Below are 64,940 nucleotides of genomic sequence, written 5' to 3'. Positions count from 1 at the left end.
ACTCAGGTACGAGTTCGCCGTCCCGAACCGGAGACCCGAGTTCTGATTGGACAGCACACGGATCAATGATCATTACATCATCATTACATCATCATTACATCATCATTACATCATCATTCATTCATTCATGTGTCAATAATCATTACATCATTACATCATCATTACATCATCATTCAGTCATTCATTCTTCATGTGTCAATGAATTATCCTTCCTTCCGTCCTTCCTCACCTCCTTATATCCTTCCTTCTATCCTTCCTCACCTCCTTCTATCCTTCCTAACCTCCTTCTATCCTTCCTTCTGTCCTTCATAACCTCCTTCTATCCTTCCTAACCTCCTTCTGTCCCTCCTCACCTCCTTCTATCCTTCCTAACCTCCTTCTATCCTTCGTTCTGTCCTTCCTTCTGTCCTTCCTAACCTCCTTCTATCCTTCCTTCTATCCTTCCTAACCTCCTTCTATCCTTCCTAACCTCCTTCTGTCCTTCCTCACCTCCTTCTATCCTTCCTAACCTCCTTCTATCCTTCCTTCTGTCCTTCCTTCTGTCCTTCCTAACCTCCTTCTATCCTTCCTTCTATCCTTCCTCACCTCCTTCTATCCTTCCTTCTATCCTTCCTTCTATCCTTCCTTCTGTCCTTCAGCTAAACTAAAAGGATGCAGGATGTTAAAACAAGCAGTGTGTGTAGTCATGTGTTAAATGATTGACAGGTGAGTCAGCTTCCTTCTATCCTTCCTAACCTCCTTCTATCCTTCCTAACCTCCTTCTGTCCTTCCTCACCTCCTTCTATCCTTCCTTCTGTCCTTCAGCTAAACTAAAAGGACGCAGGATGTTAAAAAAAGCAGTGTGTGTAGTCATGTGTTAAATGATTGACAGGTGAGTCAGCTGACCCAGGTGAACTCGTCCGGTTGGCTGTTCCCTCTCAGCGGGTCGCTGTTGCTTCGTCCTCGCTGCACCCGAAAGCGTCGGACCTGCAGAGTCTGGAACCAGTGAGGCTGCGATCCGGAGGGGGACGAGCTGAACTGGTGCGCATCCGACTGGAGACACGAGAGACAAAACCCCAATCAGCTGATGACCGAAGCAGCAGAAGTTTACTCAATTATTTTATAAGTTTTGTCAAATCATTTAATGGACTTATTTTATTTGAGGTATTTTTAAATGTATTTCATTTTATAGACTTCTTTTTTAACACTCATTTTTTACAGTGTGCTTTTTAAATCAGCTTTAACCTCTTGCAAGTGTTTTACAGTGTACTTTTGTTTCTTACTGCTCCCCCCCCCCTGCTGAATGGGCTCCACTGTAAAAAATAAAGACCAGGGAATACGCTGTTTAAAAAAAAAACAAGAAAAATGGTAAAAACTAAATTTAAAAATATATGTCAATAGGATACACTGTAAAAAATGAAGACCACCGTAAAGTATTAAAAGAAGAACATAATGTGATACACTGTAAAAGATGAAGATCAGGGTAAAGCAGCCAGTGGTAGTGTACTGTAAAAAAGTAAAAACAAGTATAAAATGGAGCAATAGCAAAGACCTAGGAATACACTGTAAAAAATTAGATATGGATAAATGCAGTGAAAAAAGAGGACGCTGCAAAAAATGATAACTTTTAAATCTAAAGCCAGGACTGAGCCAGGTAGTTAACTCTCAAATGTTGTGATTATGGGATGCACCATGACTAATACAATCAGGGGAAACACTGTAAAAAGATTCACTTAAAAAAAATAAAAATAAAAAACAAGCAAAGTGACAATCTGTTTAACAGGAAGCAGGAACTATGAACTGATGAAGGGGACACACAGTTTTGAGTTTGGGGTTTTTAAAGCATCTTGAACAGCTGGGAGTGTCAGCGCTGACGTCATACCTCTGCAGGTGGGAGAGAAGTCGAGCTCCTGCTTTTTCTGAAGTTGAGCTCCTTCATCTTCACCTCCTCCTCCTCCTCCTCCTCTTCCTCGTCTTCATTCTCCTCTTCCTCACCACAGCAACACCTCGTCATGAACCGCCCGGCCTCCCTCACCCACCGGGACAGTTCCTCCATCTTTTCTTTATAATCCACTTCTCCTCTACTTCTTCTCCTCTACTTCTTCTCCTCTACTTCTTCTTCTTCTTCTTCTTCTTCGTCTGTCTCTTGCTCATATGACTCACATGGGTCAGGACGAGCAAACAGAGTCCCATGACTGTCTCTCTCTCTTTGCCCCCTCTGTGACCCCCCCCCCCCCCCCCCAGTTAAGCACAACAGCATCCATTCAACAGTCTGTGTAATCGCTGCCCTCTGGTGGTCACCGTGAGTAACTGCAACCCTCCACTTTATTTCATTGACAGCATTATTTTAACTCAACAAGTCGTCTGATAGCAATGTTAATAAACACAAGTTACAATAATCCACTGTAAGAAATGATCAAAAAAATACAAATGTATGCAATGTAATAAGAAACTGTAATATGCACTGTAAAAAAACAAACAGGATGAAGTATAAAAATGAAGATGCACTGTAAAGATATAACTACAAAATTAACTTTAAAAAAAAAAACTATTGTTAAAACTTGGAGATACACTGTAAAAACATTAACTGGAAGATTTATTGAACAGATGAACTGTAAAAAATGAAGTGTGAAGATGATACGATGAATGATATACGATTTCTTTTTAAACTAACAAGGAAAAAGTTAATTAAGAGATGTACTGTAAGAATATTAACTTGGAGAATCACTGGTAAAATGAACTTACTAGGAGATACACTGTTAAATATTAACTAGCAGACGTACTCATGGACTGTATAGACATGGTCACCTTGATGTCGGTTTGTGTACTGCTGTTTTCAAGCCTCAAGTTTAGTGATTTGACCACCTTTGACTTTTGGAGACAAAAGTGACCATATTTGAACAGCCTTGGAGGAACGGCCCCATTAATTCCAACAAAAAGTTGCTGAGTGGCACATGAACTTCAGATTTAGGGTTAATTTGAAAGGGGATCAACGGTAGAGATCTTCTAGACTTTCCAAATATGATTGGAACAAATTCTGAAATTATACATTTTACTGCAGCTCTCTTTACAATAATCGTGTGCGGCCCCGTCAGACCCGGGCGTTGTGATTCCAAGGTTGACTGTAGAAGTGCAGTACCATCTTTGACCACACTGACAGCTTTTACAGTCCAGGGAGGCGCTGTTTCACACATTTGAAGAAACAATGTAAACTGAGAAAGAAATCAATGCAACATTTTCAATTAAAGCCAAATGTCCTTATTTACCAGTCAATAATAATAATAATAATAATAATAATAATAATAATAATAATAATAAAATAATAAATAGCATATAAAATAACTGTTTGGCTTCTCAAGGTGTGTCAGAGCCATATGAAGACGTCACTGCATCCACTGTGGAGCGGTTTGCCCGATAAGCAAACTGATGTTTATCCAGGTCAGGTGGGATGATGGATCTGATGTGGGACAGCACCAGCTTCTCAAAGCACTTCATAACTACTGGTGTTAAAGCCACCGAGCGATTGCCATTCAGGCACTTCATAGATGTTGTTTTGGGTAACGGGATGATGTTAGAAGATTTTAAGCATGACGGGACAGCAGACAGCTCCAAGCAGAGGCTGCATACCTTGGTGAACATCTCTGCCAGCTGGTCTGCACATGCTTTCAGCACCCGACCTGGCACTCCATCTGGGCCTGCCGCTTTCTTTGCATTCACCTTCATCAGTCCTCACCTGGTGGCGCTGTAGAACCAATGATGGCTCTCCAGTTGTAGTTTTGTAGTCAGGTAGTGCCTTGATACCTTTCCACATGTTGCGAGGGTTGTTGTTGTTGAATTGGTCCTCGGTGCACTGTTTGTGAGTGTGCTTCGCATCACTGAGGCCCTTCTTGAGCGCCGCCATGCTGCACGTTATGCCTGTTGGTCTCCTGAACTTTGTTCTCTATTATAATGTAAAATCAAACAAAGTGAGTGGATGTTTGAAAGCAGATCTGCAGCGCTGCACTGCGGCTCAGTTTGGTCTGTAAATACTGAAACATCACAGCAACTAGTGTCTGAAATACTTCTGATCAACACACTGAATCAGCACCTCTGAACTCTCTGAGCTTTTCTTTGTATTTCTCCATACAACATACTACAGCAGTAACAATTATTATATTATATTATATTATATTATATATACATACATACATACATACATACATACATACATACATACTACAGCAGTAATAGCTCATTAAAAATTAGCTGCAGACACAGCTGGAGTGCACAGTGCATACTGGACATCGCTGTTTACAGGACGTTATCGTTCTCAGTGTGGACGGCCCTTAACTGTCAGTCATGTGGAAACCATGTTGGCTTTACAAACTCTATTTACAACCAGTGAGAGATCAGGTTGGTACTAAATAACATGAGAACCTTTCTCTGACAGGAGGAGACTCTCCTTCCTACAAACCACACAGAGACACTGAACCAGACCAACTAGACCAGAACCCAAACCCAGCACACAGAGGTCCAGTGAATGTGGTGTTGAAGGTGTGGAGGTGGATCAGTGTGTCAGAGGAGACTCTGTAGAAGGACAGAGTGCCAGCAGGACAGTCCACATACACTCCTACTCTGTTAGAGACGGAGGAGGAGGAGGAGATGACTGTTCCTCCATTATCATGCCAGGCACAGTAACCATCATCAGAGCACTCCAGACTCCAGGACTGATCATTCCTTCCAAACCTGCAGTCATAACTGTCTCCTTTCCTGTTGATTCCTCTGTAACTCACTGATATATCAACCTTTCCTTCCCACTCGACCTCCCAGTAACAGCGACCAGTCAGAACATTTATACACAGCAGCTGAGGCCAGTCATCAAATCTGTCTGGATGATCAGGATATGACTGATCCTCCTTCACATATGTCATCTTCCTGTTGTTGTCAGACAGTTTGAGTTTTTTGTTAACTGTGTTTGGATCCAGTGTGAGTTCACAGGCATCTGATGAAGAGAACGAGACACAATACAGCTGCAGTTATTGATGATGACATCATCTTCATCCTCAGCAGGATGTGAATGAGTGATGTCACAGTTTGATGAATGAAATGATAAATACACTTACACTTCCTCAGACCTGGTGTCAACCATCGGACTCCAGCAGGCTGCAGGCTGAAAGGAGGAGGGGGGGGGGGGGGGGTCAGAGCAGCACGTTCTCTTTCAGCATGCTAACATGGACGTTACATGGCTCTAGTCTACTGTTTTATTATTCTCTTCTAATGTGGGGTTGGGCTTTCATACACTTTGATCCAATCTGAATCCACTATCCCAATCCTTCTGAAACCCTGATTGAATCTAATCAGGTTTAACTTTCAACATTTACAGGAAACTTCAGTTAGAAAGAAGAAAAAGTCAAAGATTCAGTTGAGATCTGTGATCAGCTCTGACAGAGAAAATGTTTCCAGCTCTTCCTCCTCTATCACACATTGTCTGTCCATACCTGAGAGTGTCCAGTCTCCAGTGTGGATCCTTCAGTCCAGCAGACAGGATCCTCTCTCCTGAGTCTCCTGGATGATTGTAGCTCAGGTCCAGCTCTCTCAGATGGGAGGGGTTGTCCCGCAGAGCTGAGGCCAGAGAAGCACAGCCTTCCTCTGTGAGCAGACATCCTGACAGGCTGCAAACACACAAAACAACACACATGTCACACAGTGTGAGAGTACTGCTGTGTGCAGTCACATACAACAACAAACTGTCTCCAAACTAACTCACTTAAACTTTTTTGTACATCCTAAAATCAAACACATGTTCATAAAAAGGAAAATTGAAGCATGAAATCAAAAAAGTGATTTTCAGCCCAGAGGTAAAATATCAAAAATGTTATGTTTAGAATAATTAACCCATCACATTTCATGAACATCCAAGCAACTTTATCCTAACATGTCCCTGTTTTTGGGGTTGCTATAGAGCCTAATGACCATTACTACAGAACTTTGCATCTGTCACCAGTTCTGATGTGGGTGCAAAGTTTACAAGTTTTCAAGCATCCAAATCCACTCCAAAAAGCAATGGTTTAAGGGAATAATAATAATCTTAACAAGAATAATAGGTTCCCCACAGTTTAAGTGTCAGTTATATGTTGGCCCCATTGCACTTTCATGCCAGGGCTCAAATAAAACATAAGCATGGAAAGTAATTATTTGCTGCTGCTGTTGAGTAAAAACTGGTATAATGCGTATTCTCTAATACCATTCAAATTTGAAATATTCATTTATTGAACAGGTTGATGAATCCTGACCTGAGCGTTTCCAGTGTACAGTGTGGACTCTCCAGTCCAGCAAACAGCTGCTTCACCCCTGAATCCTGCAGGTTGTTGTTACTCAGGTCCAGATCTCTCAGACTAGAGGACTGGGAGCTGAGAACTGAGGACAGAGCTGCACAGCTTCTCTCTGAGAGGTCACAGCCACTCAGTCTGAGCAAATAAAAGGAAAAGAAAATAGAGGTAAGTTATTATTTTTTGTTGAAAAGAAAGCAGAATATTTAAGTGATGAATAAATCCAACTATCTGAGTACTTACAGAGCTTTGTTGGAGGCTTTGACCACTGGCAGCAGCCTCAGAAGAGCGTCCTCTGAAGCAGAGTATTTCTTCAGGTCAAACACGTCCAGATCTTTTTCTGATGACAGTAAGATGAAGACCAGAGCTGACCACTGAGCAGGAGACAGTTTATCTGTGGAGAGACTTCCTGATCTCAGGTACTGTTGGATCTCCTCCACTAGAGAACGATCATTCAGTTCATTCAGACAGTGGAACAGATTGATGCTTCTCTCTGCAGACACATTCTCATTGATCTTCTTCTTGATGTACTCCACTGTTTTCTGATTGGTCTGTGAGCTACTTCCTGTCTGTGTCAGCAGACCTCGTAGGAGAGTCTGATTAGTCTGCAGTGAAAGACCCAGGAGGAAGCGGAGGAACAAGTCCAGGTGTCCATTTGGACTCTTCAAGGCCTCGTCCACGGCACTCTGGTAGAAATGCGTCTCTGCAGATTCTTGTTTAGTTTCAGACTTCTGGGATGTTGTTTGTTCTTCTGCCAGCAGATTGACTCCAGACTTGATGAATGTCAGATGGACATGAAGAGCAGCCAGAAACTCCTGAAGGCTCAGATGGACGAAGCAGAACACCTTGTCCTGGTACAGCCCTCTCTCCTCTTTAAAGACCTGTGTGAACACTCCTGAGCACACTGAGGCTGCTCTGATATCGAGGCCACACTCTGTCAGGTCTGATTCATAGAAGATCAGGTTGCCTTTCTGCAGCTGCTCAAAAGCCAGTTTTCCCAGAGACTCAATCATCTTCCTGTTCTCTGGACTCCAGTGTGGATCTGTCTCAGCTCCTCCATCATACTTGATGTTCTTCAGTTTAGCCTGAACCACCAGGAAGTGGACGTACATCTCAGTCAGGGTCTTGGGCAGCTCTCCTCCCTCTCTGCTTTTCAACACAACCTCCAGAACTGTAGCAGTGATCCAGCAGAAGACTGGGATGTGGCACATGATGTGGAGGCTTCGTGATGTCTCGATGTGGGAGATGATGGTGCTGGCCTGTTTCTCATCTCTGAATCTCTTCCTGAAGTACTCCTCCTTCTGTGGGTCAGTGAACCCTCTGACCTCTGTCACCATGTCAACACACTCAGGAGGGATCTGATTGGCTGCTGCAGGTCGTGTGGTTATCCAGAGGCGAGCAGAGGGAAGCAGTTTCCCCCTGATGAGGTTTGTCAGCAGCACATCCACTGAGGTGGACTCTGTAACATCAGTCAGGATCTCAGTGTTGTGGAAGTCCAGAGGAAGTCGACACTCATCCAGACCGTCAAAGATGAACACAACCTGGAACTCTTCAAACCTGCAGATTCCTGCTTCTTTGGTTTCAGTAAAGAAGTGATGAACAAGTTCCACCAAGCTGTACTTTTTCTCTTTCAGCACATTCAGCTCTCTGAAAGTGAATGGAAATGTGAAGTGTATGTCCTGGTTGGCTTTGTCTTCAGCCCAGTCCAGAGTGAACTTCTGTGTTAAGACTGTTTTCCCAATGCCAGCCACTCCCTTTGTCATCACTGTTCTGATTGGTTCATCTCTTCCAGGTGAGCCTTTAAAGATGTCTTCTTGTCTGATTGTTGTTTCTGGTCTGTCTGGTTTCCTGGATGCTGCTTCAATCTGTCTGACCTCATGTTCATCATTGACCTCTGCAGTCCCTCCCTCTGTGATGTAGAGCGGTGTGTAGATCTCATTCAGAAGGGTTGGGTTTCCTGCTTTAGCGATCCCCTCAAACAGACACTGGAACTTCTTCTGCAGGTTAGACTTGAGTTTAGACTGACAACCTGTAGGACTTCCTACATGAACACACAAAAATAATATAATTGATTAATTACCAAAGAAAACATCACAGCTTCATTCCAATAAAACACACCTCCTCCATCTCTTTATAGAAATCCTCTTACTGCTCTGCAGACAGTCAGCCAGCTCCTCCTGCTTCATTCTCTTCAGGAAGTGCAGTGTGATCTTCAGAAATGCCTCTCTGCTGCTCCTCCTCTGCTCTTCCTCCTCACCGTCCAATACTTCCTCATCCTCACTCTGACTCTCTAAGCATTTTGGGTAATCTGGACTCAGAAGCTTCTGCATCTTCTTCAGCTCGTTCTTCACAAAAGTGACGATGTTCTCCTCCAGCAGCTGGAACAGAATAATATATGAATGACACAATCAAACTAACATCATGAAGCAAACATCAGATCCATGTTGGACACACTGACAATCCACTGGTCTACAAAGTGCAGCATGGAGAGGATTGTGAACACAATAGATGTAAAAGTAGTTGTTGTACATGTACAGACCATAAATATGGAGTCCAGCTGTGTTTGATGCTGCTGGGCAGACTGACCACTGGGAACCTCTGAGCTCTCCTGGTCCACTCTGTGGAGGAATCATGAAGAATGAGCTCACATTATGTTTGTCCACACAGAGACAAACACAAGCTAAAGGTCCATCAAGTGATATTTGGATGTGAACAGAGAATCAGGTGACTCCCTGTAATGGTGAAGCTTTACTAGTCCTGCTGATCCCACTGAGAATCAACAGCTCAGTCTGTTTGTAGCTTTCAGCTCAGAGTCACTTTGGTTTAGTCCCAACAGCTCTCACCAACCCTCCATGAAACTCTCCCTCCCTTACTGTACACTGCTGAAGGCAGCTAGAGACCGTGTGTACTGGGCAACTCCCAGTACAACCAGTACCCTGATCCTCACTTACTCTGTCTGTGAACAATGTTGATCATTGAAGCCTAACGGTGGCTCTATCGACCTGTTGGTCTTCATAGACACACAGCTGGGTTCAGGTTGGTCCAGCTTCCTCCTGATAGAAACACAAGATACATTCTGCTCAGCACCCAGAACACACTGACACTAAATCTGTCAGTGATTTAATTCACCTACTGTACACAACACAGTAGTATCCAGGTAGTTTTATATGAATTCACTGTTAACCTTAAACATGATTAACTGTATGAATAGAGCAACATCGATTAGCTAAAACAAGAAAAGTGAATAACATTGATAATCTTGTTAAAATGGTACCTGTTAAAGAGCAAGATTTATTAAGCAACAAGTGAACAGTCAGTTCTTGATGTTGATTTGAAGCAGGAAAGGATAATTATCTTGATAAAATGGTACGTTTCTGTCATCATCTACAACGGCAATGACTAGATGACTTGGTCAAAGCAACTCCAAAATGTCAGGTCTTGTGGGGCCTTCCCAGTATACAGGGGTTAGTACCTACCAAAAGTGGTGCAAGAAAAGCATAACCAATGAACCTGTGGCAGGGTCATGGGCGTCCATGGTAACAGTATTCCCTAACAGCAGTAGCCTCTTTCAGCAGGATAATGTTCCCTGCTGCACTGCAAACATTGTTCAGGAATGGTTTGAGGAACATGACGAAGAGTTCGAGGGGTGAAGTTGATGATCAAAGATGCACAAACCGTAAAGTGTCAGCTCATAGTAAAAGAGTGTTGGGGTTCTTATTCTCTAAGGCAGAGTATACACTGTGTGATTTTGGGCTGTCCCAGACAAAAGATGACCAACATGAATGAAATATCACCTCTCAGCCAATCATGCAAACTGGTCATGGCTTCAGCTCTCTTGTCATTCTGTTTTCATTATTCAAGATAACTTCATCCAGATTATTAATCATTCCTCAAACTTCCTCAAAGAAATAAATGATCTGGATGAGAGTTAACAGGATTATTTAGCCTGATGGCAGCATGTTAGCATGTGAGCGTGGATTAGTTAAACCACATGTGAAAAACAAGATCCTGATCTTCACTTACTCTGTCTGTGAAGAACATTGATTTTTGAAGGCTAATGGTGGATGCATCGATTCATCGCTCTTCAAGGACACACAGCTGGGTTCAGGTTCAGGTTCAGGTTCAGGTCCAGGTCCAGGTCCAGCAGAGTCTGGTCTGTGCTGCTTCCTTGTTCTTCTACACAACACACACAGAGCTTTGAGTGTGAATAATGATTGTGGAGAACAGTGATTGACAGTTAGAGATCCTCATCTCACCTCTGAGCTTTGGTCTGGGTTTCATGTTCCTCACACCGAGAGCGTTTAGAGGGAGGGACTCCCTCCTCTCTGTCCTCACTCTGATCCATGCTGCTGAAGTCACATCCACATCAGTCACACACACTTTCTACCTTCATCTGGAGAGGAAACACAGATCAACCTTTACATCATTTCTCCTGTCACATCCTAAATATCAGCTGCTCCTCCTGTGATTGGCTGTTATTTTCTGTTATATATCAGTGTGAATGCAGCCAGACAGCAGTGTGAGGCAGAGAAAGCTGCCATCAGCTGCTGTACTTCTACTATAAGTCCACTAGATGGCATCATGAAGCTGCAGTGAAGTGAAGAGCAGCACACATGATGCATGGAGGAGGATTTACATTCACTGACTCACACTGACTGAATCTGAGAGGAAGCTTCACTCATTCATTCATTATCAGGGATTCTAACACTGCAGGCAAGACATATCTGATAAGTCACAATAAATATCATCTGACATATTTCATATTAAAAAGTGTATTTAACCACCTGCTATGAATAATAAACATGAAGTAGAATTCAGTGCCTGTTGTGTTGGATTGCAATAGATTATTGTTCCTAATAAAGTGCTCAGTGAGTGACTTTTATGTAGTTTCATCAATAACAGTGAGTGTTACTCTATATGCTCACTTTTATAATGATGATCATTTGATTGATGGATCTGTTTTTATTGATGCTGTGATGTTATACTGAAGACACTGATGTCTGAGGCTAACTTCACACTTTATCATATTTTATAGACGGATCATTTCTTTTAACATTTCAAATCTGAATCATAGCTGAAAATGTAGTAAAAAGTCAAATGTCTCCTCTCTCTGTAATGTAGTCGTATGAAGTAACAGGAAAAGGAAGCACAAGCATTGCAGATTGTACTTTAATACAGTACTGTAGTGAATGTACTATAAGTTATAAAAGCAGATGGATCCTTTCAAAAAACTTTTCAAACTAAATGAGTGAGTCTCAATAAAGAGCTTCAACACATTTGATGACACATTTCCATCAAGAAGCGACACTAGTTCATGTTGGAGGAGTGTCAATAAGATGAGTGCTGTCTTTGTGAATACTACAGTATTTATTGAATCAAAGAAGTGAAGCCCCTCACCCCCCCTGCTGGCTCCACATCAGTCCTGTAGTATCAATAGAAACAGTCTATATTCAGCTGTAGACCTCCAGCGGCTGTCCGGCCGAGCGGAGCCGCATTTAGTGCATCAGACAGCGGGGAGAGCAGCGGCTCATGTCCGCCTCCTCCGCAGGCTGATAGCCGTCAGCCAGCAGTAAGTAGAGGGACACAATAATAACAACACTGACCAACTACTGACCATCACTCAGCTGCTCCTCCACACTCACTCCTAAAACACTACATGGCGTTTGAGTTCATTTTTAACAACCAAGCTGCAGATTTCTGCTGTTTGTGAGGAGCTAAGCTAACAACAGCTAACACTAACAACACGAACAAACATTCAAGTGTAAAAACACAGAAACTGTCGGTTACATTACCTTCAGACGGAGACAACTATCTGCAGCACGATGTCAGAGGAAGTGAAAGTAAAACAGTTACATCCCAAATGTCCTAAATTGCATCATGACTCATCAAAGTTTCCTCACTTGTGTTTTCCCATCAAGAAAAGAAGAAATGTATTTTTAGAGACGTGAGACATGACTCCACCTGAAGCTGATCAGCTGATCAGTGGTTCAAACAGCTGTATATACAGGAATAAACAGCTGCTCACAGGTCATCAATACAGGATAACATATTTTTTAAAAGATGGTTTAATGATTCTGCATCAGATTTACAAAATGAACTTCAGGTTAAATAATTCATCACATGGACTGAATCTGTTAATTGATTTAAAAAGCACTTGTGTTGCAGCTAAAGCTCCCTCAACACCAGTAGAATATAAATATTTCCAATAAAGTCTTTCTCCCAGCTGTCTGACAGGTAGCTCCTTGGTTTCTATAAATCTGTAACATCAACTCCAAACAAACTCAGAGCAGATCATTGTAACCCACTAAAAAAGCTCTTAATCAGAATCTCAAGTCTTTGCCCAATCTGCAGTAACTATTTGAAACCAGCCAAGAAATGAACCACGCAGAACACAAGATAAAAAGTTAGTTTAAAGATTTTTCTTAACAAAATCTATCCCAAAATATGTTAGAAGGAGTAAGCTGTCCGAGTATTTCAGGAGTGTGTATTTATTCTCTGCGCAGTATTTAAGGGTTCTCGTCAATGTGAAGGTCTCTCACTGAGTCCATGTCGTTTCGCTTTGCTTTTTTCTCAGCTGGGTTTTACAATGTGGTCATTTCTTGTTTTATATTTCCAGAGTTCAGCAACTAAGAGGACTGAATGTGTAGTAATGTTGAAGCTGCTATAAATTAAATCATTAGATTAGGATGATGCTGCAGTGTTGTAATAATGAGGAACAATAATGAGTTAAAAATAAAAACTCTTTATTTAAAGACAGACAGCAAAATGTATGTATGTATTCACACACTCAGAGTAATGTTTAAATATAATATCACAAACTAATATTGATGTGATCACTCTGGTACTTTGATAATCCATCATTTATTTACATATCTGAAACATTCATCTATTAATCATCAACATTAGTTCATCAGATTCATTACCAGCTGAATAATCAAACTAACGGCAACCAAGTAAAAACAATGCCAAAGAAAATAATCTACATAAAAATAACTTAAAACAACAATACTGTAGATTCAAAGTGAGGGTTTGATGGAGTGTGAGATTGACAGGTGGATGGGTGCAGCGTCAGGAGGATGGGTGCGGCATCAGGTGGATGGGTGCTGCATCAGGCGGATAGGTGCTGCATCAGGTGGATGGGTGCTGCATCAGGTGGATGGGTGCAGCTGAGCCTGAAGGTGAAGCTCTCAGTTCAGCAGTCAGTCTACTGGTGAGCATAGGTGAGGACCTATGCTCACCAGCTTTGGGTAATGACCCAAACAATGAGATGCTGGATCCAAGCAGAGAGTGCTCTGAGCCAGCTGAGGTGGTTTGGGCTCCTGGTCAGGATCCTCCTGGACGCCCCCCTTTAGAGGAGTTCCAGGTACGTCCAACTGAGAGGAGACCCAGAACACCACTGGAGGGATTACATATCTCTGCTGGTCGGGGAACGGCTTGGGATCCTCCAGGAGGAGCTGATGAGTGTTGCTGGGGAGAAGGAGGTCTGGGTTTCACTGCTTGGCCTGATGCCACCGCGACCCGACACGGATAAGAGGCAAAATATGGAAGGTTTACTGTGAACTTTCTATACTGTAAGCAGCGGAGTGGAGAGTGAACAGTAGCAGTGAGCAGTAACCAACGAGGCAGGCTGACCAACACACACTATAGCATTACACAACTCTGAGGTGAAGAACATAACTTGGTGCTCAGTCTGTTGGACAGTGATTATTCTCACTGAGCCAACGGTGCAGCAGAGAGGCTGCTCTCCACTGCTAGATGTAATGTTAACGGTAATAACAACAAAACATCTGCCTCCCTCTCATGTTGTTCTCATACAGGCTGGAGACTGCAAGATGCTTTCAAATTAATAAATTAATGCAGTAAACTTTTGGCTGCAGACCATTTATCTTATATACCATGTATGTTTCATACAAGAAGTCTGATAAACAGTGGAGATCAGACAGTTGGGTTGTCACTGAAAATATATGTAGGACAACTTTTTCCACACAAAGAATTGATCAGGAATCGATAAAGAATTGGACCAATGAGCAGAATCGATGATGGAATTGATATCAATAAAATCAATTCTCATCCCTAATCAGGTTGTTACTAACATGAGAAAGATTCTTTGACAGGAGGAGACTCCGTCCTACAGTGGACACAGAGAAGCTGAGGAATCAGGATGGATTAACCTTAACCCAAATCCAGCACACAGAGGCTCAGTGAATGTGGTGTTGAAGGTGTAGAGGTGGATCAGTGTGTCAGAGGAGACTCTGTAGAAGGACAGAGTGCCAGCAGGACAGTCCACATACACTCCTACTCTGTTAGAGACAGAGGAGGAGGAGGAGGGAGACGGGATGGATGTTTCTTTGTTATCATGCCAGATAGAGTGAAAAAAATCTGAGCACTTCAGACACCAGGACTGGTCATTCTTTCCAAAGCGGTACTCAGCACTCCCCCCTTTCCTGTTGATTCCTCTGTAACTCACTGATATATAAACTCCTCCTTTCCACTCGACCTCCCAGTAACAGCGACCAGTCAGATCATTTCTACACAGGACCTGATTCAAGTCATCAAATCTATCTGGATGATCAGGATATGGCTGGTCCTCTAATGCACATGTCACCTTCCTGTTGTCATCAGACAGTTTGAGGTTTTTGTTCACTGTGTTTGGATCCAGTGTGAGTTCACAGGCATCTGATGGAGAGAACGAGACACAATACAGCTGCAGTTATTGATGATGTCATCATCTTCATCGTCAGTAGGATGTGAATGAGTGATGTCACAATTTGATGAATGAAATGAAAAGCACACTTACACTTCCTCAGACCTGGTGTCAACCATCGGACTCCAGCAGGCTGCAGGCTGAAAGGAGGAGGGGGGTCAGAGCAGCACGTTCTCTTTCAGCATGCTAACATGGACATTACATGGCTCTAGTCTACTGTTTTATTATTCTCTTCTAATGTGGGGTTGGGCTTTCATACACTTTGATCCAATCTGAATCCACTATCCCAATCCTTCTGAAACCCTGATTGAATCTAATCAGGTTTAACTTTCAACATTTACAGGAAACTTCAGTTAGAAAGAAGAAAAAGTCAAAGATTCAGTTGAGATCTGTGATCAGCTCTGACAGAGAAAATGTTTCCAGCTCTTCCTCCTCTATCACACATTGTCTGTCCATACCTGAGAGTGTCCAGTCTCCAGTGTGGATCCTCCAGTCCAGCAGACAGGATCTTCTCTCCTGAGTCTCCTGGATGATTGTAGCTCAGGTCCAGCTCTCTCAGATGGGAGGGGTTGCACCGCAGAGCTGAGGCCAGAGAAGCACAGCCTTCCTCTGTGATCAGACATCCTGACAGGCTGCAAACACACAAAACAACACACATGTCACACAGTGTGAGAGTACTGCTGTAGTATTGTATTCAATGAGTACAAGTAATTATCTGCTGTTGCGGTTTAGTTAGCACTAACTAAGTAACTAAGAAAGAGGTTTCATAAAACTAACCACCAGACAGACTAGTCTGCTTTAGCCTGAAACTGGTGCTGGAGGAACTCTGTGAATACTTGGCTGTGAAGGTGCAATGTTTTAGACACATTTAGAAGCAATCTGTTCACTCATCTGTGGTATTAAATAATTCACCAACCAAAACAAAAGAAATTCAGTAAAAACTGGTTTGACAAATCATATCCGCCAAGACGATTCTACACAGGTTTAAAGTGTATCTTCTAACAGGAGCGCTGCCAGGGATTTTGGGCCGCATGAAAAGAAATCGCATTGGGCCCCATCACCAGGCACAAGCAATGCCAACCATGCAACCTGGTTTGGGGGCAGGACTGAAGAATAAACTCTATTTTTTAATGAGTACAGTGTAAATGAAATATTATTTTAATGTCTATTAATGATAAACAATGTCATGTTCGTAAAAAAAAATAATGTGTTCTAAAAATATCTTTGTGCCCCTGTCAGTCATGGTCCCTTAGTTCTGGTCTTCTAATATCATTCCGATATTAAATATTCATCTGTTGAACAGGTTGATGAATCCTGACCTGAGCGTTTCCAGTGTACAGTGTGGACTCTCCAGTCCATCATAAAGCTGCTTCACTCCTGAATCCTGCAGGTTGTTGTTACTCAGGTCCAGATCTCTCAGACTAGAGGACTGGGAGCTGAGAACTGAGGACAGAGCTGCACAGCTTCTCTCTGAGAGGTCACAGCCACTCAGTCTGAGCAAATAAAAGGAAAAGAAAATACAGGAAAGTTATTATTTTTTGTTGAAAAGAAAGCAGAATATTTAAGTGATGAATAAATGCAACTATCTGAGTACTTACAGAGCTTTGTTGGAGGCTTTGATCACTGGCAGCAGCTTCAGAAGAGCCTTCTCTGAAGCAGAGTATTTCTTCAGGTCAAACACATCCAGATCTTTTTCTGATGACAGTAAGATGAAGACCAGAGCTGACCACTGAGCAGGAGATAGTTTATCTGTGGAGAGACTTCCTGATCTCAGGGACTGTTGGATCTCCTCCACTAGAGAACGATCATTCAGTTCATTCAGACAGTGGAACAGATTGATGCTTCTCTCTGCAGACACATTCTCATTGATCTTCTTCTTGATGTACTCGACTGTTTCCTGATTGGTCTGTGAGCTACTTCCTGTCTGTGTCATCAGACCTCGTAGGAGAGTCTGATTGGTCTGCAGTGAAAGACCCAGGAGGAAGCGGAGGAACAAGTCCAGGTGTCCATTTGGACTCTTCAAGGCCTCGTCCACGGCACTCTGGTAGAGATGCGTCTCTGCAGATTCTTGTTTAGTTTCAGACTTCTGGGATGTTGTTTGTTCTTCTTCCAGCAGATTGACTCCAGACTTGATGAATGTCAGATGGACATGAAGAGCAGCCAGAAACTCCTGAACACTCAGATGGACGAAGCAGAACACCTTGTCCTGGTACAGCCCTCTCTCCTCTTTAAAGACCTGTGTGAACACTCCTGAGCACACTGAGGCTGCTCTGATATCGATGCCACACTCTGTCAGGTCTGATTCATAGAAGATCAGGTTGCCTTTCTGCAGCTGCTCAAAAGCCAGTTTTCCCAGAGACTCAATCATCTTCCTGTTCTCTGGACTCCAGTGTGGATCTGTCTCAGCTCCTCCATCATACTTGAAGTTCTTCAGTTTAGCCTGAACCACCAGGAAGTGGATGTACATCTCAGTCAGGGTCTTGGGCAGCTCTCCTCCCTCTCTGCTTTTCAACACATTCTCCAGAACTGTAGCAGTGATCCAGCAGAAGACTGGGATGTGGCACATGATGTGGAGGCTTCGTGATGTCTTGATGTGGGAGATGATGTTTCTGGCCTGCTGCTTATCTTTGAAACTCTTCTTGAAGTACTTCTTCTTCTGTGGGTCAGTGAACCCTCTGACCTCTGTCACCATGCTGACACACTCAGGAGGGATCTGATTGGCTGCTGCAGGTCGTGTGGTTATCCAGAGGCGAGCAGAGGGAAGCAGTTTCCCCCTGATGAGGTTTGTCAGCAGCACATCCACTGAGGTGGACTCTGTAACATCAGTCAGGATCTCAGTGTTGTGGAAGTCCAGAGGAAGTCGACACTCATCCAGACCGTCAAAGATGAACACAACCTGGAACTCTTCAAACCTGCAGATTCCTGCTTCTTTGGTTTCAGTAAAGAAGTGATGAACAAGTTCCACCAAGCTGTACTTTTTCTCTTTCACCACATTCAGCTCTCTGAAAGTGAATGGAAATGTGAAGTCTATGTCCTGGTTGGCTTTGTCTTCAGCCCAGTCCAGAGTGAACTTCTGTGTTAAGACTGTTTTCCCAATGCCAGCCACTCCCTTTGTCATCACTGTTCTGACTGGTTCATCTCTTCCAGGTGAGGCTTTAAAGATGTCTTCATGTCTGATTGTTGTTTCTGGTCTGTCTGGTTTCCTGGTTGCTGTTTCAATCTGTCTGACCTCATGTTCATCATTGACCTCTGCAGTCCCTCCCTCTGTGATGTAGAGCGGCGTGTAGATCTCATTCAGAAGGGTTGGGTTTCCTGCTTTAGCGATCCCATTAAATACACACTCAAACTTCTTCTGCAGATTATTCTTGAATTTACGTCCAACTGGAATGGTTTCTGAAAGACCACATATCAATAAATATTGATAATTAATAAAGAAAATATGCCAATTTGAAGAATACATACAGTATATGACCATATTTTCCTCCATCTCTTAAGACATCAGTAAATGTCTCATTTGTCCATCATGTTAAATCTGTTAAAATCCTCTTACTGCTCAGCAGACAGTCAGCCAGCTCCTCCTGCTTAATTCTCCTCAGGAAGTGCAGTGTGATCTTCAGAAATGCCTCTCTGCTCTTCCTCCTCTGCTCTTCCTCCTCACCGTCCAACACCTCCTCATCCTCACTCTGACTCTCTAAGCATTTTGGGTAATCTGGACTCAGAAGCTTCTGCATCTTCTTCAGCTCGTTCTTCACAAAAGTGACGATGTTCTCCTCCAGCAGCTGGAACAGAATAATATATGAATGACACAATCAAACTAACATCATGAAGCAAACATCAGATCCATGTTGGACACACTGACAATCCACTGGTCTACAAAGTGCAGCATGGAGATGATTGTGAACACAATAGATGTAAAAGTAGTTGTTGTACATGTACAGACCATAAATATGGAGTCCAGGTGTGTTTGATGCTGCTGGGCAGACTGACCAGTGGGAACCTCTGAGCTCTCCTGGTCCACTCTGTGGAGGAATCATGAAGAATGAGCTCACATTATGTCTGTCCACACAGAGACAAGCACAAGCTAAAGGTCCATCAAGTGATATTTGGATGTGAACAGAGACACCAGGACTGGTACAGAATCAGATGACTCCCTGTAGTGGTGAAGCTTTACTAGTCCTGCTGATCCCACTGAGAATCAACAGCTCAGTCTGTTTGTAGCTTTCAGCTCAGAGTCACTTTGGTTTAGTCCCAACAATGATTCATCTGGCACCATTGGTGGATATAATAGCAATATAATAGATGATAGTTATAGTTATAGTCTCTGTTAACTGGACACCATGAAATCTGGCTGAGGAAAAAACACTATCAATAGAAAAAAAGACAATATGCTTACTGCAGCACATCAACCTCACACCATCCCAGCATGTCTAGCTCCAACCAACCCTTCATGAAGCTCTCCCTCCCTCACTGCACACTACTTGAAGGCAGCTACAGCCAGTGTGTGGTTTTACCATACTGGTTGTACTGTACTGTGTGAGTGTGAACGCTGCTCAGAGAAGTTTATCTGAGCTAGTAAAGGTTTAAAAACAGGAGACTTGATAAAAGTCTGACGAAAATACATCATTTTGTTTTTATCAGATTGAAATCCTCACCTGTGATCATCACAGTGGCGTCCATCTTTGAAGTTAAAAGGATGATCCTTCGACTGATCACTCTTCATAGACACACAGCTGGGTTCAGGTTGGTCCAGCTTCCTCAGTTTCATCAGTTTCCTGATAGAAACACAAGATACATTCTGTTATACGTATATCAGTGTGAATGCAGCCAGACATCAGTGTGAGGCTGAGAAAGCTGCCATCAGCTGCTGTACTTCTATCAGTCCACTAGATGTCGCCATGAAGCTGCAGTGAAGTGAAGAGCAGCACACATGATGCACAAGAAGGGAAAGGTAACATTATGGCTGATGCACTTTCCTCCTGTTTTTGGTTATAAGAGGAAGTTAGGCATACATGATGGATGGAGGAGGGTTTACATTCACTGACTCACACTGACTGAATATGAGAGGAAGCTTCACTTTTTATTCATATTCAGCGCATTTAAAACTGATGCGGAATAGTAGGAAAAAAAAGTATTTGTAGAAATAAAACAGAAAACAACCACATAAATGACAGATACTTAATAGTGAATAGTGAGTGCTGTGGTGTGGGGGTGGGGGCGGGGGGGCACTAGAGTGCCTGTTGCCCACGGAGACAAAGAAGTCTTAATCTGGTGTGAGTAAAGGTTTAAAAACAGGAGACTTGATAAAAGTCTGACGAAAACACATCATTTTGTTTTTATCAGATTGAAATCCTCACCTGTGATCATCACAGTGGCGTCCATCTTTAAAGTTAAAAGGATGATCCTTAGAGTGATTGCTCTTCATAGACACACAGCTGGGTTCAGGTTGGTCCAGCTTCCTCCTGATAGAAACACAAGGTACATTCTGCTCAGCACCCAGAACACACTGACACTAAATCTACTGTACACAACACAGTAGTATCCAGGTAGTTTCATATGAATTCACTGTTAAACTTAAACATGATTAACTGTATGAGTAGAGCTGTATTCAGTGCAGTATGCAGAACCTGGAGGGGTGAAGCTGACACTCAGAGACATGAACTCCTTAAATCTCAGCTGGTGGTAAATGAGTGCTGAGTTCTTATTGTCTAAGGCTTCTGCTTGATCTACTGTCTTGGACTGCACCTCATTTTGATTTAGCTTTGGACAAAAGCATCTGCCAAATGAACAAAAGTAAAATATTTGGAATGCTTTTTATCAAATACACTCTGTACAATTATGGATAATTCTCCATTTTCTGCAGGCGTTTCTTTTGAAAATCCTTCCAGTCCAGCAAGGCAGCTAGAGCCAGTGTGTGGTTGTATCAGACTGGTTGTGAAGAGGCACATTTTTAGCAGCTTCCTTGATTCACTAATTGGTGATACATATGAAACTTATGATATACATAATGAAAGCTTCAAACTGCAGCTGCGGTGCTGACGCTGGGGACAAGCAGTCCTCTACACCCACCGACAACAACATGAGAACAAAATCATCTCAAAGGAAATTCACAACCAAAGACTCTCTGAGGGAAGTGTGTCAAACGTTTCTTTGCAGAACTTCAAGAAAAAAGACCAAAGTTCTGAGTTCTGTGTCTTAATTATTAATTATATCAGAAATATCAATAAATGATCAAAATCTCAATCAATTCAAGTGACAACTATTTATCCTGATTTACATTTTAACTCATATCATCCTGATTTTAATACTGAGAACAACTTACTTTAGACCAGATGATGGACTTTGGTTAAAATTAATAACATCCTTCTTTGACCGGTCACTCTTGATGGACACACAGCTGGATCCAGGTCCAGGCTCAGGTCCAGGTTCAGGTCCAGGTCCAGGTCCAGGTCCAGGTCCAGGTCCAGGTCCAGGTCCAGGTCCAGGTCCAGGCTCAGGTCCAGGTTCAGGTCCATTTTCAGGTTCAGGTCCAGGTTTAGGTCCAGTAGAGCCTGATCTGCGTTGCTTTTTTACGCTTCAACACAACACACACAGAGCTTTGAGTGTGAATAATGATGGTGGAGAACAGTGATGGACAGTTAGAGATCCTCATGTCACCTCTGAGCTTTGGTCTGGCTGTCATGTTCCTCAGGGGTTAAATAAGGATTTGATATGTAGGAGGGCTCTGAGGTTTCAAGGTGGCCATGGGTGCATGTGTGTATGTGTGTGTGTGTGTGTGTGTGTGTGTGTGTGTGTGTGTGTGTGTGCATATACTATGAAATGTGACTGACATCATTTGACAAACTGTAAATGAAATATATCAAGGTGAGACAAGCCACTGCTCTGAACACTAAAGCTCTGAGCTGCTCTACTCCTCTCTCATCACCTTCACTGTTCTCCTCAACTGTACATTTAAATCAGGATAACCGACAAAGGAAAAGGAGACTGTTAATATTAAGCAGAAACACTGATGACATGACATGATGATTGAAAATATGTAAAGTAAATTAAAACTATCTTGGCCATTCAGTTTGGTACTTTTAAATCAGTAAACAGATGTTTCAGACACAATTACACCTACTCCAAGGTACACAGAGAGGGGAAATAGTCTAAAATCTCCAGCAGCACTTGTTGTATATAGAACAGCTTCATTAGACCATGTTTCAGCTTGTGGCCTTCATCGGGGCCTTCATGAAACCCAGTGCTATAATATTAATTTGTTTACCTCATGAACATATCACAAAAGATACAAATGGCATCATCATATGTTCCTACTCAAGCTAGATCAGCAGTGATGTTTGACGTACCTTTTATAGTAGTCTGGAAGCTTCCTTTTTTTTGCTTCACTCATTTCTGCATAACGTCAGTCTCTGAAATGTCAAAAAAAAAAAAATGTCAAGGAAGTACATGTATGTGGAGTGGGTCCATATTACAAGTGTGCTGCCTCAATCAAGTAATCAGTCAATATCTCCTCTTGCTGTGCACTGAAGACCTCGCCCACACTATCACACTTAATTATTACTTAGTTTATTATTGCACTGTACACACTGGCAGCGTTCTTGAACCATTTCTTGCAGTACCTGCTCAGCGAGTAGTCTTTGGTTATTGACTTCACTGACTTTCCTTCTTCCTTCTGATGCAGCCTTAAGTACATACAGACACACGCCTGTTTGTCTTCCTCTCCATTGTCTGGGTATGTAGTAAGATAAATAAACATCTATTCTGGGGATGGTTGTAAGTAACACTTCCTTAAAAGGTATTGCAACCATCCCCACTACCAGGATATGTGGTAACACAACCTCTGGTACATTCTCTGCATGTTGTAAGTAACACTTCCTTAAGAGGTGTTGCATTGATCCCCATCTGTCAGCCACTGTTTAAATAGCTGTAGCAACATAGTGGTTTGAAATGAGCACAGATAAAATGCCTCATATTTTACCCAGAAGAACCTGCTCCAACACATATAATACAAGTTACATAATTCAAAACTTCAAAATAAAATATAGACTTGGTACAACCAACTACTTTCTTACCTGAACATTTGTATGTTTGCTGTAAAATCTACACACACAAACACACAGTTGTGCAAATGTACATGCAAGGTCAGGTAGAGAGAGGTTATAATTGAAATTAATCATGTCATGTCATGTCTCCCCTGTTATCTATAGTAACAGCTCTATATTCAGCTGTAGACCTCCAGCGGCTGTCCGGCCGAGCGGAGCCGCATTTAGTGCACCAGACAGCGGGGAGAGAAGCTGCTCATATCCGCCTCCTAAACCACAAAATGGTGGAGACATTTAAATGGCGTTTGTCTCTCCGTCAGTCAATGAATACAGTTCATACAGTTCTGTATTGAGGATGACTCCGTTAACTAGCGCTGGAGATCAGATTAATAAGCAGTTGTGAACAGATTCTAGTGTAAATAAACTAAACAGCCAGAAGTAGAACATTTAAAAATGACTTCATTACCTTCAGCAGGATGTAGAGATGTGTCTGCGCCACTCTGAAAACGAAACTAAACTTACACAAACATCCGGGTGGGATCTGCCCCTCCTCAGTGTTTCCATGGAGATAAATTAAAACACCTGACGTCATTTCAAAGTGTTGTTTTTTTTATGAACGGCTCCATCTATTACTTCTAATAATACAAACACTTTCAAAGAGGAGCACTTATTGATTATTGATCAGCACTGTTACTGTATTAAATGTGTTTTGTTCTTTATTGATTGGAGTTTGGCGCCATCTGGCGGTGAGAAGATGAACTGCATGCCGTAAATGAACACTGGCTTCTTTACACTTTTACTGCATTATTTTATTTTAGTACTAATGTGTGTCACAAAGCAGGTGTGTGTTTTATAGATTCATGAGCAACATTTAACATGAGACGCTGATCTGAGGTCAGAACTCATCCAGGAGTCGATGAAGCAAATCGATCCGATCAGAAACTGCCTTCGTCTTTTTTCCTCTGAACTTTATTTAAATGTTTGATAAATGAAAAGCAAAGACAGTCAAGCTGCTTAACCAATGATTAGACAGTCGGTGTGTTTGTGTCCTGCAGTAACTGTAGATTTTACTGTATTTATGAAATGATGTTAAATTAAAGATAAAAAAAAACCTTCAAACAGCCACAAAATCTGCTGTTTCATCATCCAGCTGTTGTTTCTGCTCACATGGCGCCACCTGGTGGACAGGAGCAGAGCTGCTGAGTGTTAAACTGCTTGAGGTTTTTAAAATCAATATTTCATCATTTTGTTTGTCTGTGCTGTTTTATACATTTTATTTTTTAATACAATTATTTATTTAATTTGACCTCTGAAGGAAACTACAGCTGCATCACACAATATGAAGATAAGTGAATAAAACTGAAATGATTCATAAATGTGATGATTTTAAAACTGAATATTATTAAAATGAGCATAAATATCAAACGTTGATAGAATATAATTTTAATATCAGACATTTTTACACATTTTGTTTTCTCAGAAAACACAAAAGCAACATTTTAACAGACAGAAAGCAGCTTTCATTTGTTACTCAGACAGACGTTTGTTTGTTTCCTGAAAATGTGAAAACTTTTCATCAATGGAGGAAAATAAATATTCAGATACTGACGACTCTGATGTTTCCCAGCTGCTCCTGAACGCAGCCTTTTCAGATGTGTTTTAAATTGAAGTTTGACAAGAAGAGAATTTTAATCAGCTGTCAGAGTTTCCTCTCTCTGACGTCATCACAATAAAAGTGAGAAATCTACTAAATAAAACAGTGATGTTTGTCTTGTTTCTCCTCTGTAGCTTTAAACAAGCGTCTCTGTGCTAAATAATCAGTTTTAAAGCAGCAGTTTGTGGTTTTGCAGAGAAGGCGGGTCAGGACTGAGCCAGCTCCAGTTTGTTCTCCGATGACGACGGAGCCTCGATGATTTCTCCAGACATGAACAAGTCCTGAAACATGAACCGAAAAACAACATGACACAAGTACATAGTGAGCAGCTCTGACCTGTTTTACACTCACACATCACACACAACAAGTTCTATGAGTTTTCCTGATTTCTGCTTTTAATAGACGGAGTCATGAGTGACATTACAACATTAGATGAATAAAACAAGACGTCTTGATGTCAAAAACAACCAAACTTCATTCAAAAAGGTTTCAATTTGTTTTGTCTTAACGTTTTCTGGAAGTCGTCTTAGTAAATAGTTTGACTGTTTAGACGACAGAAACCACAGGAATAAGTCACATGTAGTTTGGTTTGTTTAACACCTTGAGTGTAAAGTTGGGTTTTAAACTCTGCTCCAGACTTCAGAAAACAAGTGAATCTGTGTGTTGGTACAGCAGGTTTTAAGCTCCGTGCACAAACCTGATCGTAGATGACTTTAACGATGAGCGAGCAGCTCGGACACGTCGCCACGTCCTCTCCATTCTCCAGCTCCTCCTGTCAAACACAAACACACACTTTCACTTACTGGCTTCTACACATTTAGTCACTGAGTCTTAACATGAAACAACAACAAATAGTCAAATATAGAAATTATATGATTAAAGAGTAATACTTATTATCACCCACTAAATATAAAAAACTATACTTATTATTATACAGAGATGATGGAGGGAGATCTATGAGCTGAATTCACCAACAGTAAAGCTCTTCAAACATTTCTTAATACATTTAAATGACATGAGTGTTAAAGTTTGGTGGAAGTCAATGTGTGTTTAAACATGATGAAGCAGAGTACTTCACCTGTCTGCTTTAATAAAACCCAAAGAACCAAACTCCATTCAGAAATGTAGGTATTTTATGTGCACGTCTGACTGTCCTCTGATAACTCACTGTGACACAACTTTAGTTTAAAACCTATCATCTATCAATACAAGTGATTGATCAATCTTTGCTGAATTAATCAGAAGCCCTCAGTGATTAGTGTCAGCCAATCAGTTTTCTGGTGTCTGTAAACAAACCTCTGATGAGTAGAAGTTAAACTGAGCAGATATTTCTCTGATGTTCGGTGTGAAGAGTATTTACTGTTAAACAACAAACTCGTCCTGATGTCTTCGACTGATTTAGTTAAACATCACATCAAACCTTTCATGTATTAATAGAAATGAAGAATAAATCCCCAGCAGGTGACAGTGAGCAGATCTTTACCTTAGTGATGGCGAACCTGTCTCCGCAGGGACACGGGAAGTAAAACGTCTCCGTGTCTTCGTCAAACTCAAAGTCCTCGATCTCCACTTCGTCGTGAAACACCGACATTTCATCCGAAACCTGGACGAAATGTGTCCGAAAACAAGTTGTCAACAGTCCCACACGCGCGTTTAGGCCTGCTGATGTCTGCAGGGTTACAAAACAGCGCTAGAGACGCACCATGCTGCCACCTATGGTGTCGGAGTGTGAAACAGCAGGACTTCTTCTTCTTCTCTTTGTTGTAGTTGTTGTTTAACGGTGGTTGGCATCCAGCTTTTGGTGCATTACCGCCACCATCTGCTCTGGAGTGTGAACCAGAAACTCAATAATATATCTTGAGTGTTTGAATGAAACGATTTTAAGATTTCTGGAATTGAAAACGCATCTGAACATATCAACACCTTCTTTCCATCTCCATTGTGTAAACTGCTAAATCATCTTCTGTTGATTTCAATGTGTTTTTCCGGAACAGCCACCCCAACTCCTGTCACTCCTGCCCATACAGTCTATGCTCCTGCCTCAGGTTTTTTTAGTACCATCTGTGTAGATCTTTATAAAATCACTGTATTCTTTTGTCACATGATCATGAAAAGCATTTACCAGGTCAACATGTTCAACATTATTCAACTTATCTTATTCCTTCATTTACCTCAACTCGATTCCTGACACTGACACTTTAGCATTTTGAAATAATCAATAACCTTAGTGTCACTATTCCAGATTTATCCTTCTCCCTGTTGAATTAATTGAGATTCTGATTTGCCCAAACTAATCTCTAAAACACCATTATCAGTACGGTTTAATACATGTTTAGAAGTGTATCTACAACCTCATTTACCTTTATTCCATCATGAGCTGGATTCCAACAGAGGTGAACATTTATTCCTTGCTGTTGTAGATTCAATAAGCTCATATTAATCTCCATGAAAAGATCATACAGTTCGTCCTGATTTTATACTTTTATTGCAGCTGCAGAGTCTGAACATATCACTGCTTTAATAGGTTTAACCTGCTCTTCCCACTGAAGACTGATTATTATTGCTGTCAGTTCTGCTGTGTTGATAAGGTTTGAAATTCTCTTAACAATTAATTTCTCAAACTCTGGAATATATGTACCTACACCTACATGTCCATTACTTGAAAGTTTTGATTCGTCTTTAAAAATGGTAATTATAATAACTCTTCTTTTATATTTTTGAACTATAGCTCGCAGCCATGACTTCGCTCCTTCTTCTTCTCTCATTTTGGCGGATTGCAACACCAATTTAATGTGTGTACCACCATCTACTGCACCAGTATTCTGAAATAAATAAATACATGAATAAAATTATTGATACTACAATCTATTAAATAATCTGGTATTTATTAGGAAATCTGTTTTCATTGATTTGTTCCTAAAATCCCTTCCTTTTTATATGTGAAACAGAAATAACCTCTATTATGAATCTCTACAAAATCCATATGCTATACAGTTGTAAAGCCACCTGGTGGATGAATAGCGGTACTGCAGGTTCCTCAGCAAAGAAAAACTCTTTCAAGCTGGAGAGGGAACACATGAGCGATGCTGCAATTCATCTTTCAGTTTAATTTTTTTTAATGTTTTTATGTTTTTGCAGGAGTCAGCATTTTGACTGTTGACTGTGTGTTGCTGATTTTTGTACCAGAGTAAAGAAACCAGTGAGAGCATGTCCAATGTGGCCACAGACACTTAGGAAGTCCACATCAGTAAACCACCTATCACACATGCATACTTGTTAATTAACTTTACCCAAATAGAAACATGGTCTTATTTTATTTATCATCCTTTTTTTATTGGACATAACAGGTGATACAGCAGTTCCATTTATTTCTGCCTGAGTAACACAAACATACAAATGATCAACTTTACTTGGTAAAAAGACAAAAACAGCAAATAAGAAACATGTGAAAAGATTAGAAACAGATGAATGATGGTGTAAATGAGCTTTTTATTGTGGACATTTAGTAAGGCGCTAAACTGTCAGCTGTTTGTCCTCTAATATTCTGTTCACATACAGCCAGAGCTGCAACTATTAGTCCATTCATTGATTATCCATCAACACTAAATCAGCACTTCATCATCATTTTAGTCCTTTTGAAGCTTTTCTTTGTCTCACATGATAATAAACTGAATATTTGATGTTGTGGACTTTAGTTCAGACTAAATGAGACATTTAAAGACGCTGCCTTTGACTCTGTCCAATTACAACCAGCATTTCACACTATTTACACTATTTCCTGACATTTTAGAGACACAACTATGAATGGATGAATGGATGAATCATCATGTTGATTAACAGCTGTACATACACATCCAGTAGAGACACACATAAAAACATGTTGGTTTCTGAATCCACTATATGATTAAAAAAACAAGTCATTGAACAAGAAGCCAAAAAAAAGCAAATAAGAGGAGAAAGAACAACGTTCCTCTATAGGCCAGCAGATACTTCCTGTCATTATGTGTGTTATAGTTAGTGGCTAAACTCTTCCAACATGTTTAAAAAGCTCGCTCACAACTTGACGTTTCAGTAAACTTTGAGCCGCTGGTGGTTTTCTCTCTGAGAGCTTCTGAGTTTCACTTTGGGTGTTGGACTTGAACATTGACTGAGACTCATAAGGATCAAAGTCACCACCTTCCAACCTCCAAACAGTCCTCTAACAGACTGAGATATCTGCTCTGAGAAAATCAGCTTCTGTTTTACAGCTTTTTAAATGTGGATATATGTGACTGACTAACTAACTGTCAGTCATGTGGAAACCATGTTGGCTTTACAAACTCTATTTACAACCAGTGAGAGATCAGGTTGGTATGGAAAAAACATGAGAAAGTTTCTCTGTCAGGAGGAAACTCTCCTTCCTCAGACGACACAGAGAAGCTGAACCAGACTGGACTCTAAACCCAGCACACAGAGGTTCAATGAATGTGGTGTTGAAGGTGTGGAGGTGGATCAGTGTGTCAGAAGAGACTCTGTAGAAGGACAGAGTGCCAGCAGGACAGTCCACATACACTGCTACTCTGTGAGAGACAGAGGAGGAGGAGGAAGAGAAGGAGGAAGAAGAGGAGGAGGAGATGGGTGTTCCACTGTTATTGTGATACACAGAGTAACCACCATCAGAGCACTCCAGACTCCAGGACTGATCATTCCTCCCAAACACGCAGTCTTCACTGCCTCCTTTCCTGCTGATTCCTCTGTAACTCACTGATACATCAACGTTTCCTTTCCACTCAACCTCCCAGTAACAGCGATCAGTCAGATCATCTGTACACAGCAGCTGAGGACAGACATCAAATCTGTCTGGATGATCAGGATATGACTGATCCCCCTTCACATGTGTCACCTTCCTGTTGTTATCAGACAGTTTGAGGTTTTTGTTCACTGTGTTTGGATCCAGTGTGAGTTCACAGGAATCTGATGGAGAGAACGAGACACAATACAGCTGCAGTTATTGATCTATCACCTGATTGATGATTACATCATCTTCATCCTCAGCAGGATGTGAATGAGTGATGTCACAGTTTGATGAATGAAATAAAAGCACACTTACACTTCCTCAGACCTGGTGTCAACCATCGGACTCCAGCAGGCTGCAGGCTGAAAGGAGGAGGGGGGGGGGGGTCAGAGCAGCACGTTCTCTTTCAGCATGCTAACATGGACGTTACATGGCTCTAGTCTACTGTTTTATTATTCTCTTCTAATGTGGGGTTGGGCTTTCATACACTTTGATCCAATCTGAATCCACTATCCCAATCCTTCTGAAACCCTGATTGAATCTAATCAGGTTTAACTTTCAACATTTACAGGAAACTTCAGTTAGAAAGAAGAAAAAGTCAAAGATTCAGTTGAGATCTGTGATCAGTTCCTCCTCTATCACACATTGTCTGTCCATACCTGAGAGTGTCCAGTCTCCAGTGTGGATCCTCCAGTCCAACAGACAGCAGTTTCTCTCCTGAGTCTCCTGGATGATTGTAGCTCAGGTCCAGCTCTCTCAGATGGGAGGGGTTGGAGCTCAGAGCTGAGGCCAGAGAAGCACAGCCTTCCTCTGTGATCAGACATCCTGACAGGCTGCAAACACACAAAACAATACACGTCAGAAGCACCCTGGTGGTTGAGTGGTTAGAGCACATGCCACATATTCACAGCGTCCGGCCAGGAACCCATGCTGCAGGTCATTCCCCTCTCTCTCTTCCTGTTTCCTGTAGACCTATCTGCCAGATACTAGGTAAAAAAGCCCCAAATGAATCTAAAAAAAAAAAGAGGTATCAGAAGGGACAGAATGTATATAGAAGTGAAATAAACAAGAACCCTGGGCTGGGTCATCATCGGATGACAGGACTAATTGCAGACCACCATTCGACTCTCATGCATAGAAAATGCATGATAAATACAAAGGTGTGAACTAACCTACACTGTGGACTCAGTAGAAACCCTCCCTTTTTTCTGGACTCCAAAATGGCAGGATACCAGACTCCTGTAATAAATCTCTATACATTCCATAGGTTTGTCTCTATTGGCACAATGTATTTCAGTGTCTGAATGCTGATATGTCAATGTCAACTGTTAATATTAAAAATATGTACTTTGATCAATAATTTATCTTTAAACAGTCTCAGAATTGGAGGTTCTGGACCACCATCCGGCGTCTCAGGAGGGGGAAGCAGTGCACCGTCAACACTGTGTACGGTGGGGACGGTGCACTGAGGGACGTTGTGGATCCGTGGAAGGAATACTTCAAAGACCTCCTCAGTCCCACTGACACGCCTTCCAATAAGGAAGCAGGGCCTGGGGACTTGGGTGTGGGCTCTCCTATCTCGAGGGCTGAGGTCGCTGAGGCGGTCAAAAAGCTCCTCGGTGGCCCCGGGGGTGGAGGAGATCCGCCCGGAGTTCCTCAAGGCCCTGGATGTTGTGGGGCTATCATGGCTGACACGACACATGAAGCTCCGTGAACACATATAAACCTTAACCTCTTAACAATGTTGTATTTGATGGTTTTCTCAGTCTTTTGACAGTTTTTGAAGTTCCTGCAACATCTGACCAATGCTGACCTCTTCAAAAGATTCTCAAGCAGGGAGTGAAGTAATTAGATAATCTATCTCTATCAACCCGTAAGAGCCAGGCAGACAAACTAGTCTGCCATCAGAAAAACAACAAAAGTGTTGCCAGAGCAGCAAGGAGTCTGCATCTCACAGCATCCAGCCACCATAAACCAGTGCTGCTTTTTGAGAGCTGCCACCTGGTTTTCTACTGCTTAAGTTTAGAAAAACTGGTGTGACAAGTCATATCAGCACAGAGAATCCTACACATGTTTAATGTTTATCCACTATAATAATTTTAAATGTTCATCTGTTGAAAAGGTTGATGAATCCTGACCTAAGAGTTTCCAGCCCACAGTGTGGACTCTCCAGTCCAGCAGAAAGCTGCTTCACTCCTGAATCCTGCAGGTTGTTGTTACTCAGGTCCAGATCTCTCAGACTAGAGGACTGGGAGCTGAGAACTGAGGACAGAGCTGCACAGCTTCTCTCTGAGAGGTTACAGTCACTCAACCTGGAGAGGAAAAAGGAAGTTTAGTTGAAAAGATAGAAGCGTATTTAAATAATAACAAATAAATGCAACTATCTTGTCAAACAAGCAAGAAGTTATTATATTTTAAAGACAGAATAGTGTTTGAATCATTTAAAAATGAACTGAACACTTACAGAGCTTTGTTGGAGACTTTGACCACTGGCAGCAGCCTCAGAAGAGCCTTCTCTGAAGCAGAGTATTTCTTCAGGTCAAACACGTCCAGATCTTTTTCTGATGACAGTAAGATGAAGACCAGAGCTGACCACTGAGCAGGAGACAGTTTAACTGTGGAGAGACTTCCTGATCTCAGGGACTGTTGGATCTCCTCCACTAGAGAACAGTCCTTCAGTTCATTCAGACAGTGGAACAGATTGATGCTTCTCTCTGCAGACAGACTCTTACTGATCTTCTTCTTGATGTACTTGACAGTTTCCTGAGTGTTCTCGGAGCTACTTCCTGTCTCTGTCATCAGGCCTCGTAGGAGAGTCTGATTGGTCTGGAGTGAAAGACCCAGGAGGAAGCGGAGGAACAAGTCCAGGTGTCCATTCGGACTTTCTAAAGCCTCATGCACAGCGCTCTGGTAGAAATGTGTTGATTTGTCGTTTCTTCTTTTAGACCACCAGGATGTTTTTTTTACTGCCAGCAGATTGACTCCGGAGTTGATGAATGTCAGATGGACATGAAGAGCAGCCAGAAACTCCTGAACACTCATGTGGGCAAAGCAGAAAACCTTGTCCTGGTATAGCCCTCTCTCCTCTTTAAAGACCTGTGTGAACACTCCTGAGTACACTGAGGCTGCTCTGATATTGATGCCACACTCTGTCAGGTCTGATTCATAGAAGATCAGGTTGCCTTTCTGCAGCTGCTCAAAAGCCAGTTTTCCCAGAGACTCAATCATCTTCCTGCTATCTGGATTCCAGTGTAAATCTTTTTTAGCTCCTCCATCCTTGTCCTTGACGTTGGATATAAGCACCACGAAGAGGAGGAACATCTCTGTTAGGCTGTCAGGCAGCTCTCCAATCTTGCTGCTCTTCATGGTCCACTGCAGAACTGTAGCAGTGATCCAGCAGAAGACTGGGATGTGGCACATGATGTGGAGGCTTCGGGATGTCTTGATGTGGGAGATGATGGTGCTGGCCTGCTTCTTATCTCTGAATCTCTTCCTGAAGTACTCCTCCTTCTGTGGGTCATTGAACCCTCTGACCTCTGTCACCATGTCAACACACCAAGGAGGGATCTGATTGGCTGCTGCAGGTCGTGTGGTTATCCAGAGGCGAGCAGAGGGAAGCAGTTTCCCGCTGATGAGGTTTGTCAGCAGCACATCCACTGAGGTAGACTTCATTACATCAGTCAGGATCTCATTGTTGTGGAAGTCCAGAGGAAGTCGACACTCATCCAGACCGTCAAAGATGAACACAACCTGGAACTCTTCAAACCTGCAGATTCCTGCTTCTTTGGTTTCAGTAAAGAAGTGATGAACAAGTTCCACCAAGCTGTACTTTTTGTCTTTCAGCACATTCAGCTGTCTGAAAGTGAATGGAAATGTGAAGTCTATGTCCTGGTTGGCTTTGTCTTCAGCCCAGTCCAGAGTGAACTTCTTTGTTAAGACTGTTTTCCCAATGCCAGCCACTCCCTTTGTCATCACTGTTCTGATTGGTTCGTCTCTTCCAGGTGAGGCTTTAAAGAAGTCTTCTTGTCTGATTGTTGTTTCTGGTCTGTCTGGTTTCCTGGATAATGTTTGAATCTGTCTGATCTCATGTTCATCATTGACCTCTGCAGTCCCTCCCTCTGTGATGTAGAGTGGTGTGTAGATCTGATTCAGAAGGGTTGGGTTTCCTGCTTTAGCGATCCCCACAAACAGACACTGGAACTTCTTCTGCAGGTTAGACTTGAGTTTACGTCGACACTTTGCAGGACTTTCTGAATGAAAACACAATAAATAAGGCCAGTCATCGATTTCTTGAAAGTCAATGTCTAATTTATCCATCATGTCAAAGAGAAATTCTCTTACCACTCTTCTTCAGACCACAATACAAAAACAGACGCTGAACCATTTTCTCCTGTTTAGACTTGAGTTTGGGCTCGTCCTCAGCAAGACTCTCTGAATGATTGAACACAATTGACAGATATGAGAAGATGCAATACAAAATATAAATAATAAAATATTTTCTTATAAGTGTGGTATCTACCCAGCTCATCAGAATGTGACAGTATTATGGAAATATAATTCAACGATACTCAACAAACACATTGGTTGCTCAGCTTTGTGGAGGAGAGAAACTTCTTTCTCAAGCTTCAGGACAGACTTTCTGATACTATGCACCTTTATTCAAATAATTTTACTACCTTCTGTACTATGCAGTATACCCCAGTTAATGGCACACCTCCACACAGTTGACTAATCACAGGATAAAGTGGATATGATTGTTGGCTTTGGAGCAATCCAACATACATTTTTGGACTTCATCCCTCAAACACGAATGATCCAGCAGTAAAACTTGTGTGAGTAACACAAGGTGAATATTGGCTTTGCATTCTGTGTGAACACAGCTTTAAGGTGTAAACAGCCCTGCAGAGGTTCAACACCTGTAACTTCCCACCAGTCAGTCAAAACTAAAGAAGACTTTTGGATGAGAGGAGAAACACCTTGAAGAATCTAAAACAAGTCCACAGACCATCGACTGAGCATTTCTAAATATCTTTGGAACATTTGAATCTTTCCATGACTTACCTTTAGGTTCTGGGAGGTGGGACAAACGCTCCACTAGATCATTCTGATTCATCTTCCCTAAAATCATTCTAGTCACTGTTACAGTGTTTTTGTGGTAGCTCTTGTTCATCAGATCCAGTGTGTCTGTTCTGTTTGCTTTCTCCAGTTGACTCTTAGGGATTGGTTTGAAGCCTTCAAGGACCCCTTGCTGACGAAGGTACCATTTGAATTTGTCAAAATCGTCAGATCCCAAATCCTCCAAACACCCCAAGAGGACCTCTTTCCATGTTGGCATCTTTTGTGGTGCTAAGATCTAAAAGGAATGACAAAAATCTGTATTTAATCAATGAACAGAGTGAATTTTCTATATTACAGAAACTGAAGTATTGATTGATATTACACGCTACAAATAAAGATTGATTGATTGATTGATTAAAAAATGGAACTGGAAAAGCAGTTTATCTGGCCTCAACTATATGTACAAATGTATTGGGACCTGTCCATTATGACAACAGGAGCTTTTATGACATCCCATTCTAAATCCGTAGGCATTAACATGGAGACTCGTCCACAGAACAGATTTCCACTGCTCCAGAGTCCATTGTTAGCATGCTTTACATCACTCCATTCAACACATTATATTTGGTGATGTAAGGCTTGCATCTAACACCTTACTGAGTTTGTACATTTATTTCCTGTTTTATTTTGGTAATCACCTTTGTCTCTCGTTTCAGATCTTCCCTTCCTGTCCTTGTGTGTGATTACTTGCCCTGCCCTGACTGTTGTCACCTGTATTGAATTATCCTACCTCTCATCTGTTCCTGTAAGCGTGTCAGCCCTTTCTTAGTGTGTTTGACCCTGTGCTTCATTAAACTCCTTGGATTTTTGAACGTGAGTGAGTCTTGCTCTTGAGTCCCACTGTCAGTCATTACATTGCATGCAGCTGCCCAGCCCAGTTTTTGTGCTGTTGTTAATGCCAGAGGAAATTTGGACCTCTGCAGTTATTGTTGTGGCAACTGGTCTGAATAGGAGAGGCATGTCCCAGAAGATGGACTGTTTTCACAGGAACTAAGTGAAGTAACATAACATTTTGTGCCTTTGTAGTGACTGGAAATACTCCTCCAGTAGTGAGGACAGAGAGGCAGACTTATCATCCTGTTTGAGGGAACTGCAACCTGGGTGTGCAGAGGACTTTATTAACACTCATGAATCCCAGCCTGCACCTCAGTCAGGCAGTCAGTCAGTCAGTCAGTCGGCCTTTTCCTATACGCATGTGCTGGCTTTACTTAACCCGGTTTGACTCGGCTGGGATTTGAATTACAACAGGGCTACCTGCCTGAAGGTGTGTCTTTAAAGAACCACACAACAGTTTTAATGTCATTGGTTCTCAGAAGAACTACAGCATGTTTTCTGTAGGACAACAACAACTGCCACAAATGGTTTGATAACATCTGTGTGGGCTGGGAGGAACAGCTGGACCATCATTATTTCATGTGTTATTGGTCTCTTCATGTTTGGTCTTTTCTTCTTATCTTATTAAAATATATTATGTGAATAAATCTCCATCAGGTGCTTTAGTCATTTGTCTTTGATCTAAAAGATTTACATTTTAAATGATGAACACTTGTGTTTATAGTGGTGCCATAAATACTGTGCTTCATGTCAGTTACTTTAAGCTATATGTACATACAGTATGTGTGTGTATAACTGCTAAATTGAATCAGATGGTATTTTGTTAGTGTTGGAACTCAGAGGAGAGTTTAACAAACATCCAGCAGGTGGTGCTAATGCAACTAAATGGAAATGAAGGAGCCTGATGTGCATCATTTGGACTTGTTGAAGCATGTTATGTTATTGTGCAGGACGGATGTTTTGTCATGATTGATGTCGACTTTGTAGACTCAGAAACAACCTGAAAGTCCTGTAAAATCAGCAGCGTGTAGTGTTTACAGTGTGAAGACAGAGCTGCTTAAAGACCGGTGATAGCCTCTTTTTTCCATCTCTGGTAAAGACAAATCTGAAGTCAATGATTGAAACCATATATGGTCAGAAAGGTAAGAAGTTATATTTGACTTAGCTAACAACAGCTGACTTAGTTTTGTGCAGTGAAGTCATTTTCAGTTCTGTGACGTTTGGACAATCCAGCAACACCTTCCAAACCCAAATCTACACCCATGAGTTAAAGCAGAATGTGAACACAAAGTAGTCTACGTGTGGAGCTCAGCACACAGTGACGTTAATCTCCTGGTGGAAGCACCATCCAGTTGTTTATTGATAGATTGGAGCACACTGACCTGTATGTCGGAGCTGTTGGGCTCCTCGCTGGATGAGGCCATTTCTTCTCTTTGTCCGGGTTTCTGGTCTAGTTGTCTGGGTTCTTGTTTTCCTCCTCCGTTACACACTTGTTCTTTATTTCTACAGGTCGTCCCCCTGGACTTCCTCTGCCTGAGTAAAACAATAAGAAGATGATAAAGAAGTTGTGGAGTAAAATGAATGTTATTCCATAAGTAGTTACTGATAATGATTGTGTATTCACTAAATGATAATCAAATGTGAAAGGATCATGACAGGTTATTGAAATGTATGTTATCCCACACCAGCTGATTGAATGTACTCTTATAAAGTTGAATTTACTGTAATACAAACCCAGTGCATGTGAAATGTAACCAAATCTACAACTCTTTTATTATTTTTTTAAAAAATGCAGTAAGGAGAGAAACCAAACATAATGGGATATATCAAGAAGGAAACTTGTTTTTGTCTTGAACTAAGGCCAGAGTTACTGAAAGCTGATAGTGTCAGGTTGCTGAATTTCCACAGAAGGAAGGGGTGGAGAATACCAAGGAAAAATACCTGTGACAAAACAAGGATTGGATGAAACCATAGAACACCATAGGTTGGGGGCATTTCCACTCCCAGTTTGTGGGTATGTATGTATGTTTGTCTGTGTATGTGGTCTTTGGTTTTTGCTGCTGGCAATAAAAACTCAAAGACTCCTGGTGATATTTGAGTGATTTAGTTTTTTTTTTAAAAACGTTTTGAACAACCAACGAGAGACATCGTGACACGACATCGTGACACGACAAAGTGAACGTTTGTCTGTAACTGCTTCTCTAAATCAGTCTGCCTGAACTCTGGGACTCCTCGTCTCCGTTCACCTCAACGTCCCTTTTTCCCACTGTCCACAGAAACCTCTTGACCTTTGACCTTTCTGTAAACTGTCCAGTGCCTTCCAGCACACTTAGATAATATTTCATTAATGATAGATTCAGAGGAGAGTGACCACTCTAATATTACTCCTAAATATGAGACAATTGTCTTTGACTTTCATCAAAGTTTTGTCAAACAAAGTCAAACAGGTGAATGTGTCCTACTCTGAATCCAGACTGAAGCTCAGACTAAGATCAATTTACTGTGTGTGTGTGTGTGTGTGTGTGTGTGTGTGTGTGTGTGTGTGTGTTATGTGTGTGTGTGTTATGTGTGTGTGTGTGTGTGTGTGTGTGTGTGTGTGTGTGTGTGTGGTACCAGTATGTCTGACTGGTTGGACAGATAGATAAGTTCCTTCCACTGAAACAGAACTTATCTCAAAAACATCAGCAACAACATTCTTGGTAAAAATAATCCAGAAGTGATAGATAATATCTGCCTGAGCCACAAGCAGGCCATCAACCAAAAGCAACGGTTGTAAAATACTTATTAAAATAACTATTAGCCTTCCATTTATCAAAACATATCCTCAATGAGTGGTCCAATATCTTGTTTCAGACTTTGCTGTGGAGCCCGTTTCATGAAGTACTTGCCATCATTTTTTGGGCTGATGTGAATTTTCAACAATGGCATCCACATAAAATTGGGACTTTGATTAATTATCACATTGTACATAAAGCAGAAGAAAGGAAATAATCATCAACTGTTCATGAATCATGTTTGATTCCAGTAAATCAATCATTTAACAACATGTAGATTTATCCTCCAACATGAGAGTTCTTCAAACTTTGTGATGAAATAAAAACATCAGACAGCAAGAAACAAAGCCTGAAGTTACTAAAGAGAAAGTTAAAGTATGAAACAAAGCAAACTTACAGTTAACAGTCCAAACTGCTCAAGACAAAGACTCTCCACTCCACGGCTGTCACTAAGGGTTTTTATCACAGGTGAGCTGTTTCCTGATGAGTCAGAGCTCCACCTGTAGAGGAGGCGGGACAGGAAGGAAGACTCACTACATGACCACAGTTGATGGCTGTTTTTCTATATTTATTGTTGTATTGATGGTTTCTCAGTGTTTCACTGTGTGCTGTTAGAAAAAAGAATCATCATGACGTTCATGTGAAGAGAAGCTGAACGTTACATTTACATTCATGAGATTTAACACATTTAACTGACAGCTATAAAACGTGCTTTACATGCTTTAAAGAAACTCCATCCAACAACAACACATTCATTATAAATGACTTTCTCCAGCTGAAATAATTAGTGATTCATTTTCCACAAACTAGAGAAAACCATGAAATCAAACTTTGTCTCATGAACTTCATCACTCTGCAGCTCTGTGTAGAAAAGCAGGCAACCGACAAACCTTCATCTCCTCACAATGAAAGTATGCAGTGTGACTGGTTGGACTGAGTCTCAGAGTAATTAAAGTTTTACTTAGAAATGAAACAGTTCTGATAAAGTTGATGATAAAATGCTTTTAGCTCCTTTAGTCATAACAAGCTTTGTTACTGTTACTTTCTATATTTATTGTTGTATTGATGGTTTCTCAGTGTTTAACTGTGTGCTGATAGAAAAAAGAATACCCACTGATAATATTGTACATATATCAACATATATCATATATCAACTCTGAGCTGTACTGGCAGCAGTCCTGCTTCTGAATTCATCACTACTAATATGGGTTGGAGGGGATGCATTGAATAAATACCCCTCATGTTGTGTTCATTTCATTAAGACTCATCATAAAAACTGTAATAATGCATATATTATCACCATTTGTTGTGTTAGATCTTTTTATCAACTTCAGTTCATTACAAAGAACATTACAAGTTTTGAGCTTGTATTAGTTATTTATGGCCTGTATGCCTCACTGATCTGAGCTTATACATCTTGAATATGAGTTCTAAAAAGCATCACTTCTGGATTATTTTGACTATAAGAAATAATCAGATGAAACACAGTACACTGTTTATCACAGACTACTTTGGGTCAAAGTTACCAAGGACATTTGTTTTGAAATCATTTAAAACTTTCATACAGTCACATAAAGTAACACCAGTCGTGTTCCCAGTCAAAAGTGATCGGGAACATTTTATTGTGTGTACAAAGGAAATTATCCCAAAACTACGCTTGACAATTTCACAATATTCCAAGTTCAATGTCTTAATACATTAAAGAACAACTAACAAGAACAATAACATTACCATCAGTCTATCAGATGTGTTTTTGCCTGATAACAGGAAACAACTGAAAACTGATAATAAAATCAGGCTTCTAAACTTGGCGGACGGGGTTTACTCAAACTTTAATGGTGTTTTTTCTCATGCACATGTTGGGCAATATGTGCAGGTTGTTGCATGTCCCTTGTAAATATACGCATTGCATTTATGGCACATTATGCTTGTTTTCACATCTCTTGGCACACACAGACTGCACCTCTACCTTTTGTCACCTCTCTTGCAGCAAGTGATCTTGCTTCTTCCGACCAGACTCTGAATCCCATATATTGCTGGTAGATTCGTTTCTGGATCTGCACACAGCCAAAATCCAAACGCTCATGTATGCTTTCATGTCTGTCTGGGTTACCTCCTTCCAATTGTCTTTGTAAATCTGTTTCCCCTCCAAGTTGGTCATGTTTACCACCATGGTTTCGATGGACTCAGTCAGGAACAGTTCAAAGCAGGATTTGATGTAGGTCATATTTTGTAGGTCTTGGGGTCATCCTGATGACATTTCAGCTGAAAGCCTACCTTGATTCTTGGGTGGGGATGAAGATCAGGATAAGTTGCCATTCTTTGACTTGAATGTGACCGTCTCAGCATGGCCATCCTCTTCATCACTGGATTCCTCCCCATCAGTTATTTCTTGGTCTGGATTCTGTATCGTCTTCATCTTCTGACACTTCCTCCTCTAATCCATCCTCACTGTCAGTTTCCTGGCCTCTCTGCTCCAGTGTGGTGATCAAATAAAAAAACAAGAGCCTCACTTGTGGTATATCGATCTGCCATGGTGCTGCCACACAATGAACTGTGAGCAAGGCCTCAGAAAAGCATTGTATAGGCTACTAAAGCTACGAGAGAAGTTCAAAATTATTGAAAAAAGTTGTAACAGTCTGAGAACTGCCAACAGGTGTTCTCACGAGAGAGAGACTCTACCGGGCAAAGGTTCCCACAGTGGTTGCCAGGGAACTGGCAACCACTGTGGGAACACAAGGTGTTTTCTGAGTTTGCAGGTGTTTTGGCATTTGCATGTGTTATGACCCTTCTCGGCCACCGTAAGAGTATTATTAGTATTATTAGGTATCCCTTATGTAGGAGCCAAAATATGTTTTGTTTATGATTATATTTGCTTCAGCTGCACGTATTGCGTGACTTGCATTCATTGACACATTTTACCTGTTCACTTTGGCGGCAGGAGTTTTGGACAAAGGGAGTTAGTAGAGCTCCGATATTTTCTGTTGACCGTCACCATCATCATCATCATCACCATCGTCATCATCACTTTATTCTTACAGTCGGATCACATCAGGGGTTTTATATGTTTGTGGAACAGCTGCTTGTCAGTCAAATAAACTGCAGTAAAAACGTCATCTGGACTTCATTAAGATTTTGTGGACGTGTCACAGATAAGAGCTGACTAAGTAAGGAAGGAAGGAAGGAAGGAAGGAAGGAATGAAGTATGGAAGGAGCAGGGAGCAAAGAAAGAGGGAAGGAAGGGAAGAACAAAGGAAAAATTAAAGGTAGGAAGGAAGGAAGGAAGGAAAGAAGGGAGGAAGGAAAGTAGGAAGGAAGGTAGGGACGGAGGGAGGGAGGGAGGAAGGAAGGAAGGAAGGAAGGAAGGAAGGTAGGGATGGAGGGAGGGAGGGAGGAAGGAAGTAAAGGAGGAAGGAAGGGGAGAGGGAGGAAAGGAGGAAGGAAGGAAGGACGTGTCACATGTTGTGTTCCGCTCAAATCGATTTAAAAGATTTATCTCTGAAAAATTGTGTTTTCTGAGTTTGCAAGCGTTATGACCGTACTCTGCATCACCTGCAGTTTGTGTGTGTGTGTTACTGTGTGTGTGTGTGTGTGTATCCGTGTGTGTGTATCTGTGTGTGTGTGTGTGTTACTGTGTGTGTGTGTGTGTTACTGTGTGTGTGTGTGTGTGTGTATCCGTGTGTGTGTGTATCTGTGTGTGTGTGTGTGTGTGTGTGTGTGTGTGTGTGTGTTACTGTGTGTGTCTGTGTGTGTGTGTGTGTATCCGTGTGTGTGTGTGTGTTACTGTGTGTGTGTGTGTGTGTGTGTGTGTATCCGTGTGTGTGTGTGTGTTACTGTGTGTGTGTGTGTGTGTATCCGTGTGTGTGTTTGTTACTGTGTGTGTTTCTGTGTGTTTCTGTGTGTGTATCTGTGTGTGTGTGTTACTGTGTGTGTCTGTGTGTGTGAAGTAGTAACAGATTCTCAGGATGATCCCTCCAGTACTCCTCCTCCTTTCAGCTCCGTTATAAAAGACTTCCAGTGAAAACGTTGAAGACAGCTTCCTTCCAGTGGAAAGCTTTCATCGATGAGCCGCTCCCTTACAATTTATGATTCATTACTAACCGTCTTTTCAATCCGTCTGGCATCACTCCCAGACACCAGCAACACACAGCATCAGCAACCAACATGACACAAACACACACACACACACACACACACACAAACACACAAACACACACACACACACACACACACACAAACACACACACAGCATCAGCAACCAACATGACACACACACACACACACACACACACACACACACAGATACACACACACACACACACACACACACACACACACACACACACACACACACACACACACACACACACACACACACACACACACACACACACACACACACACACAGCATCAGCAACCAACATGAGTTTACATTTTACAACCACTGCCGTGTCACAGGAACGTGGATTCAATCAGCACCTGTCATCTGATAACAACCGGAGCGTATGACTTTTACATCCTGCATGAACTAACACAGCGCTTCATATCAACCATCCATTTATCATCCTTCATCTGTGTGTGTGTGTGTGTGTTTGTGCGTGTATGTGTGTGTGTGTGTGTTTGTGTATATATCTGTATCTGTGTGTGTATCTCTGTGTGTGTGTATTTCTGTGTGTGTGTTACTGTGTGTGTGTGTGTGTGTGGTATGCAGTGCGACTGGTTGGACTGAGACTCAGAGTAAAGACATTAAAGTATTGTTTAGACATGAAACTTCCTCATAACACACAAACACTTGGCTGTTGTTTGAATGCTCGAAAGCTGGAATTGAATCACTAAAAACATCAACTAATCATCTCTGATCAATTCTTTAGCTTTAATGACAATTAACTATCCAAACACTTCTCAATGTAGTGATGATCAACTTTAAGAATAATGAGTTATTATAGATGAGCAGCTACACTAGAAAACACCTCCACTGAGACACGACTTATCTCAAAAACATCAGCAACAACTTTCTTGGTAAAAAGAATCCAGAAGTGATAGATAATATCTGCCTGAGCCACAAGTAGGTCAGCAACCAAAAGCAACGGTTGTAAAATACTTATTAAAATAACTATTAACCTTCCATTTATCAAAACACATCCTCAATGAGTGGCCCAATATTTTGTTTCGGACTTTGCTGTGGAGCCCATTTCATGAATCGAAGCTTGACAAGCGCAGTTTCAGGAGCGGGAACACACACCAATCACAACCCTTCCGGCTCCTATATAAACAGACATAACCAGCTGCCCCCTTGTTCGCTTGCATTCGTGTCTCTCCCCCACCCTCCCTCCCTCTTTCTTCTGTTCTTCTCTCCTCTCTCACAGGTTCCTATGGGGTTCGTAGTCCCATAAAATTGGGACTTTGATTAATTATCACATTGTACATAAAGCATAAAAAAGGAAATAATCATCAGCTGTTCATGAATCATGTTTGATTCCAGTAAATTTATTATAAATGAGCAGCTACACTAGAAACCACACTGGCACTTTCTCTCAAAGATCCAAACCAGTTGCTTTATTGATGGGTAATGCAGATAGACACGTTCCTTCCACTGAAACAGGACTTATCTCTTTCCAATGAAACAGGACTTATCTCCAAATCATCATAAACTTTCTTGGTAAAAACAATCCAGAAGTGATAGATAATATCTGCCTGAGCCACAAGTAGGTCAGCAACCAAAAGCAACGGTTGTAAAATACACACGCAAACCTTTAGTAAGTCAGTCAGAGCTCCAGAAAAGCAGCTTTGTGTTTCTGTTAAAGCTTCATTTCCATCAAATGTATTTAAAGTGTGTGTGTGTCTGTGTGTGTGTTTGTGTGTGTCTGTGTGTGTGTGTATGTCTGTGTGCAGGTTGTATCTAGTATCTGCTTTAAATGTGGAGGATTACTCTTCATTGATGAAGCTTTGGCGCCATCTGGTGGTCAAAAGATAAACTGCAGGCTGTCCGCTGTCGACTCAGAGGAGATGCACAGTGAATTCGTGTTTACAGTTTTTCCTCTTTATTAAAAAGGTGTGAGTGTGTTTTCTTAATGAAGGATGATCAGCTGTTTCCCAGCAGGAAGTCTTCATGTGTCTCTCCCCTGCAGCTACTCCACATCTCCACCTGTCTCATCATGTTGTCCTCTCTCACACTTCCTGCTGATGCTTCACATTAAAAGCTTTTTCTCACTTCCTGCTGATGCTTCACATTAAAAGCTTTTTCTCACTTCCTGCTGATGCTTCACATTAAAAGCTTTTTCTCACTTCCTGCTGATGCTTCACATTAAAAGCTTTTTCTCACTTCCTGCTGATGCTTCACATTAAAAGCTTTTTCTCACTTCCTGCTGATGCTTCACATTAAAAGCTTTTTCTCATTTCTTTCCCTCATCAACGCGTCACATGATCCAGATTTTAAAGGCCATGTGACATTTGTGTTTAGTTTTGAATCAGTTCTGTCAGGAGTTTACTACACAGATCTGAAACCTATGATGGTTTATTCAGACAACAAAAAACAGAAACAAAAATGCAGCAGGAGATGACAGGGCTGGGCGAGGCGAGGCTGAAGGCAGGCAAATGGCTGGGTAGAGAGGAGAAACACAAAAACAGGTAAGTCCAAAGCAAGGTAACTCCAGAAATCCACAAGTGGGTCAAGGTATATGAAAATACAGGATTAACAAGCCGAGAGCGTTACCACTGTGGATGAAACAACAAACTGGCGATGAGTGGAGGAAGAGACCGGCTTATAAATGCTGTAGAGCAGGAAACGAGGTGATGAATCTCAGGTGTGCAGAGGAGGGTGGATGCAGAAGTTACCAGAAGGCCCCGCCCAGCCCTGGTGGAAAGAAAACATGGACAGAAAAAAGGAGCAGCGGCGAACTGGATCCGGACAAGTTCATTTGATTATTTCAGACACACAATTCAAATGAGTTTGTTTAGTTTGCAGCAGAAGAAAATGATTGAATGCAGGAAAGCATTGAACCCTGCACTAAACTGTGAAGAAACTAGACAACTATTAATAATGTTCACATTATTATTAGAGGGACATTTTTCTCAATCTGACAATAAAGACAGATCAAATGAAAGCTTCTATTATTATTGATCATCCTTTTTTTATTGGACATAACAGGTGATACAGCAGTTCCATTTATTTCTGCCTGAGTAACACAAACATACAAATGATCAACTTTACTTGGTACAAAGACAAAAACAGCAAATAAGAAACATGTGAAAAGATTAGAAACAGATGAATGATGGTGTAAATGAGCTTTTTATTGTGGATATTTAGTAAGGCGCTAAACTGTCAGCTGTTTGTCCTCTAATATTCTGTTCACATACAGCCAGAGCTGCAACTATTAGTCCATTCATTGATTATCCATCAACACTAAATCAGCACTTCATCATCATTTTAGTCCTTTTGAAGCTTTTCTTTGTCTCACATGATAATAAACTGAATATTTGATGTTGTGGACTTTAGTTCAGACTAAATGAGACATTTAAAGACGCTGCCTTTGACTCTGTCCAATTACAACCAGCATTTCACACTATTTACACTATTTCCTGACATTTTAGAGACACAACTATGAATGGATGAATGGATGAATCATCATGTTGATTGACAGCTGTACATGCACATCCAGTAGAGACACACATAAAAACATGTTGGTTTCTGAATCCACTATATGATTAAAAAAACAAGTCATTGAACAAGAAGCCAAAAAAGCAAATAAGAGGAGAAAGAGCAAAGTTCCTCTATAGGCCAGCAGATACTTCCTGTCATTATGTGTGTTATAGTTAGTGGCTAAACTCTTCCAACATGTTTAAAAAGCTCGCTCACAACTTGACGTTTCAGTAAACTTTGAGCCGCTGGTGGTTTTCTCTCTGAGAGCTTCTGAGTTTCACTTTGGGTGTTGGACTTGAACATTGACTGAGACTCATAAGGATCAAAGCCACCACCTCCCAACCTCCAAACAGTCCTCTAACAGACTGAGATATCTGCTCTGAGAAAATCAGCTTCTGTTTTACAGCTTTTTAAATGTGGATATATGTGACTGACTAACTAACTGTCAGTCATGTGGAAACCATGTTGGCTTTACAAACTCTATTTACAACCAGTGAGAGATCAGGTTGGTACTAAATAACATGAGAACGTTTCTCTGACAGGAGGAGACTCTCCTTCCTACAAACTACACAGAGACACTGAGGAACCAGAACCAGACCCTAAACCCAGCATACAGAGGTTCAGTGAATGTGGTGTTGACGGTGTGGAGGTGGATCAGTGTGTCAGAGGAGACTCTGTAGAAGGACAGAGTGCCAGCAGGACAGTCCACATACACTGCTACTCTGTTAGAGACAGAGGAGGAGGAGGAGAAGAAGTAGAAGGAGGAGGAGAAGGAGGAGGAGGAGGAGGAGGAGGAGGAGGAGATGGGTGTTTTTCTCTTATTGTGCCAGACAGAGTAACCATCAGAGCAGAACAGACTCCAGGACGGATCGTTCTCTCCAAACTTACAGTCATCACTCTCTCCTTTCCTGTTGATTCTTCTGTAACTCAACGTTTCCTCTCCACTCGACCTCCCAGTAACAGCGACCAGTCAGATCATTTCTACACAGCAGCTGAGGACAGACATCAAATCTGTCTGGATGATCAGGATATGACTGACGTCAGGAGGATGGGTGCGGCATCAGGCGGATGGGTGCTGCATCAGGTGGATGGGTGCTGCATCAGGCGGATGGGTGCTGCATCAGGTGGATGGGTGCAGCTGAGCCTGAAGGTGAAGCTCTCAGTTCAGCAGTCAGTCTACTGGTGAGCATAGATGAGGACCTATGCTCACCAGCTTTGGGTAATGACCCAAACAATGAGATGCTGGATCCAAGCAGAGAGTGCTCTGAGCCAGCTGAGGTGGTTTGGGCTCCTGGTCAGGATCCTCTTGGACGCCCCCCTTTAGAGGAGTTCCAGGTACGTCCAACTGAGAGGAGACCCAGAACACCACTGGAGGGATTACATATCTCTGCTGGTCGGGGAACGGCTTGGGAACGGCTTGGGATCCTCCAGGAGGAGCTGATGAGTGTTGCTGGGGAGAAGGAGGTCTGGGTTTCACTGCTTGGCCTGATGCCACCGCGACCCGACACGGATAAGAGGCAAAATATGGAAGGTTTACTGTGAACTTTCTATACTGTAAGCAGCGGAGTGGCGAGTGAACAGTAGCAGTGAGCAGTAACCAACGAGGCAGGCTGACCAACACACACTACAGCATTACACAACTCTGAGGTGAAGAACTTAACTTGGTGCTCAGTCTGTTGGACAGTGATTATTCTCACTGAGCCAACGGTGCAGCAGAGAGGCTGCTCTCCACTGCTAGATGTAATGTTAACGGTAATAACAACAAAACATCTGCCTCCCCCTCATGTTGTTCTCATACAGGCTGGAGACTGCAAGATGCTTTCAAATTAATAAATTAATGCAGTAAACTTTTGGCTGCGGACCATTTATCTTATATACCATTTATGTTTCATACAAGAAGTCACTGATAAACAGTGGAGATCAGACAGTTGGGTTGTCACTGAAAATATATGTAGGACAACTTTTTCCACACAAAGAATTGATCAGGAATCGATAAAGAATTGGCCAATGAGCAGAATCGATAATGGAATTGATATCAATAAAATCAATTCTCATCCCTAATCAGGTTGTTACTAACATGAGAAAGATTCTTTGACAGGAGGAGACTCCGTCCTACAGAGGACACAGAGAAACTGAGGAATCAGGATGGATTAACCTTAACCCAAACCCAGCACACAGAGGTTCAGTGAATGTGGTGTTGAAGGTGTGGAGGTGGATCAGTGTGTCAGAAGAGACTCTGTAGAAGGACAGAGTGCCAGCAGGACAGTCCACATACACTCCTACTCTGTTAGAGACAGAGGAGGAGGAGGAGGGAGACGGGATGGATGTTTCTTTGTTATCATGCCAGATAGAGTGAAAAAAATCTGAGCACTTCAGACACCAGGACTGGTCATTCTTTCCAAAGCGGTACTCAGCACTCCCCCCTTTCCTGTTGATTCCTCTGTAACCCACTGATATATAAACTCCTCCTTTCCACTCGACCTCCCAGTAACAGCGACCAGTCAGATCATTTCTACACAGCACCTGATTCAAGTCATCAAATCTATCTGGATGATCAGGATATGGCTGGTCCTCTAATGCACATGTCACCTTCCTGTTGTTATCAAACAGTTTGAGGTTTTTGTTCACTGTGTTTGGATCCAGTGTGAGTTCACAGGCATCTGATGGAGAGAACGAGACACAATACAGCTGCAGTTATTGATGATGACATCACACACACACACACACACACACACACACACACACACACACACAAAGAAACAGACACACACATATACAAACACACACACACACACACACACACACACACACACACACACAGATACACACACACACACACACACACTAACACACAGACACACACACAGATACACACACACACACACACAAATATACAAATACACACATACACACACAAATACACACACGCACACAAAGAACACACACACACACACACACACACACACACACACACACACACACACACACACACACACAGTAACACACACAGTAACACAGAAAAAAATAAAATAAATAAAATAAAGAATAAAAATAAAAGCAGACTTACACTTCCTCAGACCTGGTGTCAACCATCGGACTCCAGCAGGCTGCAGGCTGAAAGGAGGAGGGGGGGGGGGGGGGGGTCAGAGCAGCACGTTCTCTTTCAGCATGCTAACATGGACGTTACATGGCTCTAGTCTACTGTTTTATTATTCTCTTCTAATGTGGGGTTGGGCTTTCATACACTTTGATCCAATCTGAATCCACTATCCCAATCCTTCTGAAACCCTGATTGAATCTAATCAGGTTTAACTTTCAACATTTACAGGAAACTTCAGTTAGAAAGAAGAAAAAGTCAAAGATTCAGTTGAGATCTGTGATCAGCTCTGACAGAGAAAATGTTTCCAGCTCTTCCTCCTCTATCACACATTGTCTGTCCATACCTGAGAGTGTCCATCTGTCCATACCTGAGAGTGTCCAGTCTCCAGTGTGGATCCTTCAGTCCAGCAGACAGGATCCTCTCTCCTGAGTCTCCTGGATGATTGTAGCTCAGGTCCAGCTCTCTCAGATGGGAGGGGTTGTCCTGCAGAGCTGAGGCCAGAGAAGCACAGCCTTCCTCTGTGATCAGACATCCTGACAGGCTGCAAACACACAAAACAACACACATGTCACACAGTGTGAGAGTACTGCTGTGTGCAGTCACATACAACAACAATCGAAGCTTGACAAGCGCAGTTTCGGGAGCGGGAACACACACCAATCACAACCCTTCCGGCTCCTATATAAACAGACCTAACCAGCTGCCCCCTCGTTCGCTTGCATTCGTGTTTCTCCCGTCTGTGCTAGAACAACCTAACCTCGATCAACAAGTTGCTAATTATTAGTAACTTACCAGTCTCCACGGCATGGATTTCTTGTCCCTGTCTCCCTCCGACGATGAGGCCTTCGGAGGTATACTGGTTACCCAACGCCAGGGTCTCCAACCAGCCGAAGAAGTCGCCATAGCCTCGACGTCCGACGCACCACCTTCCCGGCCCCTAAAACAGCCAAGGAAGCGGTCGACTCCCGCTAGCTCCGTGTCCTCCGTCGTCACCATCCCGCCCGGATCATCTCTCCTAAACCTCCAAGACTATAGCTCATCTGACGACTCCTCCACCTCGCCAGGTACACCTCTTCCACCAGCCAAAAGAGGACGCGGCGCTTCGAGGACTTCCTCCAGAAGACCCTGCAGTCATCCAACTCCCTCACCTGCAAGGATAACTCCAGCCCCCCAGCTGCGCTCCGACACCGACGTCTCCACCCGCAGCCGCTCGATGCGCCACCATGCCCCACCAAGGTCCACTGCCAGCCAGTTCTCCTCAAATATCTCAGACTGGACCGTGGCCACCCTCCAAAAGACACTCCGAGAGAGGGGAATCCACTTCAGCCGTGCCGACAACAAGTCCAAACTTTTCAACCGCCTCATGGCCGCTTGCTGCTCCCACACCACCGTTCCCACTGGCGTCCCTCCAAATGACGTCACCACGCACGCCGCACGGGATGACATCAGAACCCCGCCCAGAGATGTCATTTATTCCCAGCCTCCAGCCTCCAATCCGAAAAGGAGGAAGAGCTCGTCAAAGCTCAAGGAAGCTCCGGTTACCGCCCACCACACGAATCCTGCGCAGTCAGCTAGGGAGAAGGAACCTGGCACCGGGTTGCCAGGACAACCAACCTTCTCCTCACAACCAGCTCACCTCCCCTTTTCAGCAGCCACGGCTGGCACCGGGTTGCCAGTACGTGCTGCTCCTCTTCAAACTCAGCAGCAACACACATATGCAGCAGCTCACCATGGCACCGGGATGCCTGAAAGCTTCGCTGCTCCCTCCGTTCATTCCCAATTGATGCATCATGGGGCGCGCGGCACCGGGATGCCAGCGCCTACAGCCTGCTTCTCCTCCTTCCAGCAGCAGCAGGCTGCCTTGGCAGGAGCTGATAGCACCGAGTTGCTAGATCAATTCACAGCTCCTTCCAGTCATTACCTGAGCTCAGTGTCTCGCGGGACGTATGGCACCGGGTTGCCAGCGCCCCCAGCACTCCTTTCGGCTCAAAATCAGCAGGCTGCCCCGGCAGGAGTCTTTGGCACCGGGATGCCAGCCTCCCACGCCGACCTACTTCACGGGCAGCCATTTCAACCCAGCCAGGTCACCGGCACCGGGCTGCCGGCCCCTCCCGCACCACACAATTCTGCAAGATTCACCCTGCATACAGCCAATCCAGCTACGTGTCCCCCCGCATCCCTCGTCTCCCGTCCATCGCCCGTTCCCACCAACGTAAGAAAACAAATATTAGACGGTAATTACATCGACCTAGCCTTATTACTCCTTCCCTCCCTCCACCAAAATCCGGTCGATAGACAAACCGATGATACAGTAAGGTGTTTCCACCACAAATCATCCTCCGGTTTCAGGGAACTTAATCCCACAGAATTTGCATACACATTTTCTCTATACAGAGACGTCCTCTGCTCCAGGTTTCCGGCACGACGCCAAGAACTGGACGACTACATGTCAATCGTCCTCAATTTGGCACTCCGTTTTGGTGATTTCGGATTCTACCAATATCATATCCACTTTGCCTCCGAAGCAGCAGCCCGCCTCCAACAATTTAATGAGGTTACATACTGGGGCACACTAGACACAGAGACTTATTGTCGGATCTTTGCCGCCCGCGCCGCTCTGCCTTGTAGCCTTTGCGGCGCACCTTCCCATCCCGCATCCGCCTGCTCTATCCCGGCCAAGATTAATATTCAACATAATCCGACCAGGAGTTATGCTCTTCCCCATACACCATCACCAGCCCCCCCTGCGACTCTTATTCCCAGGCCAGTCGCACCTAATCGCCCCCTCTTTTCACCCAATATTAATGGTGTGGACAAGAGGGGCAGACCTATCCTACATCAAGGCGGGCGTACAATTTGCAACAACTTTAACGAAGAGGGGTGCAAAATGTCACAATGCCGCTACCTCCACGTGTGCTCCTTCTGCGGCGGTGGACATGCCAGGTCTGCTTGCCCGCATAATCCTACTTCCATCAAGTCAGGTAAGCACCCCTCAACACCTATCAATATCATGGCACTGAAAGCTGCTCTCCGTCACCATCCTGATCCCGCTTTTGTCGAATTTCTTGTTACCGGTTTCAAGGAAGGCTTCCACCCTGGTATATCAGTAGAACCATCTGTTTCATTTGAATGTAATAATCTGCAATCAGCCATCAACGACCCTAGCTCCGTCGATCGCCTACTCTCTAAAGAGATCGAGCAAGGCTTCATGATCGGCCCCTTCTCTCAACCTCCCTTCCCTACCTTTCGTATCAGCCCCCTCGGCATAGCTACCCGAAAATACTCAGGCAAGCAGCGGATCATCATTGATCTCTCCGCTCCGCACGGCACCAGCGTCCCCAGCGTTAACAGCCTAATCCCTAGCGAAGATTACTCACTTCATTACGCTACAATAAACCACGCTATCGCTCTCATTAAGCTTGCAGGCAAAAATTCATGGCTTTCAAAAACCGACATCACCAGTGCTTTTAAAGTCCTCCCTATCCACCCTGATTTCTGGAGGTTTTTCGGCGTAAAATGGCGAGGCGCTTACTACTTCGCAGTGAGACTCACCTTCGGCTGCAAAAGTAGTCCCAAACTGTTCGACACTTTATCAGAAGCCCTATGCTGGATATTGTGTAATAATCACGGCATCCAATTCCTGGTTCATCTCCTAGATGATTTTCTGCTCATCAGCCCACCCTCTTCTCCTCCCGCATCTGGCATAGCCACACTGACCGCTGTGTTTGCCGACCTTGGCGTCCCACTATCGGCGGAGAAAACGGAGGGACCGTCCACTTCACTAGAGTTCTTGGGCATCACGCTCGATACTAACTCGTTTCAAGCGTCCCTCCCCATCGAGAAGCTTAAACGTATCTGTCTTCTCATTTCAATTTCCTCTTGCACCAAACGACAACTACTCTCACTCCTCGGTCACCTTAACTTCGCCTTACGCATTATCCCCCAGGGTCGGGCATTCATTTCCCACCTTCTGTCTATCGCCTCATCAGTACCGTCGCTCCTGTCATCCGTCTCACTAAACCCATCTTGTCTCGCCGAGCTGCGCTTATGGCTCCATCTCCTCTCAAACTGGAACGGTATTTCTTTCTTCTATGACGATCAATTAACTAATTCCCTCGATATCTAGCTCTTTACCGATGCCGCTCCCTCAGCCGGTTTTGGGGGTTTCTTTAACGGTAGATGGTTCGCTTCTTCATGGCCCCCAGAGATCACGAACAATTGCGAGGTCGCTTCCTCCGCGCTCTTCGAAATCTACCCTATAGTAGCTGCCGCCGTCTTATGGGGACACGAATGGTCCAAAAAATCCATCCTCATACACACCGATAATCTCTCAGTAGTCGATATCATTAACAAAGGTCGTTCCAACTCTAATTCAATCATGCCATTCATGCGCCGCCTCACATGGCACTCCGTTACCCACCAATACATCCTCCGTGCTGCCCACGTCCCAGGCCACCATAATGCTATAGCTGACTCTCTCTCTCGCTTCCTATTTCAGAAGTTCAGAAACTTGGCTCCGAACGCCGACCCGATGCCGACTCCGGTTCCTCCGTATTCAGCGTTGACTTTCAACGTATAAATCCATCCCTGGTACCACTGATCATCGAATCTCAAAAGCACATCATTAACAGTCTATCACCCGCAACACTCTCCTCATACTGGACAGCCTGGAATAATTTTCATCAATTTCATAACCGACATAACATAATTTTCCCCTCATTTGATCTCACCACCGTAATCTGCTACGTCACTTATTCTCATTCTGTCTTGAGGATAAGAACCTCTACCATCAAATCCTACCTCAGCGGCATTAGTTTCTTCTCTAAACTCATCACCGGTACTCCCAGCCCAGCCTTAAACCATCCCCAAGTAAAGTCCCTTCTCTCCGGTCTCCTCCGCCAAGAACCAGCCAAACCTCCTAAACGGCTTCCTCTTACCGCTGAACTACTGTCCGCCTGCATAAACACTATTCGCTCCGGTTACCAAACTCCTCACATCGCCCTGACCCTCGAAGCTATGTTCGTTTTAGCCTTCTACGGTTTCCTCAGATGCTCAGAGTTCACCGCATCATCATCCCACTTCGACCCGTGCCGTCATGCTTGCATCTCCGACTTATCATTGTTTTCTGACGATACCATAGTACTCCATCTGAAGATAACAAAAACTAATCAATCCGGCCATCCTACTCCCGTCTTCTATTTCAAAAACTATTCTTCTTCAGATCCATTCGCCATCCTTTCTAACTATCTTCTCTACCGAAAATCCCACGGCACACCTCTATCTCACCCTCTTTTCATATCCGAATCCGGTCAAATAACCACTCGGTCCTGGTTCCATCATCATTTACGCCAAATACTGTCGTTGTCCGGTTTATCACCCACGCATTACTCCGGGCACTCCTTTAGGATCGGTGCCGCGACTTCAGCATCCCGTAACGGCATACCCGAGCACTTCATTCAAATCATGGGCCGTTGGGCCTCGTTAACATACCATCGATATATCCGCTCAGACCTCAACGACCTAAGATCCGCACAAGCACGCCTTAAATAATTGGAGGTTTTTGGGGGTTCGTCGCTGCCCGGGCGCAGCGGCGGATCCTTCATTCGACCTCCCCACACCGCATCCAGATCTCCGTACGAAGACCACGCTTCACCATTCATGCACATTCATTCATTCATTCATTCATTCTGTCAATAAATCTGTTAAATCGTATCTCATTGGTGATGTGTTCCTTGCTCATGAATCGAAGCTTGACAAGCGCAGTTTCGGGAGCGGGAACACACACCAATCACAACCCTTCCGGCTCCTATATAAACAGACCTAACCAGCTGCCCCCTCGTTCGCTTGCGTTCGTGTTTCTCCCCCACCCTCCCTCCCCTCTCTTCTGTCCTTCTATCCCCTCTCACAGGTTCCTAGGGGGTTCGTCGCTGCCCGGGCGCAGCGGCGGATCCTTCATTCGACCTCCCCACACCGCATCCAGATCTCCGTACGAAGACCACGCTTCACCATTCATGCACATTCATTCATTCATTCATTCATTCTGTCAATAAATCTGTTAAATCGTATCTCATTGGTGATGTGTTCCTTGCTCGTGAAACTGTCTCCAAACTAACTCACTAAAAGATGAAGTGAATCAGGGAGCTCCAGAAAGTTGAGCATCCAGCCAGATGGGAAGATTCAGCAGCATGTTTTTACCTCGTCATTGTGATCCATGTTCAAATCATTCTAATGTGTTTATGAAGAGTGAAGCTTTTGCCAAAAGGAAGAATAAAGACGCACTTTTATCACAGTGCTGTGTCAACTTTTCAGGTTTTTTTAAACTCCACTAAATCAAGGAGCCTCCTGATATAAAATGTGACTTCACAGAGGTTCATCAAAGTCTCCACCAGACAGACTAGTCTGCTCTTTAGCCTGAAACTGCTGCTCGAGGAACCCTGTGAATACTTGGCTGTGCAGCTCCAACGGCTTTTACACACATTTAGAAGAAATGTGGGAACTCTTCATTTTACAGCTCTGCTCATTTGATGGAAAGTAGCTGATGGATCAATAATCAGTGATCAATCATCTGATTATTGATCAGTGATGATTGAGGTTTAACCTTTGTAAATCTGACATTTAAACTAACTCATGTTTGTCCTCACAGCTGTCTGAGTAGCTGCAGTATGATTGGTCCATCCATACTTAGATACACACAAGCTGCTCATTTGGTTTCCATTCTTTTCTTCATAAATACAAACTAATATTATAGATATATAAACGGCACCGCTGTCAACTCACTCAGAGACACTACTGATAGCTGCGTGTGAGGCGTTTAGGGACCACCTGTAAACTGCTTTAGGTACTGATAGCTGCATGTGAGGCGTTTTTGGACCGTCAGTAAACTGTACCATCTACTGATAGCTGCGTGTGAGGCGTTTAGGGACCGTCTGTAAACTGCTTTAGCTACTGATAGCTGCATGTGAGGCGTTTAGGGACCGTCTGTAAACTGTAATATCTACTGATAGGTGCGTGTGAAACGTTTAGGGACCGTCGGTAAACTGCTTTAGCTACTGATAGCTGCATGTGAGGCGTTTAGGGACCGTCTGTAAACTGTAATATCTACTGATAGCTGCGTGTGAGGCGTTTAGGGACCGTCTGTGAACACTGAAATCGGAAATCAAATCCTTTTCTTTGCCAAACTACTTTGAGAACTTCAAGAAATTTGAAGTTGAGGTAAAAACTGGTTTAACAAATCATATCAGAGGAGCAATTCTACACAGGTTTAATGTTTATCCTCTGAAATCATTCAGAGTTTAAATTCATCTGTTGAACAGGTTGATGAATCCTGACCTGAGAGTTTCCAGCCCACAGTGTGGACTCTCCAGTCCAGCAGAAAGCTGCTTCACTCCTGAATCCTGCAGGTTGTTGTTACTCAGGTCCAGATCTCTCAGACTAGAGGACTGGGAGCTGAGAACTGAGGACAGAGCTGCACAGCTTCTCTCTGAGAGGTTACAGTCAGTCAGTCTGGAGATAAAATAATAAACAAGACAATTAATAAACTTTGATAAAAAGTTGATTCTGGACTCTTCATGTTGATGGATAAATATTCTCCTCTCAACACTACTTTCAATCATTGTTGTTCTATTCTAAACATATTGGAGATATGACAGTTAAATATGACAGAATCAATGATAAACAGACATGTAATGATCTAAATCCCATGATATCAAAGCAAAGATTGGTTTCTCTGTCTCAGCCAGTGATCATGTATGTGTGCTATAAAGTATACAAAGCTGAATCAAAGAGAGATCAACTGGAAAATTCAAACTTTTCCTCCCGGTGAATAATAAACCCCTGGTGGAAAATGTCTGTGAATCAGAAATCCAAACATAAGGGAGACTGAACCTTATAATTTACAAAAGTATCTCAAAGACAAATTGTGACTTGATCTGACCTGAGAGTTTCCAGTTCACAGTGTGGACTCTCCAGTCCAGCAGAAAGCTGCTCCACTCCTGAATCCTGCAGGTTGTTGTTACTCAGGTCCAGATCTCTCAGACTAGAGGACTGGGAACTGAGAACTGAGGACAGAGCTGCACAGCTTCTCTCTGAGAGGTTACAGTCAGTCAGTCTGGAGATATAAAGAAAAAATAACAAGCAATATTTAAACGACAGTAAATGTAGCTTTGCATAAACACAGTATTCAATTAATATATGTTTTCTTGTTCAGTCTTTTGTTCTTGTAAGTCATGTCCATTAATTATTTCATGTGTTTATGTGTTAAGCTTGATGGCCTTATTTGAAAGGTTCTGCACCAAAATCCTGTTAAAAGAGCTGTAAAGTGTGATGGTGAAGCAAAAACAAAGGAAAGGTGTATCGCTGCATTATTGTGTCAATAGAAACAGTCTACTCATCGTCACTACTTTAGCACCTGGCTGATAAGGGCACAAGGTTGGTTTACTTTGCTTTGTGTTGTGTTTCATTATGAGTTGATTTGTCTGTTTTCAATGTAACTGTTTCACAGCGGTATACTGAAGCCCATATCATCACTATGTTAGCATGTTGCTAAAAAACACTCAATCTTAATTGAGTAGGTGTTAAGTGTGTTTAGCTGCCTGCTTAATTCATGTGTGAATTTATCATGTGTTTCAGTAATACGGCCACGGTTAAGAGTGTGGTATTGTTTTCTTTAAGAAAGTTTTGTGTTGACTGTTTCTATTATATGTAAAGGAATGGTAACTGAAGTTGTATTAAACTGAAGTAACATCACTGATAGCATTTTGTTTGAAATTGTTAAAGTATGTCATGATTTTAATATAAAGCTTTGAAATTATAAAAATTGTAAAATTGTAACAAAAAGATGTAAAACCTAATTTAAGGTTCAAGGTTCTTGTTCTTGTTTCTGATATATATGTATGTTCTAAGGTTATATTGATGTAAGGTTTTCACTGTAAAAAAGAAGGTAATGATTTTCCTTTTTATTTGCTTTATAACTCTTACAGTGTGTTCACTTGCTCACAGTGTACAACAAGGAAAAAGGTCAAATAAATATCTGAACCATCAGTAAAAGAGAGTCAGACCATCATTAGGCCTGAAGTGCTACAGGTTCCTTATTTAAATCTAAAAACGATGGCAGAGTATGTGAATAATAATGAATAAATCCAACTATCTGAGTACTTACAGAGCTTTTTTGGAGTCTTTGACCATTGGCAGCAGACTCAGAAGAGCCTTCTCTGAAGCAGAGTATTTCTTCAGGTCAAACACATCCACAACTTTTTCTGATGACAGTAAGAGAGTATCCAGTGTGCAGTGTGGACTCTCCAGTCCAGCACACAACAGTTTCAGTCCTGAATCCTGCAGGTTGTTGTTCCTCAGGTCCAGATCTCTCAGACTAGAGGACTGGGAGCTGAGAACTGAGGACAGAGCTGCACAGCTTCTCTCTGAGAGGTTACAGTCAGTCAGTCTGGAGAGACAATAATAAACAAGACAATAAACTTTGTTAAAAAGTTGATTCTGGACTCTTTGTGGTGCTGGATGAATGTTCTCCTCTCGTTACTACTTTCAATATTTGTCGTTTTACTCATAACATATTGGAGACATGACAGTTAAATATTACAGAATCAATGATAAACAGACATCTAATGATCTAAAGTTAATCTAAGATGTGGATGTAAGATCACTGGTTTTGTTTCATACACTGTGTGTCTTATGTAATGCATTTTGTTATCTTTGAAGAGGCCCATCATTCTTCCCTTAGCTTGGCCTATGTCCAAATAAGGTAGAAAGTGTAGGGGATGCATTTCAAGGTCTGAAGGAATCATTTAAGACGGATGTACATAAGCATGTATGTTCTGCTCCGTGCTCATCTTCTATTGGGTAAAATCATATAGACTGATATGTTTGACCAATCACAGATGATTTCTTTGTTCTCTAAGAAAGTATAATAGTTTAGGTTTGCTCTTTACTCGTTGAGATGAGCTGATGTAATTTTGTGTGTATGCTGTTTACTTATTGTACAATAATAATTGTTTAATCGTCAACCTAGCAGCGTTTGTGTATTATTTCATGTTTGCGGTAAGTGTTTTCAGACAATTTCCACGACAATATCAAAGTAAAGATCAGTTTCTCTGTCTCAGCCAGTGATCATGTATGTGTGATATAAAGTATACAAAGCTGAATCAAAGAGAGATCAACTGGAAAATTCAAACATGTTCTTTCCTGTGAATAATAAAACCCTGGTGGAAAATGTCTGTGAATCAGAAATCCAAACATTAGGGAGACTGAACCTTATAATTTACAAAAATATCTCTAAGACAAACTGTGACTTGATCTGACCTCAGAGTTTCCAGTTCACAGTGTGGACTCTCCAGTCCAGCAGAAAGCTGCTCCACTCCTGAATCCGGCAGGTTGTTGTTACTCAGGTCCAGATCTCTCAGACTAGAGGACTGGGAGCTGAGAACTGAGGACAGAGCTGCACAGCTTCTCTCTGAGAGGTTACAGTCAGTCAGTCTGGAAATAGAAATAAATCAAGCAATAGGTTACTTATTTAAATCTAAAAGAGACTGCAGAGTATCTGAATAATAATGAATAAATCCAACTATCTGAGTACTTACAGAGCTTTTTTGGAGGCTTTGACCATTGGCAGCAGCCTCAGAAGAACCTCCTCTGAAGCAGAGTATTTCTTCAGGTCAAACACGTCCACAACTTTTTCTGATGGCAGTAAGAGAGTTTCCAGTGTGCAGTGTGGACTCTCCAGTCCAGCACACAACAGTTTCAGTCCTGAATCCTGCAGGTTGTTGTTCCTCAGGTCCAGATCTCTCAGACTAGAGGACTGGGAGCTGAGAACTGAGGACAGAGCTGCACAGCTTCTCTCTGAGAGGTTACAGTCAGTCAGTCTGGAGAGACAAAAATGAAAAAATCAATAAACTGTGTTAAAAAAATGATTCTGGACTCTTTGTGATGCTGGATTAACATTCTCTTTTCAAGACTAGTTTAAATATTAGTTGTTCTATTCTAAACATATTGGAGACATGACAGTTAAATATGACAGAATCAAAAATAAACTAATGATGAACTAAATCTTTTTTTTTTGTCATTTACTTTTTATTGGTTTTTGATTTTGCATATAAACGAACAAACAATCAAACCATCAACATGAAAACCTATAGACCAGTACAAAAAATATCAAGGGGAAAGTAAAAGTGTACATAAGGGGACTGGTAAACACCCCCTGTCACGAAAGTGAGAAAAAAAAAGTAAAGGGAAAAGTAAATACATGAAAGTATTCTGATCAATCTGAGATTACCTGAAGTCCGGTCTTATGGTAGAGACATATGCAATCCATTTTTGCCAATTTTCAATAAATACCTCTTTTTGTGGTCTTAGATTAAAACTAATTCTTTCCATTACAAAGATGTTGTACACAATATCTTATCCATTCATCTACACTAGGTGCCTCCTTCTGCAGCCATTTCTTCGTTATTGATTTCTTACAAGCCACCAATAATATTCCCAGCAAATATTTATCTTTGTTCCTCCACTCCAGTTCCTCTAGATCCACCAAATATAACAAATTGAAACAAAAAGTTATTTTTGTTGAAAACAGTCTCTAGAATTTGATGTATGCGCAACCAAAATGGGGTCACAACAGGGCAACTCCAGAATATATGATAGTGATTCGCCTCTTTGCTTCCACAGCATCTCCAACAATCTGTCTGATTGATTTCTTTTGGTATGGAGTGCAGAAATAGCGGATGCCATTTTTCCATGTATATTCTCTCCAAAGTGGTGAATTTGTTGTTTTCCATTGTTGTTTAAAAATGTCCTTCCAGTTCTCCTGTGAGATTATGATGTTGCCTTCAGTTTCCCATCTTGATTTTACATTAGTTGTATTTTCTTTATTAAGAGATTGAAGACTTGTGTATAATTTTGAAATTATCGTCTTATAAGGTTCATCTTTATAAGCTTTTACAAATACCTGTAGAATAGATGATCTAAATCTTAAGGTTATGGATATAACCCTGGTTCTCTGATTAGCATGAGTGAGTGTCTCACTATGGGAACGCCTCCTGCGTGACCTCATCAGAAGCACAAATAACACTACGCCAGCCCCAATTGGCTGGCACCAGTGACGTCTATGTCAGGAGGGGATGGGACCCTCCTCCTATATATTAGGCTGACATAGCGGCAGTCATCATTCAAAACAAGCTCACTTCTTCCTCACTTCCATAGCAAGGAGGGTGGTCTGGTGAGACACTCACTCATGCTAATCAGAGAACCAGGGTTATATCCATAACCTTAAGTTCTCTTTCATAGCATTTGTTTCGTGTCTCACTATGGGAAAAATACTGACTCCTGGATTGCCAGACATGCCTGTAACGAAGACAACTGTCCCCAGCGGCACTCCACTGGGAAGGAGCCACGCTCCAGGAAGAGCCAGCACTGAGGACCGAATGTGAGAGAGTTGGAGCTGTGACATCCAACCTATAAAACCTAGCAAACGTGTGGGGCGAGGCCCAGTACGCGGCCGCACACACCTCTTGAATAGAAACTCCTTTAAAAAGAACCTACAAAGTTGCTAGACCTCTAGTGGAATGCGCACGTAGTAGTGATGGGCATTTTATCCGATGCGCAATCAGTGCATCGATGCAAGGGTCTATGATAGATTGCATCGGTTGGAGTGGTGTGCATCGGATATAAACTGGGCTGAAACCACGATGCATCTCCTTGTAAAAGCTTTGCATCGGTAAAATCCAATTTCTTCTTCTTATATATATTTTTGAAATGATTATTTTCTGTCAATTCACTTCCATAATTATCTCAATCAGCCGTTTCTCATGAGCGGACTACTTGTTGAGGAAAGACAAACACACCAGTGATGGGAATAACGGCGTTATAAATAAACAGCGTTACTTTTTTCAGTAACGAGCTATCAAATTAATGACTGTTTCCCCGTTATAACGCTGTTACCATTACTGCCCAAAAATGCACTGTTACTTCTTCAGACCTCACTGAACAGGCGCTTTTCTCTCTGTCTCCCTGCCAAAGAGTGGCTGCATTCAGGGGCAAAACCAAAGACAGAGTAGGGCGCAAATGAGACACAATCTCCCGGAATCTGGAGCGAGAGAGCAAGACTGCGCTGTAGAGAGAGACTGCGCGAATGCAGAGCGTGTGAGAGCAAAGCATCCTGATAGCTCTGTGTTGCTGCTTATTAGACCAATCACCCCCTCACTCCCCCCTCACCGGACCTTTTTATTCATTTATTCATTTCCAGTACAATTTTTCATAGTTATATTAAGAGAAGTTTATATTGTTTTTGCTTTTTGAGGAATACAGTTCAATTGCTGCACATCTGCTACATGTACAATTATATTATTTAGTTCTTTTTAGTACATTTCTTAAGCATAATTTAATTTTGAACGTGTTTTGGGCCAGTTGTTGTTGTTGATTGGAGCAGCCAAGTAATTTGACATATTTGAACAATTTTTTTAAAAGTAACGTAATATTTACTTTTCCTGGTAATTAATTACTTTGACATTGATGTAACTCAGTTACTAACTCAATTACTTTTTGTGAAATGTAATGAGTAACTAATTAATTACTTTTTCAAAGTAACGTGCTCAACACTGTTCACCACTAGGCGCACGCGTCACTAGTCACTGAATATCAACACCCGGACCGAAAAAGAAGAAGCAGAAGAAGAATAACAAGAATAATGGTGAGGCTGGTGTTGTTTGTGTAGGCCTAATCTTTATTTTTGTAGTTATGACAGACCTGTTTTGTGACAGGAAAGGCTGTTTTATGTTTAACAAATAATCCACTGGCTGGCTCCACTGCTGGGGCAGTGCTGCTGCTCCTGACTGTTTATCTGTTTAGTCTAAATTGTTAATGACATGTCTTGACTCCTGACAGCTTTGTTGGCTGAGCTCCACTACCGTTAGGCCTATGTGCCTTTTTGTGAATAGGCCAATTTATTTATGTTGACAAACACCTCCTCAATGCTTAAGTAGCCTAATTTAAGAGATCTGTCTTCATTTGTTATAAGCCTCTTAATGCACTGGACTCCTCTCTCCTCCTCCCTCTCTCTCTCTATCCATCCATCTATATCCATTAACATTCATGTACTATTAATGCTTCAATAAGCTAAACTTCTTCCCCGGAGTTGTCTGTGCTTTCTGGTCTCACAGGTAATCTGGGCCTGGAGACGTCCGGATGAAAGATTCCAGTCCTGGACCTTCAATGTGCTTCTCTCTCCTCTCCTTCCTCTCTCTCCTCTCCTTCCTCTCTCTCATCTCCTCTCCTTCCTCTCTCTCATCTCCTCTCCTTCCTCTCTCTCCTCTCCTTCCTCTCTCCTTCCTCTCTCTCCTCTCCTTCCTCTCTCTCATCTCCTCTCCTTCCTCTCTCTCTCTCCTCTCCTTCCTCTCTCTCCTCTCCTTCCTCTCTCTCCTCTCCTTCCTCTCTCTCCTCTCTACTCCAACCGGTCCAGGCAGATGTTCTCCCACTCTGAGTCTGGTTCTGAGGGTTCTTCCTGTTAAAAGATGTTCTCCCACTCTGAGTCTGGTTCTGAGGGTTCTTCCTGTTAAAAGATGTTCTCCCACTCTGAGTCTGGTTCTGAGGGTTCTTCCTGTTAAAAGATGTTCTCCCACTCTGAGTCTGGTTCTGAGGGTTCTTCCTGTTTTCTCACCACTGTTGCTCATGTGGGAATGTTGGGTCTCTTTAAAGTTAAAACCTAAAGAGTTCGGTTTACAACCTGCTCTATGTGTAAAGCATGTTCAGAACCAAAAGGGCCCGGAACCCCTCAGGAATTTGATTGGACACCCCATGTGCCACCCCAGTTGATTGACAGGTCACTGTACGTGTATTTGTTGTTGGGAAGAAACAGTATTAAGAGAAGACAAGCGTGGACGGCAGAATTAACGTCTTTCAAGATCAAGAGGACATTCTTTCAGGAGATACATCTCAAGTTTTAATGTATATCATGATGAATCATAATTATCACACAAAACAAGCACTTTGCACTAGAATAGTTTTGAATGAGGGAACAATGTCATTGTGAGTTTTCAGTAATTGTAGAGACATTAAGTCAACTCAGGTCAAGGACTGCAAGTGCAAACTCCCTCCCCTGCTCTCCACCTTCTTCTCCCCTTCACTCTGATAAACGAACTACCAAGACGCGTTGTCAGGGTTAAGGGTTACAAGTAAGTTCAAAACATTAACAAACACGCAGAGCAAAAGATCGCTATAGCCGAAATATTTCAGGGCATCCACAATTGGACGTACATGGGCATGGCTCAACTGTACAGCTACAGTGATGGCCATGGTATCAAAATAAACCTTAAGACCTAACACACACGTTGGTCACATCTCTGATAAGCTAAAAAGAGAGAGAGATGTTGAGAAAATCCTCCAAAAAGCATTAAGCTGTTGGGGATGGAAAAACTGGCATGATCTTATTCAGATATTTATTTCTCTCCCTCTTTCTCTCTTAGCATCAGGCAGTGCTTCCCTCTTTCTCCTTTATAGGCAGGCTCATGGATGATTTTAAAGTAACCTACCTCAATGAGAAAAAACTTTTCTTGTATAGGGACAGATGAAAAATGAAGAGAAAGGGAGATATTTCAGATTTTTTTTTTAAAGAAGCATAGATTACACATAAATGAAGCCCAGACAGTCCCCACTCCTGATACCAGCAGCTGGCCAGTGTGGTCAGACACAAGGAGCTTCTCTATCACCACCAGGTCAGAGCACACTGGGGCAGTAAATTGCATGACATTGTAACAATGGATATTTTGACAGAATAAGCATTGTTTTGAATTTGAACAATAGATGATTTTGTGTGTGGTGTTAATTTATGGCTTCTTTTTACAATGCAGTTTCACCCCCCCCCCCCAACCCTAACCCTAACCCCCCCCCCCCCCCCCCCCCCCACACACACACACACACACACACACACACATCTACATCAAACCCATGCATTGTGTACCAAAAGGACCAAGTGGTAAGCTCATACATTACTGGCTTTACATAAACATTTAAACATCA

The 64,940-nt window shown here is 42.4% G+C and overlaps 4 protein-coding genes across 4 annotated transcripts in view; all 4 read right to left on the bottom strand.

Annotated features, from left to right (window-relative positions):
* cdk15 (cyclin-dependent kinase 15) overlaps positions 1-1,918 on the bottom strand; it is a 12,856-nt gene extending 10,938 nt beyond the window's left edge. Inside the window, exons 1-3 of the mRNA XM_053314525.1 lie at positions 1,862-1,918; positions 886-1,032; positions 1-42 (exon numbers count right to left, since the gene is read on the bottom strand). The exon at positions 1-42 is cut by the window's left edge and continues 53 nt beyond it. Coding sequence (XP_053170500.1) covers positions 1-42; positions 886-1,032; positions 1,862-1,918 — 246 coding nt within the window. The remainder of the gene's footprint in view (positions 43-885; positions 1,033-1,861) is intronic.
* A 2,295-nt stretch (positions 1,919-4,213) lies between these two features.
* LOC128354576 (uncharacterized) lies at positions 4,214-40,357 on the bottom strand. Its single transcript, XM_053314794.1, has 22 exons — positions 40,164-40,357; positions 36,793-36,943; positions 34,520-34,811; positions 33,840-33,889; positions 31,923-33,700; positions 31,597-31,770; positions 30,118-30,291; positions 29,774-29,820; positions 29,048-29,637; positions 26,168-26,287; positions 25,382-25,456; positions 24,898-24,965; positions 20,346-20,450; positions 19,644-19,763; positions 18,932-19,010; positions 18,542-18,770; positions 16,590-18,384; positions 16,311-16,484; positions 6,252-6,425; positions 5,457-5,630; positions 5,082-5,128; positions 4,214-4,960 (listed from the first exon to the last, which is right to left on the bottom strand). Exons 1-22 carry the CDS (start codon positions 40,355-40,357, stop codon positions 4,425-4,427), a joined length of 7,146 nt encoding a protein of 2,381 aa, XP_053170769.1. The 3' UTR covers positions 4,214-4,424.
* On the bottom strand, positions 24,467-26,352 carry dph3 (diphthamide biosynthesis 3). The gene is made up of 3 exons (XM_053314534.1): positions 26,168-26,352; positions 25,382-25,456; positions 24,467-24,965 (listed from the first exon to the last, which is right to left on the bottom strand). The coding sequence occupies exons 1-3, from the start codon at positions 26,273-26,275 to the stop codon at positions 24,891-24,893; spliced, it is 258 nt and encodes an 85-aa protein (XP_053170509.1). The 5' UTR covers positions 26,276-26,352; the 3' UTR covers positions 24,467-24,890.
* A 6,879-nt stretch (positions 40,358-47,236) lies between the features above and the next one.
* Positions 47,237-49,645, bottom strand: LOC128354575 (stonustoxin subunit beta-like). Its single transcript, XM_053314793.1, has 3 exons — positions 49,621-49,645; positions 48,891-48,938; positions 47,237-48,483 (listed from the first exon to the last, which is right to left on the bottom strand). Exons 1-3 carry the CDS (start codon positions 49,643-49,645, stop codon positions 47,936-47,938), a joined length of 621 nt encoding a protein of 206 aa, XP_053170768.1. The 3' UTR covers positions 47,237-47,935.
* Between the last annotated feature and the right edge of the window lie 15,295 nt (positions 49,646-64,940).

Source organism: Scomber japonicus, chromosome 24 (assembly GCF_027409825.1).
Source record: "Scomber japonicus isolate fScoJap1 chromosome 24, fScoJap1.pri, whole genome shotgun sequence".
NCBI classification, from domain to species: Eukaryota; Metazoa; Chordata; class Actinopteri; order Scombriformes; family Scombridae; genus Scomber; species Scomber japonicus.
The sequence above is the reverse complement of the archived record's forward strand: the minus strand, read 5'-3'. Positions and strand labels throughout refer to the sequence as shown.

Coding starts and splice junctions, on each gene's coding strand:
- LOC128354575 (XM_053314793.1), bottom strand. CDS start 49,645: ATGCAAGCGAACGAGGGGGCAGCTG. Junction 48,939..49,620: donor AGCGAACGAGGGGGCAGCTG/GTTAGGTCTGTT, acceptor CTCCTCCTTTCA/GCCTGCAGCCTGCTGGAGTC. Junction 48,484..48,890: donor GACACCAGGTCTGAGGAAGT/GTAAGTCTGCTT, acceptor TCTCTCCATCAG/ATGCCTGTGAACTCACACTG.
- dph3 (XM_053314534.1), bottom strand. CDS start 26,275: ATGTCGGTGTTTCACGACGAAGTGGAGATCGAGGACTTTGAGTTTGAC. Junction 25,457..26,167: donor ACAGGTTCGCCATCACTAAG/GTAAAGATCTGC, acceptor TGTGTTTGACAG/GAGGAGCTGGAGAATGGAGA. Junction 24,966..25,381: donor TTAAAGTCATCTACGATCAG/GTTTGTGCACGG, acceptor TTCATGTTTCAG/GACTTGTTCATGTCTGGAGA.
- LOC128354576 (XM_053314794.1), bottom strand. CDS start 40,357: ATGGTGGTAAACATGACCAACTTGGAGGGGAAACAGATTTACAAAGAC. Junction 24,966..25,381: donor TTAAAGTCATCTACGATCAG/GTTTGTGCACGG, acceptor TTCATGTTTCAG/GACTTGTTCATGTCTGGAGA. Junction 18,385..18,541: donor GGCTGACTGTCTGCTGAGCA/GTAAGAGGATTT, acceptor GTGGTCTTTCAG/AAACCATTCCAGTTGGACGT.